Here is a 72089-nt window from a genome sequence, read left to right as displayed (position 1 = left end):
AAATTGGAATACTTGGAAGAAATGGATAAATTTATGGACATGTACAACCAACCAAGGGCTGAACCAAGGAAAAACAGAAAATCTGAACAGATCAATAATGAGCTACAACATTGAGTCAGCAAGCTCCCAACAAAGAAAAGCCCAGGACTGAATGGATTCACTGCTGAATTCTACCAAACCTTTAAATAATAATTAATGCCAATCCTTTTCAAACTATTCCAAAAATTGAAACAGAGGTCATTCTTCCAAATTCATTCTATGAGGCCAACATCACTCTGATATCAAAACCAGAAAAAGGTATAACAAAAAAATAAAACAACAGGCAAATATCCGTGATGAACATAGAAGCAAAAATACACAACAAATTATTAGCAAACAGAATACAGCAGCACATCATGATGAAGTGGGATTCATCGCAGGCATGCAAGAATGGTTTAACATATGCAAATCAATAAATGTAATACAGCACATTAACAAAATCAAGATCAAAAACAATATGATTATCTCTATAAAAGCAGAAAAAGCATTTGACAAAATTTAACACCACTTCATGATAGACTGTCAGCAAATTAAGTGCAGAAGGAAAGTATCTCAGCACAATAAAAGCCATATATAACAAACCTTCCATCAATATCATTCTGAATGGGGAAAAGCTAAACATTTTTCCTTTAAGAATAGGAGTAGGACGGGGATGCCCACTCTCACCACTCCTGGAAACACCAGCCAGAGCAACCAGACAAGAGAAAGAAAGAAAGGGCATCCAAGTTGGAAAAGAAGTCAAACTGTCCATGTTTGCAGATGACATGATCCTATGCATAGAAAAGCCTAAAGACCCTACCAAAAAACTCCTAGAGCTAATAAACAAATTCAGTAAATGTGCAGGATACAAAATCAACATACCAAAATCAGTTGTGTTTTTATACTCCAAAAACAAACAAGCAGAAAAAGAAATCAAGAAAGCAAGTCTATTTACAATAGCTACCAAAAGAATAAAACAATTATGAAAAAATTTAACTGAGGAGGTAAAAGATCTCTACAATGGAACTACAAATCACTACTGAAGGAAATTAAAGAGGATATAAAAATGGACAGACACCCCATGTTCACTGATTGGAAGAATTAATAATGTGAAAATATCCGTATTACTCAAAGTGATCTACAGATTCAATGCAATCTCCATCAAAATACCAATGACATTATTCAAAGAAATAGAAAAAGCAATCTTAACATTTATATGGAACAAAAAAGACCCTGAATAGACAAAGCAATCCTGAGCAAAAACAATAAAGCTGGAGGCATTACACTACCTGACCTGAAATTATACTACAAAGCTATAGTAAACAACACAGCATAGTCCTGGCATAAAAATAGACATGTGGACCAATGGAACAGAATAGAGAACCTAGAAATCAATCCACATACTTCAGCCAACTGATCTTTAACAAAGACCCCCAGAATTTGCATTAAGGAAAGGTGATCTTTTCAATAAATGGTGCTGGGAAACAACATCCATGTGTAGAAGAATAATACACCTTTACCTCTCTCCATATGACAAAATAAACTCAAAATGGATTAAAGACTTAAATAAAAGACCTGAAACTATAAAACTTTTAGAGGAAAATACAGAGGAAACACTTCACAATGTAGGACTGGGAAAAGACTTTATTAATAAGACCCCAAAAGCACAGGCAATAAAAGAAAAAAACAAATGGGATTATATCAAACTAAAAGGCAAAGGAAACAATCAACAGACTGCAAAGATAACCTACTGAGTGAGAGGAAATATTTGAAAACTATGCATACAACAAGGGATTAATATCTAGAATATTCAAAGAACTCAAACAACTTAACAGTAAAATCGTCATCATCAGCAGCAGCATCAAATTAAAAAATGGCCAAAGAAACTGAATAGATATTTCTTAAAAGAAGATATGCAGATGGCCAACAGGTACATGAAGAAATGCTCAACATCACTAATCATCAGAGAAATGTAAATTAAAAGTATATTGAGATATCATCTCACCTCAGTTAGACTGGCTATTATCAAAAAGATAGAAAATAACAAATTCTGTCTAGGATGTGGAGAAAGGGGAACACTTATGCACCATCATTGGGATTGTAAATTAGTGCAACCATTATGGAAAATAGTATGGAGTTTTCTCATACAACTACTGATAGAACTACCATAAAATCCAGCAATCCCACTCCTGGATATATGTACAGAAAGGACAGAAATGATCAGGTTGAAGGAATACCTGTATTTCCTCATTTATCACAACTCTATTCACAATGGCCAAGATTTAAAACCAACCTAAATGTCCATCGATGGACAATTGGATAAAGAAAATGTGGTATATATAGACAATGGAATACTAGTCAGACATAAAAAAAAAAATGAAATTCTGCCTTTCTTAGCAACATAGTTGAGTTTGTAGAAAATTATGTTAAATGAAATAAGCCAGGCATAGAAAGAGAAATACCATGTGTTCTCACTGATAAGTGGGAGCCAAAAGAAAGAAAGAAAGAGCTGGGAGTGGGGGACAGAGAGAGAGAGAAGAAAGAAACAAAGAAACAAGGAATAGTAAATTGAACTTTCGTAAAGAGAGAGCAGAGCTATGGTTGCTAGAAGCAGGAAATGGGGAAGGGGAAGGGAGATAGCGAGAGGTTGGTTAATGGCCACGTAACAGTCAGGTAGAAGAAATAAGTTCTATGAGTGTACAGTTAAGTTAGTCATCTGCAATTAACCATAATTTACTTCATGTTATCACATGGTTAGAAGATACGAGATCAAATGTCCTCATCACAAAGAACTGATTAACTTTCGTAATGATGAGTATGTTAATTACCCTGATTTGATCATCACACATTGTATACACGTATTGATATTCAACTCTGTACCCCACAAACATGTATAATCAATGCATTTCTATTTTAAAAAAAACAAAACAAAAAAGAAAAACAAAGAAGCAAAAATAAAATAAGATACAGATGATTTCTATTTAAAGATACACACACACACACACACACACACTGCTGGATCCTGGCTTATCCAGCGGGCCTTATATAATCACAAAGGTCCTTTCAATGTAAAAGAGGAAGGTAGAAGAATTAGTGATATATTGTGAGAAACACAATACTGGCCACTGTGGATTTTAAGACAGAAGGGGTCATGAACCAAAGAATATGGGCAGTCTCTAGAAGCTGAAAAAGGCAAGGAAATGGATTCTCTCTTAGAGTCTCCAGAAAGAATACATCTGCCAACACCATGATTTTTAATCCTGTGTGATCCATTTTGGCCTTCCGACTTCCAGAACTGTAAGATAAAAAATCTGTATTATATTAAGTATTAATTGTGTGGTAATTTGTTGCAGCCATGATAAGAAACTAATATGTATGCTCATTCATTATTTTCTTCATATTGAGAACCATTTAAGGTCATCAATTTGCTAAGTTAGCTGTTTAAGAAATAGAAGACATGGTAAATCTTCTCCTGGCCCATGGGCATTTCAAATCTACTTTGGAGAGATAATAAGAACTAATATTTATTGAGTACTTGTCTAGCATACATATGCTATCTATTGAATGATTATGTTCCTTCGAAATTTATATGTTGAAATCCTAACCCCTAATGTGATGGTATTAGGAAGTGGGGCATTTGATAGGAGATTATGTAATAAGTGCAAACCTTTACACATAGGACGAGCACCCTTATAAAAAAGACCCTAGAGAGCTCCCTTCTCCCTCCCCTCACATGAGGTTATAGCAAATAGATGGCCATCCATGAGCCAAGAAGCGGGCCCTCAGCAGACATGTAATCTGCTGGTAGGTTGATCTTGAACTTCTGAGCCTCCAGAACTGTGAGAAATGAATTGCTGTTGTTTCTAAGCCACAGTTTACGGTATTTTGTTATAGCAGTCCAAGCTAAGACAATAGAGCTTTAACATTGTATATATATTACCTCACTCAATCCTCCCACAACACTGCAAGGTGGGCTTAACAAGGTTAATAAATTGAATAAGATAATATGATGGAGAAATCGGTATTGGAAATTTAATCCAAATGATTTCTTCTAAATTCATTTTGCTTCCCCTCCCTTTTTTGTAATAAAATAAGACATCATTGTCTTGGCATTTCAGAGGGAGGAGATATTGTTTGAAATGGAAGTATTTATAATAGCTTCTGGAAGTAGGAAGGTTTTAAACTGGGTCTAGGCTTAGAAGGAATATTATATTATTAATCGTAATACACACAGCAAGGTGACTCTTCAGTGTTTCTTTTATCATATTTTCAGAATTTAATTCTCTTTAGTTGTGTGACTAAGGCTCCTATTTTCTTGCTAGTTGTCTCAGGGGACTGCTCTGAGGTCCCTGCCAGTAGCTCCCTCTTCACGCTAAGGGTAGTTTTCTCTTCCTTAAAGCAAGCAGGAGACTTTCTCTCTGAGGCTTGCTTTCAAAGAACTCACTGATTAGGTCAGGCCCACCCAGAATCATACCCCTTTTGATGAACTCAAAGCCCACTAATTAGTAACCAAATCATGAGAGCGATGACCTCTCCTATTTACCACTCATGCCTCCACTCATGGGGAGAGAATTATACAAGACATGTACACCACGGGGTGAGAATGTTCAGGGTCATCTTAGAATTTTTCCTTCCACGTGTTTATTTGGAAATATGAAAAAGCAGCAATAAAGTTAAAATTTAGTTAAGTAGCTCCCACGTTTAACATGAAGCCTTGGTTACAAACTTGATACTTTTTCATTTAAATCTGAACTTTGCCTTTTGGCTTATTTTTCTTCTGATTTTTCAAAACATATTAATTATACATATGTGTGGGGTACAGAGTTGAATGTCAATACCTGTGTATATGTGATGATCAAGTCAGGATAATTAGTATATTCATCATTACAAAACATTCTTTGTGACCCTTAACCAATTTCTCTGGGTGCTCCAATGTTGGGTGGGTATATGTTAACAGTTTTTACATCTTCTTGCTGGATAGATCCCTTTATCATCACACGATGAGCTTCTTTGTCACTTTTTATAGTTTTTAGTTTAAAGGCTACTTTATCCCATTTAAGAATAGCTACTCCTGCTCATTTTTGGTTTTGACTTGCATGCTATGTCTTTTTCCATCCCTTCACTATTAGTCTGTGTGAGTCTTTACAGGTGAGGTGAGTTTCTTGTAGGCAGCATATACCTGGTCTAGTTTTTTAAACCATTAAGCCAGTCTGTGTCTTTTGTGTGAGGAATTCAATCCATTTACATTTACATTTTACATTGTTATTATACCTGGCATTTTATTGATATTTGTATGGTTGTTTTAAATTTTTTTTTCTTTCCCTTTTATTGTTTGTCTTAGGTGTGCTTTTTTTTTTTTTTTTTTGATGTGGTAAGATATAGTTACTTTCTCTTTTTCATTTGCATATCTGCTCTGCTTGTGGGTTTTGTTCTTTTTCATGTGTTACAGTGGTGATTATTGCTTTTTGGATTCCAGATGTAGGAATCCCTTGAGTATCTGTTGTTGGGCTGGTCATGAGGTTGTAAACTCCTGCAGGTTTTGTTTGTCTGGCAAATACACTTTCTCCTTCATATCTGTAGGATAGCCTTGCTGGCTATGGTACTCTTAGATGGCAAGTTTTGGGTTTTGGGGGGTTTTTTTGTTTGTTTTTTTCTTTTAGTACTTTGAATGTATCATCCCATTCTCTTCTGGCCTGTATGGTTTCTGCTGAGAAATCTGCTATTAGTCTGATGGGGATTCCCTTATACCTTTTCTCTTTCTGTTTTTAGGATTCTCTCTTTGTCTTTGATTTTTGACAGTTTGACTACAGTGTGTCTCAGAGAGGCCTTTTTTGGATTGAATCTGTTTGGGGATCTTTGAGCCTCTTGGATCTGGAAGACCATCTCTCTCTCTCTTGATACCTGAGAAGCTTTCCTTTATTATTTTATTGAATAGATTTTCAATGCCATTTCTTTTCTCCTCCCAGACCATTCATGTTTCAAATGCTTGAGCACTTAAGGTTGTTTGATAGCTCTTGTAGATTTTGTTCATTTTTTAAAATCTTTTATATTTTTATTTTTTGTCTACCTGGATTGTTTTGAAAAGGCTATCATTGAGATCAGAATTTGTTTCTTCGGCTTGCCTAGCCTGCTGCTTAAGCTCTCCGTTGCGTGTCTTTTTGTTTGTTTTGTTTTGTTGTTCTTGAATGAATCCTTCAGTTCCACGAGTTTGGCTACATTCTTTTGAAAGGTGTCTGTCTCTATAAATTTCCTTCTTCATATCTTGGATAGTTTTTCTCATTTCATTGTGCTGTGTTTCTGAGTCTTCTTGTATCTCATCGAGCATCCTTAGGATTGTTGCTCTGAAGTCCTTTCCAATCATTTCAAGGATTTCTTGCTTTTGGGGGTCCGGTACTTGAGAACTATTGTATTCCTTTGGTGGTGTCACGTTTTCTTGTTTTGTTTTTGTTTGTTTGTTTGGTTGGTTTTTGTTTTCATATTCCTAGTATCTCTACATTGATGTCTGGTCATCTAGTACAACAATCGCTTCTTCTATTACTCTAGAGCGTTTTCGAGATGTGTTTCATATTGACAGTTGGGCGGGATGTTTTGGTTTGGGTTCCAGGTAGATGCAGTAGAGTAGACACTTTGTATTCAGCATTGGAGTTGTGTGTGAGTGCCTCCATGGCCTGGGCACTGGGGCACTCATGGTTCCTTGATGAAGTGACACTCTGTTGGTCATCAAGGATCTGGGCACAATCTTGAGTTCTTGGGAGAAACACCTGAGTGCTCTGTTACTCCTTGGCTGAGGTGGGTCACCCTGGGTGGACTTGCTGGCAGCACAGCTAGTGTCCTGTGACCTTATAGGTCCACTGGGGTGTAATGAAGCTCCACAGCTTGAATGGGTGACCCTGGGTGGGGTTTCTCTTTCCTTTTTCCTGCAGGTGGAGGTTCCTCTTGGGTCTTTGCTTCTCCCAGTTGGGGGATGGGGTAGTGATGTCTAGGTATTTTCTTTCATACTCTATTTGGTTATCCTGAGTTTCTGCACTTACCAGAAGTTCCTAGCATGTCCCTCCCTGGGTCAATGCAGTGGTGTAGTTCCCACAAATGACTATGCACTCACAGGGGCAGTGTAATTTCTCCTGTGGGTTGGGCTGATGGGTCAAGGGGTTGTACTTGCTCACCTCTTTCCAGCATCTCCATGTGTGTTTCTCCCCAGGTCAGTGCACTTGCATGTTCTGTGTGAGTAGTCCCCACCACCCAGTACATGGGCCTGCATTCACTCACCTCTTCTTTTTCCTCCTGTCTGGTAAAGTACAGGAATACCTTGATCTGCACAAGTGGAGCTGGAGGCACTGGGCTAGGCATCAGTGGGAGCAGGATGGACTGCTGTGCAAGGAGACAGGCAGTGGCTCTGGGGCTGGATGACGGTGGAGGCTGATGATGGTGGTGAAGTGAGAGGAGGATTACTGCTAGGCCATTCTCATAGCTGAGCATATTCTTTTGGCCACAAGGGAAAATTCATCCTGTGCTGATCCTGTTGTCAGAGACATGGCAGCTGAAGCTGTGTGCCTTTTTCTCCTCTCTATGCCCCCCTCCTGGGTTATCATGCTCCACAGGGACCTCACCAGATTCTTGCTGCCCTCCTATGCTCTCCCACTGATGCTCTTTTTACCTCTCTGTTCCTTGTTCTGGTCTTTTTCTGTGGAAGGAATGTGCCTGGGGCACCTCTAGCCTTCCATTTTGCCTTCTTTCTCCTATTATAGCATTATACAAAATAGTTTTACTGCTCTAAAAAAAAAAAATCCCATGTTTCACCTATTCAATGCCTCCCCCATGCCCCTAGCTATTTGCCATCTCTATAGTTTTGCTTTATCCCGGATGTCATATAAACTGAATTGTACAGAATACAGTCTTTCCAGACTGGCTTCTTTCATTTAGCAATGTGCATTTAGAATTTATTAATGTTTCTCTGTGTCTTTGTAACTCATTCTTATATCAATGAATAATATTATGTTGTAAGGATATGATGACATAGTCTGTTTATTCATTCATGTATTGAAGGACATCTTGGTTGTTGCCAGTTTTTACGGATTCAGAAAAAGCTGTTATAAACATTTCCATGGAGATTTTTTGTAAGTTTCAGTTTTCAAATGAGTTGGGTAAATGCATAGAAGCATGATGTTGGATCATATTGCAAGACTATGCCTAGCTTTGTAAAAGATTGGCAGAAGATCTTCCAAAGAGGCTATACCATTTTTACATTCTCACTAGCAATAAATGAAAGTCGCCGTTGATCCACATTCTTGCCCAAAATTGGTATTGTCATTTTGGGGATTTTACCCATTTTAATAGGTGTGGACTAGTCATCTTTATTTTCAAAAGATATATTTTCAAAGTACAGAATTCTAAGTTCTTTTTTTTTTTTTTCTTGTAGCACTTTAAAGAGGATGCTTCATGGTCTTTTTCTTTGCAATTTTTTTCTGACGGGCAATCTGCAGTAATCTTTATATCTGTTCCTGTGTATATCAGATGTCTTTTTTCTCTGGCTGATTTTAAAATTTTCTCTTTATCAGTGGGTTTGAGCACCTTGATTATAATATTCCTGCATATGATTTAGTTCAAATTTCTTGTGCTTAGGGTTTTCTGATCTTCCTGAATCTGTGGTTGTAATGTTTTTCATCAAATTTTTAACATTCAAGTTTAAAAATTTTAAAAATGAAGTTCTTGGACTTGGTATCATTTTAATACAGAATACATTGGATTTACCCCAAATTAAAAAGCTTTATAAATCATTTATCACTCTTACTTGGTCTATCATGACAGAAACATTGGTGGTCTCAACCAAAGAGCAATGGAGGATTATCAGGGTATATAGTAGGGTGAGAAGTAGCAAATATTCCTCCAAACTATGAGGAAACTTGGCTTCCTAACTTTGAGAAGATTCCTGATGAAAAGTTACAGAGTATTTGCCCCCTATGCTTAATAGCTACTAGGATATCCCTGCCTGTATCATGATGTGTCACTTCAGACATTCTGCTTACACTCTCAGGTCTGCACATTATTGCACAACACAAGGGGACATCACTCATACTGCAGAATATTAGGAAATGGCTGCTCTTGTTATTACGTGCTTTCGGAGACAAAATTTTTAAAGATTTTAGTGTGAGTAGTTAGAGGGTTTAGTATGAAGGTATTAAGTGAGAAGTTTATAACCTAAAAAATAATATAACAAATAAAATCAATTTTATGAACATCTTCAATTTTAGTTGGGATCCAGAATGAGATAAAGGAACCATGATATAGGATGAGATAAGCAATCAGGACAAACTTGATTACATTTAACATTTTGTGAAGATTGCAGGTAGAATGTGGTGTTAGATGGTTCTTGATTGGTATTTGGCCTCCATCATTTACTGGCTATATTAGAGCTAAGGAACTTCAGTAAAATAATAGTACCTTGCTAATGGAGCTAGCAATGTTTATTTGCTATTGTAATGCCTGAATGGAATGGTGTAGGTTTAAACGCTTTCAGCAAACTGCCTGATATACACAGTTCCCTCAATAAATGGGAATTATTATACATTAGACAATGAGGTAGAAGCTCTAATCAAAGGGACAGAATTTAAAAAATGGTGCTAATAGATTCCATGATTCCAATGAGGAAAGGATCATTTTTCTATCTAAGACTGTATGGGATTCAGAAATCAGAAGGAAGAATGCAGTCAATACCTTAAAAAAATCCAATAGCTAAGAAGCAAAGGAAATCTGTGGATTTTAACCAACCCAAATGAATGGAGTAAAGGTACTAGACTGGAATACGGAGTAAGGGGTCTGGAAACCCTGAAGGTGAACAGTGGTGAACGGTACTGAACAGGAAGGGAGGGATGGAGAGAGGTCTTGGGAAATTGTCAGGCATTTGTGATCATGGGAAAGGTTCCTCATCCATAAATTTGTAAATTTGATTTATTGTACACTACTTATGGGAATGATTATAAGAATAAATACAATAACCCTCCACATGAGCATTTGCTGCGATGGCAGACAGAGAGTGGACATCAGCTGTTACGATGATGATGGTGTTGGGCAGGTCACGAATGCTTTCTGTACAGTTCACACTCAACCTTACCTGATACGGACCTTAACACAACAGAAATTCCAAAGGAGTGAATGTGGAGCTCAAGACACAAAAAGAAGCACTGGAATGAAAAAGTAGAACAGAGAGAAGAGGAACGTAATGCATACACATTATGTGAATGCTTGTGTGTTGCTAAAAGAAGTTGATTCTGTCTAAACCTTTTGGAAATGAGCGTTTATTTTAAGACTCCTTCATTTTCTGGTTTGGAGTTTGTGTTCATTCTTTGGTCTCAGGAGAGACTTCAGCAACTACAAAAATTCTGGAAGGCAAATTGAGCACTTACAATTTCTACTCCAACTTTATAAATGGAGGGAGAGGTTGAGAGATATCTAGAGATAAGCTCATAGGCCCCAGCTCATGAGTGATTGACTGAGGTTTGTACCCAGCCACTTTCTCTAAGATGTTCTTTCGTTCCATTCTACCATTTGCTATATAAGAAGCTTGCTAGATATTTAAACATGAAGGTTGTAACCCCCATAAAACTACACAGCAGGGCAGATGTTGTTTGCTGAAGGCTGAGCCAGATCTGTCTGCAGGTGCCAAATTGCTGTCTCAGCCTTGTTGCTGATGCAAGGTCCTCTCACCTGCCCCAGACATGAGGAGCGACAGAGAGGACCTTCCATATGGCACAAAGGTCCCCAAAGCCCTAGGAGGCACAGTCATGTGACTCCACTGAACTTGCTTTCATACCTAAGCCAGGTGCAGCTGGGACAAGGGTGAAGCTTTGGTCAGGATGAGCTCAAGTGCTGCCCACAGAGTCTACCTGATGTCCAGGTCCAAGCAATGCCTCCAAGGCAAACACATTCTTCAGTTAACTGAGCCGAGTAATCATTTAAATTACAGTTTTGATATTTTATTAATGAATAAGATTGTGTGAGGTATTGAAGACTATCCATGAGCATATCCATATTTATGTTATGAAAGCATTTTTGGTTTACCTGCATTTCAGTACTTCAGGGGCACAGTTGGTATCTGGCAGCTTAAAACAAGCAAAATGAAATCCTTTCCTTTTACAATTTATATAAAGCTAAGTCACGAATCAGGACGGTATCTTATAAATCATCTCATCTACTAATTTTATAAATGAGAGGACTGATGTTTCAGGGGCACCAATGGGACTTGGATGTAGTCATAGAGCTAACGAGTAGAGGAGCCTAGATCTGCACCGTGGACTTGGGCTTCCCCACTCTTTTGGGACTGGGGAGTCTCACACATATAAAGTCCAAGGTCTTTCTCTCAGTTTTCTCTTTTGCGTTTGCTTTTGTTCAAACAACTCTTTCATTATTTTATTATCCTCTTCAATTCACTAATAATTTTCTCATTCTTTGTCTATTTTATGAATCTTGTTTCTTTTCTCTCCTTTCAGAAAGGGTAATAATATTCTTCACACAGTGTGTTCAGTATGAAAGAGGTTTGCTGTGATTTTTTTTTTTTTTTCTGTTTCCAACTGTTGTGTAATGGAATCTTAGAGAAGGCAAGTGTCTTGTCCAAGTTTACGCAGTTAACCAGGAACACTGAGACTCAAACTGAGCTTCCTTCGCTGTCTCCATACATACACACATACATACATATTTGTGTATATATGTAACCATACCACCTTTTCATCCTTAACATTAGACATTAGCGGGCCATGACCGCCATTATATTATTGGTAGCATGACAGCAATTTTGTTTCTTCAGTACCTATATAAACTCATAACACGTTTTATTTCTTGCTTCTCTGAATTTCCAAAATTTTAAAAGAAGGACTCATGCATATTCCACCCGTGGGACCTTATGGCAACTAGATTCAGGATTTATAAGGCAGAGATTTTGTTGTGGTGTCTCATAAAAGACATACTATCTTAACTGGAAAAGCATAAAAGTATATTTTCAACAACTGTTTTACACATGAATGAACAAATATCACGTTATTAGCACATTCCTTTCAATCTACACGATCTTTAAACATTTCATTTACTCTGTTTTTCATGTCTTTATTTCAAGGATTACCAATCACTATCTTGATTAGACTAGATTATCCCAAATTGCTTTAAAAAAATGGATGGGAATTTTTCTGATGTAATGGGTCAGGTAATCCAATTCAGTCCTACTGGGTTTATTTAAGCTAGACTTTCGTGGCCTCAGCCCCTTCACCATTATCCCCTTGAGACCCAGGATATGCCTAGGCAGACTGGCAATGTAGGTTAACAGATTTTCTATTTGCTTAGGGGTGTAACAGATCTCATGGATACTTAAAGACTGGATGAGTCTAGGCCAATGGCTGACCATGTCGTACTAGACTATGATATTTATGCTACTTCCCTCCCCAAACCCCCTTTCAAGGAAACCTGCATGTCTTTCAACCATTAGATGGCTTTTCTTTCTATTATATGACTCCTGTACTCTGCTCTTTACAGCTATTTGAGTCAAAAATAAGCACTTCATACAAGGGCAATAAAATAAAGCTGCGCACGATCCATAACTTGACATGAAGAAGTGAATGTGATCAATTAGTTTTCTTCCAGGAATTTTGAAGTAAGAAATTCTGAAAGAATTAGTTCACAGGGAGATCTGTAACAAAAAGATGAAAACACAAGAGTGACACATTTCCTTTCTTCCCTATTAATAAGTAAATGTATTGCTTAGTGTAATCATAAAAAGAAAACCCTCCACATTTAGAGATAAACCTCAAAATACGAGAACACCCTATCTATTACTATTTTCCCAAATAAGTACTGTTGTGAGCCCCTTTCATGTATATTTCTGATTCCCTAGTGAAAATAACTTTATCTCAGACTTTTGCAATACACATATCTGCAGACATGTAATAACTTGTAGATATAGTAGTTACAAGAAGCAACTTCTGTTTTTCTACCAATGACCAGGTTATTTATAACTTTTGTTTGTTCTAGAATCATACCATACTTTTTATTTTGAGAGCCCAGTTCTTCTAAAGGCTGGACGTTATAGTAAACATAAATATACTTTTCAAAAATTTTCATGCTCAACAATTTCTTTGAGTTTCTATGTTTTAAGTGTAAAGTGTCTGCAGATATTTGCAAATGGAGAGGATGGGTTTGGGAGCTGGAATTCCAGTGATTTTGATGACAGGGTAGTTAGGATAGTTATCAAAAAATGCTGTCTATTACCATCACAGAAGCCTTATTCCTGGAGGGTATCTCCTGATTGTGAAGCCCAGGGAAGGTTTTATATATATATGCCAAAAGTAGTTAGAAACTAGATTCAAAGTAAATAAGATACATGGAAATCTTTTGAATATTCCTTCTATTTTGTACCTTTGTATGCTTTGACTTTTCCGCCTATACCTGTGTTTCTTAATCCTGGTTGCATATTAGAAACACCTGAAAAATTTAAATAACTTCCCAAAGAGCACTGTGGAGAATTTTGAGGACCTGAGCTTATTCACTGTGTGCCCTTGTGTAAGCCGCTTCGTTCCAGTTCCTCAATACAAAATGAAGTCATTAGCATAAATGATATCAAAGCTTCCTTCTAGTTCAGGTATTCTGTGGTTCTTCCTCTTGCACACATCCATATTTTTCCCAAAAATGGAATGCCATATCTTTACCAAGTTTTAAAATGTTTCCATTCACTTAAATTTTGTATGAAATAATAAGACTGAACCCAAGTACCAGATATTTGTCTTAAAAAAGAAGATGGTAGCGAATAAATGTACCTCATTTCTTTCTTTGTTTGGGAGGCATGGCCCTAGCTCACTGAAGGGCAGAGAAGTCCCTGAGGTGACATACCCAAAGAACTTAGTGAAATTCCAGAACTTGCCAGAAATCTGTTCACAGGGTGTTATGAGAGGCACTCTGCTACAAAACCACTTGAGGGGGTTGTTGGAGGAAGCTGCTGGCCACCAGGCATTGTCGACTACTGTGCACTCAGGGCCCACATGCAGGAGAAACAGTAGGCACTGCTGGGCAAGTCCTGTGTGCTGAAGGAGCTGGACGTGGAAGAGCCACATACACTGTAGGAGTCTGCCCAGGGAACGTGCTGGGGTCAGGAAGCAAAACTCTTATTTTTCCTCTGGAATGTCTCAAGCACCTTCTATCAACATTTTTCATTGTGCTTGTTAGCAAAGGAAAAATATTAAAGATCCCAGATCCATTTTCACAGAGCAAGCCGAAAGGACGAATTAGAAGCTGAGAGTCCATAAATCGGTGACTGGCACAAGCTCCTTGAGGGAGGTGACGATTCATGTTATTCTGTGCCAAGGCCAAAGGGATTGCAGAGCATTATTGGAAGCTGCCATTGCTGCGCACTCCGGTTATTCTCTGTGTCACGCCCCCCAAAGTCTCCACTGTGCAAGACCAGCCCATCTGGGTTTTGCTCTGATTCCTAATCTGTACTCTATCTTCCCTGAGTATTCCTCTCTTACCCTGGGACTGGAATCCAGCTGTGGGTCTGAACCCTGAATAGTTTCCTCCAGACTCTTTCTTAAGATTCTTTGATATAACAGACTCTAAAGTGGGGAGAAATTCTCTAAAGGGTATTTACTTCAGGTAAAAGCTGGTGTTCATCTTCATATACAGAATGGGGATGCATTGGTAGAAGACATGGACCGGCACAGAGGAGGTAGTGACTTGTGAATGGTGAGCACAACATGATAGTCTCCGGGCTACAGTTCCACCAGGCCAATGCTATTTGCGAACATTTTGGGGCTCTGCTGGTTTAGGGAAGAATTAGGGCTCTAGAAATCGGAAAAACAGTGGAAGGTCCCACAGATCCAATGAAAGCAAACATGTCAAGGGTTTAGACATTTTCTCTTTAAATCAGTGTTTACAACGATAATTTTTAAATAAAGTCATTCCCAATGTAAGTAGGAAGGATAAAAATAACAAGGACTAACACAAAGAGTGGAAGTAGGAAGGGTGAAACACTGAGACATTCAAAGTTTCCAAGTTAGAAACAATTCCTGATAGTAAGGAGAACTGTGAATACTAAAAACTGAGCAAATACCAAGCAGAACTGAGAACAGCTGACCTTGTTTCCTCTCTGTTTCTCATGAAACATGGTCGGTTTTCCTTGTTTGTTGTTTGGTAGCATTCCTGTAAACAGAGAAGCTGGACAAAGTGTCACTGGTGCTGCATTCTTTGTTTCATGCTGATGTGCTCAGCAATTTGACATTTTGACTTTAGAGCATAGAGCAGCACAGCCGTGGTAAATGGAGGCAGTGTATGTTGAGTGTATTTTTTCTTCCTCTACTAGAGCTAATATTGTCACCTACACCTTGAAAGTGACATTACATTTGGAACTCCTAATGGCCCTAGAAGCAGGCAGTACCATCAGTCCTGAGCTTTGATCTGCACAGGAACAGGCATTATAAAGAGATGAACAGAGAAATCTCAGCTGCTCCCTCCGGGTCCCACAGGTGAAGAAAATTTCAAATGTGACACGTTCCAGTCAGTCTTCATCTCTACATGTCCTGAAACTAAATCATACTGAAATCACATCAGTGTGACCAATGGTAGGGATCTCAGGAATGACTAATTAAAAATACCAGTCAAGCCCTTCCTTTTGACTATTTAAACTGAAACCAATCAAGAGGCTGTTTTGCTGAGCATTTGCGTGTGTGTGTGTGTGTGTGTGTGTGTGTGTGTGTGTGTGTGTGCTTGTGCACGTGTGTGTGTGTGCTATATTTTAGTAGGAACTCAACATTGCATTTTGTTGAAATATAACTTTTCTCTACAATTACAAAAGTAGTGTATAATGATTATAAACACTTAAGGAAATGTAGAATAACAGAAAGAGGAAGATAAAAATCCCCTATGGTCTCAGCTCATAAAATAGAGTTTCATTCTAGAGGTCTCCAGACACTAAAATCCACTGTTTTGATTTTTAAAAAAGAGAGAGAGATAGACAGTAGAGACAGAGAGGTCACTGCACTCCCTTATTTTTTTGTTGTTGTTCTTTTTGTAGTGCAATTGAATCTTACCAAGTTTAAGCCAGGAATTGATACTCAATAATTCTAACTCTGGCATCTTGGCTTTTGACATGTGCCTTTACCCCTGAGTCCCTATTTTTCCCCTCAGATATAAAGGTTGAATTTCTTTTAATGTGTTTGTTGGATGAAGATGTCTTTAGGTATTCATTGTAGGACAAAGTAAGGGCCTTGGATTCCCTCTGGGGCATTGGGCCAGAATGGCCATAACTTCAGTTTTTGAAAGTTCCTGAGAGAGGCACAGGCAGGGATGAAGAAATCACTGAAGGGAACTTCCACTGCTGAGTGGGGGAGTGGCAGTTACTAAATAAAATAAAATGTCATAGAGAAAATGTTCATGACCTGAAGACCAAACTTTTAAGGTACAGACAGAATATGACTGAGCTGGTACAAATCCAAACTTAACACTTACAAGACTTGTATACTTGGGCAAGTTACCTAACAACTCGTTATCTACATTTGTGCATGAGTAATAAAGGTAAATAAATTTTGTTTGTTGGGTTATTTTTTAAACTACATTAAAATCTAGGCAAGCCCCTAGCTTGAGATGTTTAAAGCATAGTTTTTCCCTCTTTCTCCCTTGTTGCTGATTTATAATCGATTAGGGTCTGGAGTTGAAGAGGGGTTACTTTTGCTTTGTTTGGTCTTTTAAAAATTTCATTTATTTATTTTTCAGTGTAATTAGTATGTTCAACATTACACAATGTAATCATTTTTTGTGTCCATTTACCAATTTATCAATAACTCCTCTTTCCCCTTTCCCACCTCTAGTATTCTCAGTTCTGTTCTCTCCTTTTGAAAGTTTGACAAATTATTATGATTGTTGAATCTTTTGTTCTTTGTTTATTTTTTAGCTCTCACTTAGGAGTGAGGGCATGCAGCACTTCTATTTCTGTACCTGGCTTACTTAACTTAATGTAATTTTTTCTAAATTCATCCATGTTGCTGAGAATGGCAGAATTTCATTCTTTTTTATGGCAGAGTAGTATTCCATCATGGATAGACACCACATTTTCCTTATCCAGCTGTCCATCAATGGACATTTAGGTTGGTTGCACCTCTCGGCTATTGTAAGTAGAGTTGTGGTAAGAATGGGAGTTCAGGTATCCCTTTGACATGATGATTTCCATTCCTTTGGGTATATACCCATCAGTGGATTGACGGATCACATGGCAGTTCTAAGTGTAGGAAACTCCGCACTGTTTTCCATAATGGCTGCAGTAATTTACAGCCCCACCAACAGTGTAGAAGGCTTCCCCTTTCTCTGCAGTATAGAATTAACATTGTGGAAAGGTCCACACTACCCAAAGTGATCCAGAGGTTTAATGCAATCTCCACCAAAATTCCAATGACAGTCTTCACAGAAATAGAAAAAACAATCCTACCACTTATATGGAAAAATAAAAGGCCTCAAATAGCCAAAGCAATCCTGAGCCAAAAAAAAAAAAAAATTAAAAGGCGTTATAATAACTGACTTCAAATTATACTATAAAGCTATAGTAACCAAAACAGCATGGTACTGGCATAAAAACAGAGACTTAGACCAATGGAACAGAATAGAGAACCCAAAAATCAACTCACATACTTACAGCTAGCTGATCTTTGACAAAGGCACCAAGAACATACATTAAGGAAAAGACTGCCTCTTCAATAAATGGTGCTGCGAAAACTGGGCATCCACATGTAGATGAACGAAACTAGAAGCATACCTCTTGCCATATACCAAAATCAACTCAAAATGGATTAAAGACTTAAATATAAGACCTGAAAATATAAAACTCCTAAAAGAAATCATAGGGGAAACAGTTCAGGAAATAGGACTGGCCAAAGACTTTATGAATAAGATCCCAAAAGCATAGGCAACAATGAAAAAATAAACAAATGAAATCAAACGAAAAGCTCTGCCCAGCCAAGGGAAAAAATAACAGAGCAAGGAGAGGTTATTTTTGAAGTCAGTTTTCCTTTAGATTTCTTTTACTTCAATGTGTGTCTGTCTCTTCTTTCTTACCTGAGAGTTTGGAACCCCAAGCTAGCAATACTAAAGGTGTTCTTATGGCTCCAGTGATCCTGTGACTTCAGGCGGTGATGAAGCAGCAGGGGACAGAGTCTGTGTTTCCATGCAGATGTCTTCAAACTGCAGAAAAGGAAGGCGCAGCCTCAGAGGACACTTGCATGGGAAACACTTTGTCTTCAGCAGGCAAGGGTTGAAGTCACACCTATGATATGAAGGCTGAGTGTGTCAGATGCCCCTCCAGCACATTCTGACATCAGGTCCTTCCCAATGAGCAACTGCCACATTCTGCAGACTCAAACACAAATTCATTTTTCCCTGTAGTTTTGTCTCTTTTTTCTATCCTTTCTCTATTTCCAACTAAATCTCCTTTCCTTCCTTCCCTGAAAATAGATTCTCCCTGATTTTTACTCTGTGCAAAAAAAGAAAGAAAAAGAGAAAAACCCTTTGCCCTTTAATTAAAGTTGTTTGTTGTATCAATTTCATTTATAGACAGCAGCAATATCCAAGCACATTACCTTTCTCCCAGCCTGTCATTTTTGTCCAGATATCTTTGGCATGCTTTCTTCTTTTAGCTTTACTGAGGTATAATTGACAAATAAAATTGAACATATTCAAGATATACAATGTGATGTTTTGATATATGTATACATCATGAAATGATTTCCACAATCAAGCTAATTAACATGGCCAAAATAAGTAAGAGTGGTGAGAGTACTTAAGATCTGCTCTCTTAGCACATTTAAAGTACACAATAATTATTGTTAACTACACTCACCATGATGCACAGTGGGTCTGCAGAACTTATTTATCTTATAACTGAAAGTTTGTACTCTTTGACCGACCTCACCCCACTGACCCCTGATAACCACCTTTCTACTCTGTTTCATTTAACACATGCTCTCTCTTTTCATATTCCTAGTGTTTCTACAGAGTAGCTGACATTTCCTCATTTTACAGAGGAAGGTACTTTGCCTGAAGTCATGGAGTTAGTAAGTGTCTGAGCCCTTCTGAGTCTGGTACTACCTAATTGCAAAGCCAGCCCTCTTTCTTTCTGTTTAGCTGCCATATAACAACGTGGACATAGTATGCTCTGTACAGAGCATTACAGTTGTATAAAACTGTACACAGCATTAAAAGCTGCCTGCTATAACTGGCCAATATTATGTCCCAGTTTTTTTCTAAGTCAGTATAGTATTCATCAGTCTCACCTATTTTCAGGGTTGCTGGCCTTTGAAAATATGTATCTAGGGAAGCAAAGGAAAAAATTGATATTGCCTGTGGCATTTTATGTCTAATGCATGGTACTGTATCCTTCAGCTCCAGGAAAATAATTTTTTTTTTTATTTTTCTCACTTCTTAGGTTTGGTCACTATTCACACATCAGAGAAGATGTATATGTTATCCTTTCCCAATCTGATCCTTGCCTTCTCCATTAGATTGTAAAGATGCAGGGGGCCTGATGAAAAGAAAATGGCCTTTAGACCATGTATAATCAGAGTATTAATCCCAGACACCATCAGTAAACTCATTTAATTTTTCATCTCTAGAAGAGGTGGCCACGACTGTCTTCTGGCAAGGCTGGAAGTCAGGCTTGTGATGTGAGGCCAGTGCATGTCAGGCCCACCTTATGTGAGATGTGCAGTCTGTAATATCAGGCCCATCTAAATAGACACTATCACATTCTGGAAATTCAAGCACAAATTCATTTTTCCCTGCATTTTTGTCTTCATATTCAGTCTAATCTCTCTTTCCAACCATACATCCCTATACTATTGTGAGAATTTAGTAAACATACTTACATGAAGTTTCTGGAAGACCAGCTCTTACCCAACAAAATGGCACTGTAATATAATTTCATTTAGGGAGGTTAATTATTTGATAAACTTACAAACACCCACCCTATATGGAAGGGAACAAATACAGAGAAGACAAATCAGGGACTTGGCCCTCAAAAAGCTCACAACATGCTTGGCGAGACAGTGAAGCAAGAGAGGTATAAGTGTGGCTAAGGAGTACTGTCCCTGAGTGGGGAACTCCAGGTTATAACCCTGGAGTCCTATGAATGTGGGAAGTCTCTCTAAGCTCAGGCCAAATGAAGAGGTGATGATGGAAAGGAACTCTCCACAAGAATCAAAGATCTGCAATTCTTCCAGGCTTCAAGATGAAATAGAGCTCCACTCCTGAAGACAGGACTGAATCCACCACAGAGTAACCTAATAGCAATGTCTGTAGTTTGCAATCAAACAGAACCAGTTCAGGAATCAGATGATGAAAAATATTAGTTCCTAGTGAACTGTATCTCAATACTGAATGTGAGCCTTAGGATCTCTGTGTTCCACATGGGAGCAGAAAATCTTTGTCTACACTCCTAAGCTGCATTGACATGGTCCAGTGTAACACAGAAATTAGGAAAATCCCTGAGCTGTTTGAGAAACCAAGCCAATCTAATCGAATGGGTCAAACATTGGACTGGGCCAACTGTCCTGACAATCTACACTAGTCATCAGACAAAAGGATAATCCACCTTCCCTTCCAGAGATTTCCTCAGAGTACTGTCAGAAGGAGGACTATCTGTAGGGGAGACTCTGCACCACCACAGAGATGCGGACAATGTCCTCACTTAAGAGTCTCTGCTGAAAACACTAGGTATCTTGGATGGTTCGTCTTTTTCCTCTACTATCAGAAGTTTAGCAAAAACAAACATCCGGACACAGAAGAAGGCAGCCAGCATTTACTCGGCCACATTTGCAGTCAGGCACTGCCCTGCATGCCCTGCATGCTCACATCAACCTGCTAGATGCCATTAACTCCACTCAGCAGGTGCAGGGACGAACATCATCAAGGGGAAGTGACTTTCCCAGTGCCAACGGGTGGAGAGCAGATTCCAACCCATGACCCCCTAAATGAAAAAGTCTCTCGCCGTTTTCCATTCTGGGTCTGGCAGTTCTTCTCTCGCTCGTTTTTCACTTTCTCTCCCACACTTGGCTATATTTGGGTGGCATAGAAGTCACGCCGTGGACACTGGCTCATGCTTCTCACTGCACATCATTTTCTAATATAGCCACATTTCTATTTGAGGGAAAATGCTTTCAATAGAACCCAACATTGTGTGTGCCTAGCCGTCAAACTACAAGGATCATTAACTTTCTTTTATTCTTCTTTCTTTATCTCTTTCACACGTTTCTGGATTATTTATTGCTTAAGACATCAGTTTGTTGAATGACATTTCCAGTCATTGCTTTCAAAATATATAGGATAGTTAAGGGACCATACTCTTGCAGGCAGTATAAAATTGACAAAGAAAGATTAACTTTTTTTTTTTTTTTTTTACAATTTAATTCTATGGAAAATTTCCATTATACTCACACTTGTTGCTTTTACTCATGGTTCATAAGTGGTGGCTGATAAACATTGTGGCTGCCTTTCATTTGCCAACAGTATTCAGGAAAGTATTTTATTGTGATGCCATGAAATGCAAGGTTAATAGTAGTCAACAGGACACGTGTGCAATTTGCTCTCCACCATGAAGAAATATGATTAAGATTTTAAGCAAATAGGCTGTCAGAAAGGAATGTATATTGCTTTTAAAGGCACAACTTCAGTTTCATTGAACAGTCTGAATGGCTGCAATCCCCATTAACAACACCGTTTATTTCAGAGACTGGCAGCTTTTTAAACAGCTGTTGGAGCACAGATGTAGGTCAACATTGGGAAATTACACTGAAGAATGTGCCGTGCTTCAGAACTGGGTCACATCTTGAGGTCAGCACTGACATGACAATGCCACAATCTTACTCTTCATACATGGCTCTTGGCAAGCCCTGCCCAACTTCTTTAAGTAGCCACATCTAATTTTGTACATGCAATAAATACATACAAAAGGAAACACTAAAATCATCCTAGCTCTGAATTGCTCACCTGGTCCTGTCCCTCAAACTCGTATCTACTTGATCCTTACTCTTCTGACCAACATCTCCTTTTCTTTGTGCCTTGGGTTAACAGAGGAGGATGCAGGAAGTCACAGTGTAAGTTAGAGTAGGAGCCAAAAGGAAAGTAATCCACCTGCCTGGTAGGGAGTAACAAGCCACCCCAAAACTTAGTGGCTAAAAATAACTACCACATTTATTTTGTTCAATAATCTGCAGTTAGGAAGAGGGGGAAAGAAAGTTCATGTCTCCGTTTTACTTGGCATTAGCTCAACCACTTAAAGCTGTTGGTATTGTCTACACAGGTCAGCATCTGACCTCAGAGAGGGGTAAAGATGAGTAGATGGAACTAGAGAGGGAAAGGTACATATTCCTTCAAGTCATCAATATAGAATGCAAATGAGAAAGTAGATATATGGGCTGAATAAGGTGAGAAGATATGGGGACATCTTATGAAAAGTATCTAGCAATGCTTATGATGGCGAATGAGTTCGTAAAGGCTCTTTGGACAACCAGCAATACAAATGCCTCTGGAGTCTGTCCAGAGACAGGATGTTTCTATAACCTAAGTTAGAGAGAGCCTACAGTTAGTCCTTGGCTGGTGGTGGGTGGGGGATAGCGTGATTCTTACTGTTATTTAAGAGAACAGAAGATCTAAAAAACATACAAACTATGAAGAACTATGCAATCATTTGATTTTGTGTTTAAAACACCTTTTTATCTTAAAAAATGGCCATAGTTTAGAATTGCCTAGCTATAATCAATTTTGTTGACAGAAACTTCACACAATAAGACAAATAACTTTTGGGAAAATAGTACACACACATTTAAATATTTACATATATACACATTTAAATGGAAAAAATACTTTTTCAGAAAAGTACCATTTTAAAAAATACTAGAAAGAGTAATGAAGAGACAAGAAAAATAATCCCAGAAGAGTGTACAGAAATACAGAAAGAAATAAAAAATAATTGAATGGTTTTGCATATTATTAACTCTCAACAAATACTAATACTATAAAACTATAATAATAATATTTTTAAAGTTTTAAAAGATATGTAGAACTTAAATATATAACAAAATAACATAATATATGGGGATCTATAAACAAATACAATTTTCTATTGTCTGGGAAGTGGTAATCATTTTAATTACTCTCAAGTAAATAAAAAAAAAAAAAAAAAAAAAAGCAGTATGCCCTCTAAGCTAATCACTAGCTAGATAGTAAAAGCATATTTAACAAAATAATATTTAAAGGAAGAGAACATGTAATAAAAAAATACTTTATTGCTAAAAATATACTGGAAATGAGTGCTAAAAAAAAACAAGCCAGGTTGTGACAAACTGAAAGAACATACTCAGATGATATATTTTAAACCTAATATATCTTGAATTAATTTAAATGTAAGTGGACTAAGCATTTTCATTTTAAAAATCACAGACAAAAACTATATCTTTTGTTTGTTTGTTTTTTGGTTTGTTTAAAGTTCATTGATTAATATTCTTTTACATTCTATGATGTTATTGTGGAGCAGTTGGGGGAAGGGTGAGAGAGGAAGGTGGAAGAAAATAGTGTGTGAGAATGAGGAATGAGGCGGGACAGGGTTGAGGCCTATGGCACCCCCCCCCCCTCATTCCTGCAGGGAAGACCATGGGCTTCCAGTGGTGTCTTGGTCATTGCTGGGCTGGGTGCAGATGTCAGGGGAGTGCGGCTGAAGCCCTCGCAACCCCACTGGCCCAGCTCAGGAGTCTGGGGTGCTGGCTGGGGCAGCTCAGTGGTCATCACTGGCCTGGTTGCAGGTGTCAGGGAAGCATGGCTGAGGCTCTTAGCCCCCCACACCCCAGCTCGGGAGAGCCTGGGGCACTTCCTGCAGCAGTCTGGTAGTCTTCATTGGGCTGGTTGCAGGTGTCAGGGGGCACAGCTGAGGCCGCCAGCCCTCCCTCCTCCCTGGCTTCATAGCACAGGGGAATTCTGGTCCTTCTAGGTTTTATAGGTATTCTTTGGTGATGTGAGACCTTTAGTAGTTAATATCAAACTTTGTCTTTTGTCTGTGGATATTTTGTTCTTTTCTTCCAGTTCTGTGTTGGATTATTTGCTATTCCTACCACTTAAGCTCTGCACTGGAACTAATTTGTTGTCCTTTGCTTACTTCTTAAAATAGGGAAGCTTCCTGTGGGGACCAGCACTTGAGCTCTGTGGTTGAGCTAAATTGTTCGTTTGCTGCCGATTCCCTGGGAAGGCTTTTTGTGCAGCTCAGGTTTTAATGGTTGACTTTATAGGTAATTCTAGCTCTCATGAGGTCTGGTACACTTGTGTTGTATAGAAACTCTGGTCTGGGCCTGGGTCTTTTCAGCAAACTATACCCCCTACAGTTCTATATTCCTGACCAGTCTCCACTCAGTGGTCCTGTACTGATTGGGGGACAGATCAGCTGTCCATGCTGTGCCCCAGTGTTCCCCCAGTGAGCCTGTCTCCCCCACCATCTGTACTCCAAACACTTCCAACGGGACAGGCTGTGTATCAGTCCCTTGGGATGACTCACTGGCCTCTGACTGGCTCTTTTTTTTTCAGTTGTTCTGGTTCCTCAATCCTATGTGGGTCCACAGGAACCGTATTAGTAGTCTGACTGGCCTGGGGGCCACCAAGGCCCTCTTCTCCCCTACAGCCTCCAAGCAATTTCATATGAAGGGCACAGCTGCGGCTTTTGCCAGCTCCTGCTCCATGTGCTCACCAGGGCCAGCATTGAAGCAGCTGGGGCTAGAAACAGTCAGAGTGGTTCTTTCTTTCTCTCATCATGGCTTCTCCTGCCTTCATGCATTCTGTAGGTCTCTCCTCCTTTCCCCCTGACCACTAGCAGCTCTATCTTGGCTGTTCTTGCTTTTTAATGGTTGTAAATTGGTTGATTTGTGGGAGACAGTGTCACTGGTGACCGTCTATTCCACCATCTTGACTAGAAGCCCCAAAACTATATCTTAAAAGAGATAAATCTTAAATGTTGGATCAAAGATTATTGAAAGTGATTGGGTAGAAAATGTACATAATGGAAAACCTAAAATATATTAGATATGACTATACAAATATTATAGAAAGTAAATATTAAAATGAAAAGTGTTACTAGAGTCAAAGAGAAATGTTTCATAGTGATAAAAGGGTAAAATCTACCAAGACAGTTTTACAATGTTATATCTGTGTGTGCCTAATGATATATCCTCAAATTACATCAAAAAGTCATTTACGACAAACCAGTCACCAATATAATCCTGAATGGGGAAAAGTTGTAAGCTTTTCCCTTAAGAACAGGAACAAGATAGGATGACTGCTCCTATTTAACACAGTATTGGAACTAGCCAGAGTAATCAGGCTAGAGAAAGAAATAAATGGCATCCATATTGGAAAGGATGAAGTCAAACTCTCTGTTTGCAGATGACATGATCTGATATATAGAAAAACCTATAGACTCTGCTAAAAAACTCTTAGAGCTGATTAACAATTTCAGTAATGTTGCTAGAAACAAAATTAATACCCCCAAATCATTAGCATTTTCATATTCCAGTAATGAACTAGCAAAAAAAGGAATCAAGAAAGCAAGCCCATTTACAGTAGTCATGAAAAAAAATAAAATACCTGAGAATAAATTCAACCAAGGAGGTGAAAGATCTCTACAATGAGAACTACAAAACGTTACTGAAAGAAATTAAAGAGGGCATAAAATGATGAAAAGACATACCATGCTCTTGGATGGGAAGAATTAACATTGTGAAAATGTAATCTACAAATTCTGTCAATTCCCATCAAAATACCAATGATATTCTTCACAGAAATAGAAAAACATTCATATGGAACTACAGCACTCCTGAATAGCCAAAAGCACTCCTGAGCAAAAAAAATAATAAAGCCAGAGGCATAATACTACCTGACTTCAAATTATATTGCAAAGTTATTGTAACCAAAACAGCATGGTACTGGCATAAAAACAGACAATCAGATCAATGGAACAGAATAGAAAACCCAGGAATCAAACCACATACTTACAGCTAACTGATCTTTGACAAAGGCAACAAGAACATACATTGGAGAAAAGACATCCTCTTCAATACATAGTGCTGGGAAAATGGGACTACTATATGTAGAAGAATGAAACTGGACCTGTAATTTTCACCATATACCAAAATCAACTCAAAATGGATTTTTAAATGGTCTTAAAAATAAGACTCCAAACCATAAAATTACTAAAGGAAAACTAGGGACACAGTCCAGGAAGTAGGACTGGGTAAAGACTTTATGAATAAGACTCCAAAAGCACAAGCAACAACAGAAAAATAAACAAATGTAATTATATCAAACTAGAAAACTTCTTCACAGCAAAGGAAACAATCAACAGAGCAGAAAGACAGCCTACAGAATTTGAGAAAATATTTACAAATTATGCATTTGACAAGGGATTAGTATCCATACATAAAGAACTCAAACAACTATACAGTAAAACAACAACAAAAACAAATAGCCCAATTAAAAAATGGGCAAAGGAGATGAATAGAAATTTTTCAAAGGAAGACATACAAATGGCCTACTGGTACATGAAAAAATGCTCAACATCACTAGTCATCAGAGAAACACAAATCAAAACCTCATTGAGATATCATCATCTCACCCCAGTTTGACTGGCCATTATTAAAAAGACTAAGAACAACAAATGCTGGCAAGTTTGCGGGGAAAGGGAAACTCTTCTACACTGTTTTTGGGACTGTAAATTAGCACAGCCATTATGGAAGACATTGTGGAGTTCCACAATCAACTACAGCTACCATATGATCCAGCAATTCCACTACTGGGCATAGATCCAAAGGAATGGAGATCATCATGTTGAAGGGATATCTGCATTCCCATGTTCACTGCAGCTCTATTTACAACAGCCAAAATATGGAACCAACCTAAGTGTCCATCAACAGATGACTGAATAAGAAAAATGTGATTATTTATACATACACACACACACACACACTCACACACACACACACACACACACACACACACAATGGAAAACTACTCAGCCATGAAAAAGAATGAAATTCTGCCATTTGCAGCAACATGGCTAAGGCTGGAGAAAATTATGTTAAGTGAAATAAGCCAGACAAGGAAAAAGAAATTCTGCATGTTCTCACTCATAACTGGGTAATAAGAAGGAAGGAAGGAAAGAAAAAAAGAAAGAAAGAAAGAGAAAGAAAAGACTAAAAAAATTCTTTGAACTTTCAGAAGGAGAGAACAAACCTAAAGATACTAGAGGTAGGGGGAAGGCAGGGTGGGGGTTTGGAGAGGGATAGGTTGGGTAAAGGACATAAAGAAAAATCATGATTTGTAATAATGAATATGCTTATAATAAATAATATTTTTTAAATTGACTATAATAAAAAGAGCAATAAACAAATATCCAATAATTGTGAAAACATTAACACATCTCCCACTGAATCTGATATAGGAATAATTTAAAATATCAAAAACATGTACAAAAACATATAGAAAACACTTTTAATCTTGACCTAATTGACATGTATGCAATATTATGAAAAATAGTACCAGAGTAAAAATTATTTTCAATTATGAATATTTACCAATATTTACTAATGGGGAATCATGAAGAAATTCAGAAGGATTAAAATCATACATATGTTCTCCAAGCACAGCGGATTTCTGCTAGACATTAATTACAAAAGGACAACTAAAGTCTCCATACATCTGGAAATCAAGCATGAAGGAGTAAATGTACTACTTGATATCAAAATTCTTATAAAGCTATAAAGCTTAATATAGTGTGGTATTGGCACCAAGAATAAAAAATTAAAACAGAATGGAAAGCTCTGAAATAGATCCATGTATAAACGATCACTTGATTTATGACAAAAGAGATTTTAGAGTAATGAAGAAATGATTTTTTCTATCTCTAAGAGTCAGTAGGATAACCTCATAAAATTAATCTTTATCCCTAATTTAAATCACATACAGAAATTAAGTATGGGTAGATTGTAGGTATAAATGTGAAAGGAAAGACAGTAAAGGTTTCACATAATAACATTTTAAAAATCTTCATAGCATTGGGATAGGAAAGATTTCTTTTAAAGGACACAAAATATCAATAAATATAAATATTTATAAATTGGACTATATTAAAATTAAGCACTTATATTCATCAAAAGACACCATTAAGGCAAGTCACAATATGGCAGATATTTGTAGTGTATGTAGCTGACACCGTATTTTATGTACAGAGAGCTCCCCCAAACAATAAGAACCAAATAAAATGAAAAAATGTATGAACTGGCATATCACAATTAAGATACTCAAAAGTCCAATAAGTATTTGAAAATGTGCTCATCTCATCAGTCATCAAACATGCAAGTAAAAACCAATATAAAATATTGGAATCGCCAGATTTTAAAAAACTAACAATAACATCTGTCAGGGAGGTGAGGAACAATGGAAACTTCTACAGTTTTCTGTTGGTAGTGTTTGTTGGAACAACCACTTATGTATACCAGCCGTATCTATTAAACCTCATTTTACATATATGCTCGGACACAGCAATTCCACTCCTTAGTATAGTCCCAACATAAATGTATGTATAACATTTCTAGCAGCACTATTTGTAACAATCTTACAATGGCAACAACATAAACGTTTGTCAACGTTCAAATGCAAAAGTATATTTTGTCATGTTTACACTATGCAATGCTAGACAGAATTGAAAATTAATAAACTTCACACAAAAAACATACAGACAAGGTGAACAAGCCCTGGATAACTTTGAGCAAAAGAAACCAGACCTGCAAGAGTACATACCGTGTAGATTTCAGTAACAGTCAAAACTACCTAATGATGTCGGGATAGCAATTACCTTTGGAGGGGAAGTGACTGCGAGAAGCACAGATGCTTTTATTTATGAAAGTCAATCTAGTTGTACACTCATGCTTTCTTCATTTTCTGTACGTATATTTCAGAAGTTTCTTTATAGGAAAAAAATTTAGGCCAAAATTTAAGTGGTCTGATAAAATTTTTTCAGTAACCTTCATGTATTTCTAAATGATTTGTTCAAGTTATATTCCAATAAAATGCAGGAGATTTGAGGATTTGGGGGCCACCTTAAACCTACCCTTCTCCCCACTGCTTTTTCCTCTTGCTTCCTGCCCTGTTGAATGTCAAGCTCTACATGCAAAACTATAATGTCCTACTTTCAGTGAAAGCTGGTTAGCTCTTACCCTTTTCCCCCAGGGAAACCTCTCCTAAGACTACAGACTGGATCTATTATGTGAGGGATTGAAGGAAGCCTTGAATTATCCTCTTTCTTCTGCAATGACAGCTGGGGCAGCCAGGCTTCACAAGGATGCCTTATGCTTGGGAGGTATCTTTGCCCTTTGATAATTGAGGAAGCTGTTTAGTGACTCTGTCTCTGGAATTTATGAGGAAGCACTTGGATAATGTGATTGCTTGTTCTGTTGTCTATCTCAGCTTCCAGGGCAGGAAAGCAGAAAGTTGGAGCATCCATGACTTATAGTTCTTGATACCTAAAATGTTAAGTGTGATCATTTGGAAAGCTGCAAATTGAGGTGAGGAAAAGAGATCCAGATCCCCACCAGAAGACTCCAAGAACTATAGGAAGATTAGCTATAGTGAGTTTGACCTGACCATACTGTCCTTTCCTGTGTAGAGGCCTTCAGACATCTGAGTCACTTGTTCAGGTGGCTTAGAGACCTAGACTTCAAGAACTGAAATGTCTGCCTGAGGCTCATTTTCCTCATACTAGATTAAAAAGAACCAAAATTCAACCTAAAGTGCTGCAAATACTAATAAATGTTTTTCTTGACCTCATCAATCTTGATCTCATAAATTGCTTGATTTAACCAAAAAAAAAAAAAAAAATTAGATGAACAATGCCCCTGCTTGAATGTCTTGGCTCTCTAGTGGGGTTATAGTGGAGAGCTGTCAGAGCAGCTTCCCAGTGCAGAGAAATACCACTTTAACTGTATCCTCCATCCCTCTCTAGTTCACAATAATGAATTCCTGGCAGGCATTTTGTGCGATGTGACCATCCCCCAATTCTGCCCCTGTCTGTCATCGATTGGGCCTCATAAACAAGCTGGGCCAATCAAAAGCTTATCTCTACAAATTAAAATTTGGGGTTGAGTGAGATGTCATGTCTCTATGTTTGAGTAATACTAATATTTAAAATTCAGGAAGTGTTCGCCACTTTTTTTTTTTTCCAATTAAATGGTGTTGGAAGTAGAGAAATGTGGTCTGAAGAAAAGAGAAATAAGAAAGATACATACAGAGGAACTGTTGGTCTCACTTCCAGAACTGCATTCCTGCCCTTGGGTTCCAAGAGACGCCCCCCACCCCCCCTTCCAAGAAATGTCCACAGAAATGCTGATTGAAATAGTGTGAGATCTTTGAATTTGCTGTAAAAGAATCCTAATAAATAGGGCATTACCACACTGAAAAGCAAATGGGTAGGTATTTCACCCTAACAGGAGTGTTGCTTCTGCTGACTCAAAATATTTTCCCCTTTAAATCTATAGATTAGATTAAAGTCGATTTCCTTTTCTTGCCTCTCTCAAAGGCCTCTTCTATCTTGCATGAAAAAGTTTAGACTGGCGTGTCCTATTTGTTTTGCAGTTTCCCTCTGGGACCAAAGGAGACAAAGGCAGTTTTTTAGTTTTGTTTTATAATTGCCCTTCAAGATGTTAAAAATTGTAATTTTTTGTTTATTGACTTTTATCTTCTTGCAATTTGTTAATGTTTTCACTTGACAGTATCTTATGCTACAGATGGGGAGAAAAGGCAGGAGGACCAAGTTATTTTCTAGTATTATGTGTGAAGATCTTCTCATAATTTTTATTCCCAAAAGAGCATGCATGCTGGGCTACCTTCTCCTGGCAGAAGGAAGAAGACATTTTTGTGGGCATTCCAGACAGTAACAGAGGAAGTGTACACATTAGGTGCAAACTTGCTTTCCAAAACCATGCTTATGTGATGGAGATCGATCTTGTAGGCAGCAATTAATTATAGATTCACTTGGGAATCAATGCAGGTAAATTTACACTGACCTCAGCACAACAGTTTGTAGTGTAGTGAGGTTTCAGGTTCTTGTCCAGGGAAAGTCAAATAGATACAGACACATGCTCCTCAGAGAATCGTTTTCTGGGAACACATGGATGGTAAGACAGATGTAGATGGATCCAGGGCACATGGGAAGTACGAGGGTTTTAAGACCTTAATTATTGTGGCTTAGTTTAAGCAGGAAAAGAGGTGGAGCACGACATGAATAATAATAACCTTAATAAATATAAGTGAGCATCTACTAGCCACTTAAACGTATCAAGCATAGTGCTGATTACATATATTGCAATATGAGGAAAGGCATTATTATTGTCTCCGTGTTATTGAGGAGCAAACTGCAGCTCAGGGAAGTTCAGTTGGATAATCCCACATGTCAGAACTAGGACTTAACACAGGCAGTCTGATTCTGGTGCACAGATTTTGAGAGCACACTTACTCATTCCCTTGTTCATCCTTTAGACTAAGGGGCACCTGCCATGTGTTCACTCTCAAGGTTCAGACAAGGGCTATCAGAGAATCCCAGGACTGACTGTGATCTAAGGAGCAGAGAGACGACCCAACATAAAGTAACAGCAAGTGGACAAACACGGTCAGCAGCCACGAGGAGCAAGCAGAGCCATTCGGCTTATGGTCAGTTAAGAGCATGGACAGCCAGTGTGTCCAAGCCCCCACAGTGAGTTCAGGGGCCAGGTGTGGGTGCTTAAGACAGTCCGCAGTGCTGGCTCTATGTGCAGGGAAGGTGCTCAGGCCCTGGGGCTCTACCAGACCTCGACAGAAGGAACAGAGCGTCCACACATAACTGTAGGTCATCTACCGACGAGTGAGCACTTGCATCAGAGTCAGAGCCCGTGGAGCAGTTCTGGCTGTAACTGTGTGTCCTCGTCCAGGTCACCCAACTTCCTGAGCCTCTTTGCTGCGGGGCAGTGGGATCTTTATTGCAACTGCATTCAAGTTACACAGAAGAGGAATGACTGAACTGTCAATGGAACCGAATGTTAGCTCAGACTCCAAATCTCAGAATCCTTCGACCCAGCATCACTCCATCACAGATGATTGAGCATCTGCCAAAAGCTCTGTAACTATAAAATGCTATACCTATATATGTGTAGGTCTTGGAGGAAATTTTGGACAGTGGAGAGTGACCCCTTCATAGGCCTCTTCTATGTTCTCACCACGCCAAAGGCTTCCTCCTCCCAGAGCAGAATGGTCCGTGGCTTGTTCTCAATTTCTTCTCTGCTTCCTCACTTCAGCCTCCCTCCCACCCCTCAGCAGCCAGTCTGTCTCAGCCCAGGCCCTGATGAAATTTCTGAAAATGTTTGGGGGCTTAAATTCATGCCTTTTACAACTCACTTTGATCTTTGGACATTTCTGTTAGTTTCGGGTTCTTCCCAGTACTTTTCCATGACTTTATTTTATTTTATTTTGTCAGTATACAATGTGGCTGATTATTAAGGCCCATTACCAAAACCTCCCTCTCCCCTCCTTCTCTCCCCTCCCTCCCAACAATGTCCTTTCCATTTGCTTATCCGATCAACTGCAAGGAATTGTAATTGCTCTGTCTTCTTCCCCCCCACCCCACCCCCCAGATTGTTTGTGTATTTATTTATTTACTTTTAGCTCCCACAAGTAAGTAAGAACACATGATATTTCTCTTTCTGTGCCTGACTCATTTCACTTAATATAATTCTCTATAGGTCCATCCATGTTGCTGCCAATGGCAATATTTCATTCTTTTTTTATAGCAGCATAGTATTCCATTGTGTAGATATATCACATTTTCCGTATCCACTCATCTGATGATGGACATTTGGGCTGGTTTCAACACTTAGCTATTGTAAAGAGTGCTGCAATGAACATTGGAGAGCAGGTATACCTTCATTGATGATTTCCATTCCTCTGGGCATATTCCCAGCAGTGGGATAGCTGCGTCATATGGTAGATCTATCTACAATTGCTTGAGGAACCTCCATACCATTTTCCATAGAGGCTGCACCATTTTGTAGTCCCACAAACAATGTATGAGAGTTCCTTTTTCTCTGCAACCTTGCCAGCATTTATCATTCACAGTCTGGGATATTAGCCATCCTAACTGGGGTGAGATGGTATCTCAGTGTGGTTTTGACTTGCATTTCCAGAATGCTGAGCGATGTTCAGCATTTTTTCATGTGTCTGTTGGCCATTCATATATCTTCCTTTGAGAAATGCTTAGTTAGCTCTTTTGCCCATTTTTTAATTGGGTTGCTTGTTTTTTTTCTTGTAAGGTTGTTTGAGTTCCTTATATATTCTGGATATTAATCCTTTGTCAGATGTATATTTTGCAAATATTTTCTAGCACTCTGTTGGTTGACTTTTCACTTTATTGATTGTTTCTTTTGCTGTGCAGAAGCTTTTTAGTTTCATATAATCCCATTTGTTTATTTTTCCTTACGTTGCCCATGCCTTTGGGGTCATATTCATGAAGTCTGTGTCCAGTCCTACTTCCTGAAGTGTTTCTCCTGTGTTTTCTTTAAGAAGTTTTATTGTTCCAGGGTGTATATTTAATTCTTTAATCCATTTTGAGTTGATTTTAGGATATGGTGAGAGGTGTGGGTCTAGTTTCATTCTCCTGCATATTGATATCCAGTTACCCCAGCATCATTTGCTGAAGACGCAGTCTCTTCCCCAGTGTATAGGCTTGGTGGCTTTGTCAAAGATCAGATGGCTGTAGGTGTATGGGTTGATTTCTGGATTCTCTATTCTATTCCATTGATCAGTGTGTCTGTTTTAATGCCAGTATCATGCTGTTTTGGTTATTATAGCTTTGTAGTATAGTTTAAAGTCAGGTAATATTATGCCTCCAGCTTTACTATTATTATTATTATTATTATTTTATTTTATTTTATTTTTTTGCTCAGAATTGCTTTGGCCATGCATGGTCTTTTGTTATTCCATATAAATGTCTGGATAGTTTTTTCCATTTCTGAGAAAAATGTCATTGGAATTTTGATGGGGATTGCATTGAATTTGTATATCACTTTGGATAATATGGACATTTTCACAATGTTGATTCTTTCAATCCAAGAGCATGGGATATCTTTCCATCTTCTTGTATCTTCTCTAATTTCTCTCAGCAGTGGTTTGTAGTTCTCATTATAAAGATTTTTCACATCCTTGGTTAACTCAATTCCTAAGTATTTTATTTTTTTGGTGGCTATTGTAAATGGGCAGGCTTTCTTGATTTCTCTTTCCGCATGTTCATTATTGGAGAATAGAAATGCTACTGATTTTTGTGTGTTCATTTTGTATCCTGCTACTTTGCTGAAATCATTGATCAACTCCAAGAGTTTTTTTGTAGAGGCTTTAGGCTGTTCGATATATAGGATCATGTCATCTGCAAACAGGGACAATTTGACTTCATCTTTTCCAATCTGGATGCCCTTTATTTCCTTCTCTTCTCTGATTGCTCTGGCTAGTACTTCCAACACTGTGTTGAATAGGCTTGTTGAGAGTGGGCATCCTTGTCTAGTTCCTGTTCTTAAAGGAAAAGCTTTCAGCTTTTCCCCATTCAGGATGATATTGGCAGTGGGTTTGTCATATATGGCTTTAATTATGTTGAGATACTTTCCCTCTATACCTAACTTATAGAGGGTCTTTGTCATGAATGAGTGCTGCATTTTATCAAATGCTTTTTCAGCATCTATAGAGATGATCATATGGTCCTTATGTTTGATTTTATTGATATGGTGTATCACATTTATTGATTTGTGTATGTTGAACCAACTTTGCACCCCTGGGATGAATCTCACTTGATTGTGCTGTATAATTTTGCATATGTGTTGCTGTATTCTGTTAGCTAGTATTTTATTGAGGATTTTTGCATCTATATTCATCAAGGATATTAGCCTGTAGTTTTCTTTTTTAGTTGTATCTTTACCTGATTTTGGTATCAGGGTGATATTTGCTTTATAAAATGAGTGTGGAAGAATCGCCTCTGTTTCAATCTTTTGGAATACTTTGTAGAGAATTGGTGTCAATTTCTCTTTGAATGTTTGGTAAAATTCTGCTGTGAATCCATCTGGTCCTGGGATTTTCTTTGTTGGGATACTTCTGATAACAGCTTCAATCTCCTTTATTGTTATTGGTCTGTTCAGACTTTCTACATCTTCTTGGCTCAGTTTTGGGAGCTTGGGTGTGTCCAGAAATTTATCCATTTCCTCCACATTTTCAAATTTGTTGGCATATAGTTGTTTGCAGTAGTCTCGAATGATTCCTTGTATTTCAGATGTATCAGTTGTAATATCACCTTTTTCATTTCTAATTTTTGTTATTTGGATCTTCTCTCTTCTTTTTTTAGTTAGCTGTGCTAATGGTTTGTAAATTTTATTTATCTTTTTAAAAAAACAACTTTTTGATTCATTGATCTTTTGTATTGTTTTTTGGGTTTCAATTTCATTAAGTTCTGCTCTGATCTTAATGTTTTTTTTTCCATCTGCTAACTTTACGTTTGGATTGTTCTTATTTTTCTAGGTCTTTAAGGCTAAGTGTTAGGTTGTCCACTTGCCATCTTTCCATTCTTTTGCAGTAAGCCTTTAATGTGATAAATTTCCCCCTTCGTACTGCTTTTGCAGTACCCCACAGGTTTTGGTATGATGAATCATTATTTTCATTACTTTCAATAAATTTTTTGATTTCCTGTTTGATTTCTTCTTGGACCCATATGTCATTAAGTAGAATACTGTTTAATTTCCATGTGTTTCTATAGTTTCCAGAATTTTGTTTGTTATTGATTTCTAATTTTAATCCACTGTGGTCTGAAAAAATACATGGGATAATTCCTATTATTTTGAATTTGTTGAGACTTGATTTGTAACCTAATATGTGATCTATCCTGGAAAATGATCCATGTGCTGATGAGAAGAATGAATATTCTGAGCTTGTTGGATGGAATGTTCTGTCAGATATCTGCCAAGTCCAATTGGTCTAGAGTGTTGTTTAGATCTTGTGTTTCTCTGCTGAATCTTTGCCTAGATGATCTGTCCAATATTGACAGTGGGGTGTTCAGGTCCCCTGCTATTATGGTATTAGTGTCTATTTCCTTCTTTAGGCCTAATAGAGTTTGCTTTATAAATCTGGCTGCTCCAACATTGGGTGCGCATATATTTATGATTGTTACATCTTCTTGATGGATGAATCCTTTTATTATTATATAGTGTCCCTCATTATCTTTTTCAATGGTTTTTAGTTTAAAGTCTATTTTATCATATATAAGAATAGCTACTCCAGCTTGTTTTTCCTTTATGTTTGCATGGTAAATCTTTTTCCATCCTTTCACTCTTAGTCTATGTGAGTCTTTATAGATGAGGTGGGTCTCTTGAAGGCAGCATATAGTTGGGTCCTCCTTTTTAATCCAGCCAGCCAGTCTGTGTCTTTTGATTAGGGAATTTAAACCATTTACATTAAGAGTTGTTATTTAAAAGTGTTGATTTAATCCTAGCATTGATTTTTTGTTTGGATATCTTCAGTGTCTTTTGTTCCTTTCTTTCTGATTTACTGTTTGTTTTCTGTATTTGTTGGTTCCTTGGGCTGTAGATAGCCTCTTTTTGTTTGTTTTCTCTTCATTGCTACCATTTTTATTATACTAGTACATTTTGATTTTTCTTGGGTTTTTATGGCAGTAGTAGTTGTTTTTCAGGTACCAAACCCAGTACTCCCTTGAGAATTTCTTATAAGGGTGGTTGTGCAGTAGTGAACTCCCACAGTTGTTGTTTGTATGAAAAATATACTATTTGCTCTTCATGTTGGAAGGATAGCCTTGCAGGGTATAGTATTCTTGGCTGGAAGTCTCTGTCTTTTAGTATTTTGAATATGTCATCCCATTCCTTTCTGGCTTTTAGGGTTTGTGATGAAAAGTCTGATGTTAGTCTGATTGGGGCTCCCTTATGGGTGATTTGATGCTTCTCTCTTGCAGCTTTTAAGATTCTCTCTTTGTCTTTGAGCTTTGCCAATTTGACTATAACATGTCTTGAAGAAGACCTTTTAGGGTTGATTATATTTGGGGATCTTTGAGCTTCCTGAATCAGAAGATCTATGTCTTTTCCTATACCTTGGAAGTTTTCTGCCACTATTTTGTTGAATATATTTTCAATGCAATTTCCTTTTTCCTCCCCTTCTGGAATACTCATGACTTGGATATTTGAGCACTTAAGGTTGTCTGATATCTCTCTTAGATTTCCTTCAATGTTTTTAATTCTTTTTTTTCTTTTTTTGTGTATGCCTATGTTATTTCAAACAGCCTATCTTCAAGGTCAGAAGTTCTCTCTTCTGCTTCTGCAAGCCTGCTGCTTAAACTCTCTGTTGTGTTTTTTATTTCATTGAATGAATTCTTCAGCTCTGCAAGCTCTGCTACATTCTTTTTCAGGGCATTGATATCCTTGTACATTTCTTCTTTCAGGTCCTGTATACTTTTCCTCATTTTATCATGTTGTCCAGCTGAGTTTTCTTGCATCTTATTTAGTTTCCTTAGACTTATCACTCAAAATTCCTTGTCAGATATTTCAAGGGCTTCTTGTTCTATAGGATCTAGAGCTTGAGAGTTATTACCCTTTGGTGGTATACTTTCTTGATTTTTCATATTTCTGGTATCTTTCCTTTGGTGTTTAGCCATTGTGGCAGGAGATTTCACAGTACACTGGTTTGACACTATTGTCTGGCTAGGATGCTGCTAGGGCTGCCAATTTGGTAAGGCTGCCTCCCTGTCTGCTCCATTGCCCACTAGTGTCTCAGGTGCGTGGTCGCCTCAGGTCTTGGGCCTCTCCAGGAAGGCACCTCTCTGGTCAGCACATACTCGGCTGGGCTGGAGATAGAGTCAGGTGGTAGTGGCGAGGCCTACCTGCTGGGATGCACACTGGCACCGCAGGGTGCGTGGTCTCCATGGATCTTCGGCTTCTCCAGCTGGGCACTTCTCTGATCCGTGCTCACTCAGCTGGGCCAGGGATGGAGTTGGGCAGTGGTGGCAAAGCCTACCTGCTGGGTCGCACGCTGGCCCCGCAGGGCACATGGTCTCTGCAGATCTTTGGCTCCTCTGGCTGGGTGCCTCTCTGACTGGTGTGCACTCCTTCCATGACTTTTTAATTCCCTAATGAAACAGCTAGGCCATCCCAGGTTTTACTTTCTGTGGGCAGAGGGTTTGGAGAGACTTGGAGTTCCCTGAAGTTAGGACTCCCCCAAATCAACAAACAATAATCCCAGAACCAGGAGAGCAGAATGTGGGCAGAAAACAAGGAAAATGAAACAGTTTGACATTTCTCAGGAATAGACTGTAGGTCATATATCTTACATTTGGAGCTGAAAATCATTATTTGTTTGCCTGGCGAATTCAGTAACACAGAATTCTCAAGTGTTGAAAGCTGGTAAAGCAGGCTTTTTTGCTTGGCCTAGCTAATTATGAAGAAAGTCAGTTTGGTACCAAAGTTATCTAATTCAATTTTTAAAATCACCCTTGTCAAAACAGTTGTTTACGGTCTGCCTAAACAGTCTATCACTAGCAGTATTTGCAGAGACCTAGAATATTAGAAAAGAGGCCAGCACATCTTCTATTTTGGAAGAAAGTCTTCATTGTGGGTAGAAGGTTGGGTTTTTTTGACATTTTGTTTTGTATTTCTGAAGAGCATCCTAGAGTTGATGGACAACAACAGAGTGGATTCAAGGGGGTCATGCATCATGATTTGCAGATGGAGGACCTCATTAGAAACATCTTCTTCTCCTGTTCTGTATAAGTGGTTTCCAGTGAATAAAATCTAGAACTTCCACATTTGAGCCCTGGAAAGAGAATCTCTAAGAAGAAGGAGTGAGGGATGATCTCTGTCTGTCCTTATGGTCCTTTACCTTCCACTTGTGGGGAGGGGTCTTCTTGATGGCTGTTCCCCACCACCTCTGCATCCTGAATATACTGCACATCCAGAGCTCTGACTCAACAGACTGGGGAACTCCTTGGCATAAGTGAGATGGCCTAATGTTTTCACAAGACTCTCTTAAATTCTGAAGGTGATAAAAAAAATGGAGAATAAACAAACTGTTCCAGCCATCAGGCTCATCATACAATGCTCCTTTGACCCTATCTCAGCTTGCTCCTTCCCCAGGCTTATGGGCCGTGGATGATCTCATGCTGTCTCCTGAGATGTCAACCTTGACTCCCCCGGAATCACCCACACTTCCTATGTTGCTTCCTTCCAGGTTCTAGCCTCACTTGAGGGGCCCCGTGGGATTTTTTTTCCTTGCACTCTGACTTCCCTCATGGCCTAGAGAACATCCCAAATGTCGACTGCACGCTTAGCACCCACCTGGTTGTAAAAACTTGCCTTTTCACCAGTACCCAGATTCTCTGCATGAGCTCTCTCTACAGGTGTGACTTGTCCATTCCCGGGGCATGGCTTCCCCTGCAAAGCCACTCTGAGATATAAGCTCACTTTACTGATCAATACACTGGGGAACAAATAGATTAAATGATTTTCCTAAAGTCACACAGCTCACAAAGGATAGGGTTGGGATTTGAATCCAGATAAATGTGAGCACTAAGCCACAGTTATTCTCTGCTGACTTCAACAGTCTCTGATTTCTAATGCACAACTTATATTTCAGGAAAACAAACAATCTGTCATAACTAGCTTTAAACCTGCCCCAATATGTTTTGAACCAGCCAACTTTTATTTATTAAGATCTCTGGGTAAACCCGTTTAGGTCCACTATTTATTACTGTTCTCGCTCTGAAGTAAGAGTGGCTGGTGACTTGAAAAATGCATGGAGAATTGTATTGTTGTGCTCTGACTGGTTAAAATCCCTCCTTCCTGGCAGAAATGCTACTGTGCGCTATTAGTTCTCACAGGCATCCGTCCTGGAATTATAGTGCAGACCATTAAGCTTGGGGGTATTCTCAATTTGTTGCAACTTCATGAGTGTGGAGGCACCACCGAGCACAGAAGGCTGAGCAGTGAGTGGATATGTACTGTGAATGGAATGCTTTCTGCTTACAGATTCCTTATAGAGAAAAGCAAAAGGGGAGAATGTTAAACCTGATTCAGACCAACCAGAATATAGTGACCTTTCCTGTTTGACTTTGCAATATCTGGGAATGCCCTATCCTTTCTAGAGTAGCTGTCAGCTATGCCCTAAGACCTCCCTGGGGAATGCCTGGTTCTCCTAGGACCCACCTAGGTAGTGCCTGGGTCCTTTACATCTGCCTAGGTCCTTCCCAAGACCTCAGCCTAGCTGTTTCCCCAGGTCCACTCAGCTGCCTATCTCATGCTGACTCTGTGCTCCCGTGTTCCTCTGCAGTACCTCCAGACTTCCCCGGTAATTTACCTTTTCTTTCTCCCTGTGGCTTGATTTTGTAGCATCAATTTGTGACAAGCTCATCACAGGCAGGAGTCTGGCCTTTTGCTTCCCATCCTTCAACTCCCTGTTCTCTCCGCTGGTCTCCCTGAATTGCTCTCCCTGTATTTGGTGTTTGGGGACAATCAATTACCAACCTTGGTAAGAAGCACAGACTGCCCTGAAGCAACCTGACTAACAAGACCACTACGGTGTGGCCAGTTTAAAGGTTCTTAACCTTTACAGCTTTCTTCAAGCCAGTCACTCTAACAGTGCATTTATGTATGCATGTGTATGTGCATGTGTGCATTTGCATGAGTGTGTGCATGTGTGTATATGCATGTATGTGTGTGCATGTATGTATGTGTGTATGCATGTGTGCATGAATATGTATATTCATGTGTGTATATGTGTGTGCATGTGTGATGGAGTTTGGATGTGTCGTCCCTTCCAAAACTCATGTGGAAATTTGATCTCCAATGTGGCAGTGTTGGAAACTGATTTAGTCATGGGGGTGGATACCTGATGAATGGATTAATGCTCTCCCTGGGGGAGGGGTGATTAATGAGTGAGTTCTCGCTCTATTAGTTCCCGCGAGAGCTCCTTGCTTAAAAAGACCCTGGCACCTTCTCTCTTTCTCTTGCTTCCTCTCTCTTGCCATGTGATCTGCTTGTACTTGCCACTGCCTGCCACTTTTCTGCCATGAGTAGAAACAGCCCGAGGCCCATAACAGATGCAGCTGTCCCAGAATCGTAAGCCAAATAAGCCTCTTTTCCTTATAAATTACCCAGTCTCAGGTAATTCTGTTATAGCAACACAAAATGGACTAAAACAATGTGTATTTGTGTGTGTGTGCATATGCGTGTCTGTGCATGTGTGTATGCATGCATGTTTGCACGACTGTGTGCATGTATGTATGAAGGCATGTATTCATGTTTGTGTGTGTGCATGTGTATTTGTATGTATGCATGCATGAGTGTGTGTGCACGTGTGTGTGTGTGTGTGTGTGTGTGTGTGTGTGTGTGTGTAGAGGTGAGAAAGGTAGAGAAAATGGATCCTCAACCAGCTTTTTATCTTCATTACTTGATACAACAAGAAATTCCAGGTAGGGGAGCCAACATCCCCGTGTGAGGACATGGATCCTGCCATGGTGTGGTACCACAGATCAGTTTTCACCCCTCCATCATCCTCAGAGTTCTTTGAGAAGCTTTGTCATACCAACACCCTGAAATCCACCAAAAGCTGGTGAAGGGCTGAAGAAGAAAGGTCAGGGCTGAAGGCCTAGCTGAGAGTCATGGATGGTCCTGACCAGGAAGTACTTGTGAGACAGAAAGAAGTGCATCAGAAGCAATGGCTGGTGAAAAAGAGGCGGTGGGAGATTAGGAAATCACCAGTGTCCTGGTATTTGCAAGTGTTGCCATGAGACAGTGGGTGAAAATCTTTTTGAGTTGTTTGGCAGCACTTTATCCCACTTGCTCATGGATGTGGAGAGAGAAAGCAACCTCTTAGACAACCTTCTGCCTGCTCTGCACCCCAGCAAGACTCATTCAGTCCTCCCGGGGCAAGTGTTTGGGGCCACTTCAGGGGCACTGGATGCAGCAACTGTGGTTCATTTCCCTGGCTCTTAACTTTAGAGAGACCCTTGGGATACACCCCAATTTCCTTCAACTCGGCAGGGATGTAAAAATTAAGAAGCTACAGACATTTCCAGGAAAAACCAAATGAACTATCAAATCAGCTGCCAATGTACATATCTGGAAAACTAGAAGTTGTCTCTAGAAGTATAAATATATTTTTGGTTCTCTTTTTCATAAAATTCGAAGTGAAAACATTAAATGGCTGGTTTTGGACAATTATAAGCGTAAGCTCATTCACCACTGCTTTCTGGGATGCGCTCCTGCGTCTCCCGCCCTTCTGCTCCGCCCTGTCTCTGTCCACACACTCACAGGCACACACAGCAGTGCCTCTCCCACCACTGGGCCACTCTGGTCTCCTTTCCACTTCCTATGTGTGTCTCACGCTCTCCTTCCTAGGAAGTCTTGTGCTCAACTTCCATCTGCCTGGAATGATCTTCCCGCTCTCTTTAGGTTAACCGATCTGTTGACCTTGGCTCATTTCTTCCGTACGTACTCCCCTACTCATTGCTTGCTCGTTTCTGGCACTAACCAAACTTATAGTCATGGTGATATCAGAATTTCTGGACTGATACTCAGATGTGTATGCTGTGAGCTTCTTTATTTTCTTGTGAAGTCTTCACTCCAGCTGACTGAAAGTGGAATCTAAAATGTGACTGACATTGTCTTGGTCCCTTTAAGTCCAGAACATTCTCTTTTTAATAAACTAGCAACGTTAAAATTCTCTATTTCCCTACTGGGTCTTTTTCTCCTCTCTTAATTGTATCCCTCCTCCCCCAAGGTCCTCACTGGCCTCTTGTCTTGCCTGGTGACTGGGCCTCCTGTGCAGGTGTATACTCTGGTACATCTGGGCCTTTCCCAGTTGTTGAACACCATGCTCTTCCCATTACTAGTGACCTCGGATCTTGCCGCTGTCTTCAGCTATGATGGCCCTCACTCTCTATAGCCTCCTGGCTCATCCCTAAGCCTCTCTGATCCACTGGCCAGTGTCCCTAAAGTAATATAGCATTGGGCATTAGAGCCAGCTTGGGATGGAACAGTCAGTTGAAGAGTTCTCCTGCTAGAGGTAGGCAGAAGGATCTGCATTTTGATTATAAGAAGAAACACCAAACCTGATTCTTTGAGCATGGCATGTGGTAAGAGCAAGTCCTAACTTTAGTAGTAGGTTCAGGACCACACGCATCTCTGTAGATTGTCCAGATTCCTAGTGCAGCAGTGACAATGGCCTCTTGGACATGTTGGCAGCAACAGCAACATGTTGTCATATTTATGGGCCCCCCTTTGTCCAGTAGCTGAGGCCAGATTCATTGGCATCCAGAGGGCATTTCTGAGTGCTGGCACTGTGAGAACAATGAAGACTGATCACCTGAGGTCTGGAGTTTATTGTATGAATAAGAATCTGAGGATCAAAGAAAGACATTCTCAGCATAATGTAGGAAATTAAAATGTCCCATTCTGGCATAAGGGTTAATTTGAGCTGAAGGGATTTCAGATTTAACAGATGTAGAAGAAAACCTTCCCAGAGCTTCTCTTATCTGACTAAAAGCAGAAACTTCTGAGAAATGAGGACCACAAACCCCCTCTCCCAGGGAAGTCTCATGGCCATGAAGAAGATGGAATGTTGACACTGAGATGTACCCGTGCAAGCAAGTCTTAGTCCATTTGTTTCCTCCGTATGTTTACTTTCCCACAGTTTGCCACCCTTGCAATCCTAAAACCTTTTCCTTTGCTTTATCACTGCTCTATGATATGTCATTCTTTGTTATTATGATACACAAGCCCAAGTTCTAACCACTCCACTAAGTTTCTCCTGTGTGTGTATGCTGTTGCACTTGTTAATAAACTCTGTTTTTCTTTTGTTAATCTGTCTTTTGACAGTCTAATTGGCAGAGCTCCAGCTGGAGAAACTAGGAAACTACAATAGTAGCCATTTAAATCTAAATAGTATTTACTACCCATTTTTTTCAAAAAACACTTATTTTAGCAGATTCTCTCCTCTTGCTATAGATTCAGATCAAGGCCCTGCAATTAAGGAGCTCACAGGACAGAGGAAGCAACTAAGATATGATATATGTATTCAGAGAGTGTTGTGGAAGAACTGGATTTGGGGGATGAGACATGTCTGAATAGGCTTTCCAGAGTTTTAACTCCTATGCAATGCTATGTATGATATCTTCAGACAAACTTCTGGTTTAATTATAGTTATATTACTCACATGAAATAAAACAAATCTGGATGTAAATAAGGAGAGACTTTATTCCAAAGGATTATTGCAATAAGTGTAGGGGGACTAGTGCAATAGGGAGACGACTCTCACCATTGAGATCTGCAAGTGTCTCAAAGGTTAGGCAGATGGCAAGGTCTGACAGGTGATCAGAGCATTTTACCTTGAGGCCAGCCTATGCTCTGGAGGGGTCAGAAGGAGGGGCTGTATGCTGCCTCCGGCTGAGGGTTGGTCAAAGATTGTTCAAGTCATGGTAACGGGTATTTTGTCTAACTTGCCAGTGACTACAAAAAGTTCAGCTGGTCAGCTGTGAGGCAAAGAATGAGAATTTGGAGACTGTGCCTGGCCTTGACATTGGTAAAAATGGCTGAGCATTTGAGAGTCTTCTCTAACTCCTAAGGGGAAGGATGGCGCTTCACAGTAAGTCACTTCCTGAAACACAGAAGAATGGAGAGATTTCTTAATTTTTGCTATTTTACAAGAGCACAGGCTCAGATACAATTTAATATGGTCACTTAGTTTCTGTGTGAGTTTGAGCCTCAGTTTCCTCACAGGAAAATTTGGATGAAAACGATTCCAGTGTCAAGATGGTTGTGAGGGTCGCAAATGAACTTGTGTAAAAGAAGTTAGTATGGTACCAGGCACATTTTAAGATCCCAGTAATAGTAGTCATCGTTATTAATATGATTGATTTTGTTGTTGTTATTACTGCATCCTGAGCTTTGCTCTTATTAAAGCAATTCTCATTATCTATGTTTAAATTAAATGCAAGTAACTGGAGTGTATAGCAAAGCATTTTTAGCAAAAACTGAGTGTGTGATTAATCTTAATGTGACTTCATTACCATCCTGGAGAAAGCCAAAGGAATTGGAAGCATTTGATCACATAAAGGACGTACCATTCATACCTTGTTAAACTCATTTTCAAACATGATCTTATTCAGTGCATTTCCTGAATTGTTTGCAAAGTGCAGTCTGCAATCTATATGAGCACAGGTTTCTGTGGTGCAGAGGCTGGAGGGTTCTTTGGGGGCCTAACGGGAGGCCAACTCTCTGAGGGTTATGCCTCTGGATCTCAATGTGTACACGGACTCTGCTGATATGACCACAGTGGCTCCTTCTATGAGCATTCAAACTATTCTAGACCTTTTTCTCTCATGCTGTGGATGGAGTTTCTCTTAACCTCTTCCTATTGGTTTGAAAAGAATTCCTTTGAGACTTTATAAAGGAACCTTAAATATTTCATGGTCTCATCTGCCTGTTTAATTATGTCTACATGCAAAAAAGTCTTCCTGGCTGGGCATACATTTTGCAATACTGTTATATAAATATTTAAACAGCTGGGTTTCTCTGTATCTCCAAGAAAAGTACCAGTCTTTGTTTGGGAAGAAAAGCCCAAAGTGAAGAGGCTGCGGAGAAGTATGCATATTATAAGTAGACCTCCACATATAAATAGGGCCATTAATTTTTATTTTTAAAGCTAATTGAACCAAAAAAGAAAAGTTTGCCCTTTGCCTAGACTGTTTGCCAGGACAGCTAATAATATGCTATCGTAGGGCTTTGGAGTAAAAGAGGCTCAAATGAGAGTCCTGATTTTACCATTTACCAACTGGACAAAACTATGCAAGTCATTTAACCTCACTGAGCCTTATTTTCCTCAGTTTAAAAAATGCAAATAATTATGATGCAATGCCGGCTTCTGACAATCTTTCATCTATTCTTCATTTCTATAATTTTGTCATTTCAATAATTTTATATAAATGGAATCATACTGCTATGGGTTGAATATTTCCCCCAGAAGTTCATGTGTTAGAAAATTGATCCCCATTGTGACAGTGTTAAGAGGGTTGGAAATCTGATTACAGTATTTGAAAGCAGGGGCTTAAAGGGGTGATTGGATCATAAAGACTATGCCCTTGTGAATGGATTAATCCATTCATGGAGTAATGAGTTAATGGTTCAATGGGTAATTATGGGTGTAGACTGGTCACTTTACAAGGAAAGCACATAAAATTGCTCTTGCCACTCTCGCCACATGATTGGCTGGTAGCCACAGGACTCTGTAGAGTTCCCACCAAGAACACTCTCACCAGATGTGTTCCCTGGACCTTGGACTTTACAGCCTCCAAAACTGTAAGAAATAAATTTCATTTCTTTATAAACTGCCCAGCTTCAGGTATTCTGTTATAAGCAACAGAAAATGGACTAATACACATATAGTATGTAACCTTAGGGTATTGGCTTTATTTATTTATTTTTTTACCACTTTGTTGAAGTATAATTTAATGTACAAAAAGCTGAACATATTTAATGTATACAACTTAATGAGTTTGGAGATAAGTGTACAACCATGAAACCATCACCACAATCTATGTCGTAAACATATCCATTACTTCCAAAAGTTTCCTCCCACCCTCTTTATTTATTATCACTTTTTGAAATTTTTGTTTGTGTAATAAGGAAACTTAACATAAGATCTATCCTGTTAGAAATTTTTTATGCATTATTGTTAACTATAGGGACTTTGCTGTACAGTAGATCTTTAGAACTTCTATAACTGAAAGTTTATACTCTTTAATTAATACCTCCTCAGTTTCCCCTCCCCTTACCCCCTGGAAACCACCATTCTACTGTCTGCTTCTATGAGTTTGTCTATTTTAGATATTCTTCATGTAGGTAAGATCCTGTAGTATTTGTTCTTCTGTGTCTGTCTTATTTCATCAAGCACAATGTCTACCAGGTTCAAACATGTTGTCACAAATAGAATTTTCCTCTTTTTTAAAGCCATATAATATTCTATTATGTGCATATACCACATTTTCTTTATTCATTCATCTGTTGATGGATGTCAAGGTTGCTTCTGCATCTCGGCTACTGTAAATAGTGCTGCAATGATCGTGCAGTGCAGATATTCCTTTGGATATATACCCAGAGATCGCTGATAATACAGCAGTTCTATTTTAAATTTTTACTCAGCATAATTACTTCAGAATTTATCTGGGTTGGCAATTATATACTTAAAATAAAAGTATAGCTGATTATTAAAGCAACTTACTCCATTTAAGTCTTGATAGAAACTTAATTCTCTCCAGATGGCTCATACAAAGGGACTTTAATGAGAGACTAGTGCTAAAGGTGTGAGCAAAAGTAGAGGAGCCAACAGAAAATGTTGGTTCACCTGGGGACAAGTGACAGGGGAGCCACGGCCATCCCTAAGGCTGGAGCAGAGAGGAAGAAAATGACCTTAGTAGAGCCCAGTGAAAGAGGCAGCTGTGGGGGGAAGGAAAGCCTGGTAGGAGCCAGGATCAGGGAAAGATAAGGCTATGGGAAGACATGTCCTGACCTGTCCTTCTGCCCCCAGGTTTCCTGCCTTACTTTGGCTGTCCTTCTGCCCCCAGGTTTCCTGCCTTCCTGCCTGGCTTCTAAAAACTGTTTTATGTGGATTTTCTGGTCCACTGTGGACCAGGAAATCCACATAAAACAGTTTTTAGAAGCCAGGCGCCTTGGGCACAGAGTAAGGCAAAGAAGACTGAAGATAGATTTAGGGCCAAACAGAAAATAAGCAGCACAAGTAACAGTGATTCAAATTTGTTCATTCAACAATTATTTCTTGAATGTCAACCCTTTACAAGGCTGTGTTCTACACGTTGGAGAAGTGTGGTAAACAAGGACAATGGCACGTCTGTCCTTAACTTCTAGTAGGGGAAGACGACTAATAGATATGTTTAAGGGTAGACATTATGACATATGTGTTGATGGAAATGACATAAGAAAAGGAGAGAGATGATTTTGGAAAGGGTAGGCATGCTGCTGAAGTGATGCCCTTGAGTAGGGAAGAGTTGATAGGATTCTGTGCACGACAGAAATGTTGGTCTTAGATAGGGGTGTGGGCAGTGCAACCATAATACCATCCGGGAGGCAAAATACAGAGCTAGAGATAAGTGCAGGTTTGTAGATGCAGTGGTGGAGTACAGAGTTCTCTTCTGTTGGTTTCTATCTTCTCAGGGGAAAACGAAGCAAGCAAACAGAGACAATAATTAAGGAGGAATCAGATGCTTGAGGAAAGAGAAAATGTGGAAAGTCACTTAGGAGAGTTGAAGTGCAATTGTACTAGGTCATAGTCATCTTAAAAATTCTTTCCCAGGCTGTATATCAGACCAATTGAATCACATCAGTAGTGGGACACAGGAGTGAACATTTTTTGAAGAGCTGCAGTTGACATCGATGTGCAGACAAGTTTGATGAATACTGGACTAGAGAATGAAGCGTGGTTCTCAGGCAGCTCTGAGGCTGAAGATCATGATTGTAACGTGAGACCCTCAGCAGTGTGATTTTCTCTCACCAGCTTCAGCAGCATGTTTGTAGGTATAGAGTGGGATGTGGGTATATTTAACCACAGTTAGACTTTATCCGATAAATATAGTACAGAAAGACAAGGGAGCTGAGGTTTATGGGAAAAGCTGATTAATATCATGGAAACTGGGCTTTCAATTGGGTAAGAAAGGACCTGGGTGTAACCATGAAATGTTAATGGGATGATAAAACTGTACGGTCCTATGGGGTCTAATTTTTGGAGCTGGAGTACTAGAAGGAGTGAGCAGGAAAAGTAGATGCTGGTGATCAGATTACAGTATACTTGGAACTGAGATTGTGGAGAGGATGCAATTCCTAATAATGCTAAATTTTAGAGAGTAAAGAGGTAAGTAGGTGACTGATAGAGGCTGGAAGACAGAATATTAAGGAGAGCAGGTTAAAGAACTAAAAGTCAAATACATTATGGAAGTCCTATGTGTGGGTGCTGAAATCCTCAAGAAATATGTCACGAATAGTCTGAGAGAGACATTAAGCCAGATACAAAAATTGTAAAATAATTGTCATATTTAAACGTATTGTGTGTTGGAGAAAATCTGAAAAAGAAAAAAAAAAAAAAAAGCTTGCATTGTCAACACAAAAAATGAGGAAGAGTAGAGCCATGATTAGAAATAGATTTGGGGTTCAATGGGATACTGGCTCCACCACTTCTCTGTACTTTTCTGCTGATGATGTAATCTCTCTACAACCTACTTTATTCATCTATTAATGTAGGTGATGACAGTATCTTCCTAATAGTTTTGTTATGAGAAGTTAACTGCTGGGAAACCTGTAAAGTGCTTAGAACACTGCCTGGCATTGCACGTGCGAGTTTTTATCAAAACTTAACAAACGTGCCTGATTGTTCTCAGTGTGAAGTGACTTCTGGCTTACTCCAAGGGATGAGTTCTCAAACTTGAATAAGCATCAGCATCATCTTGAGGGCTTATAAAACACACTGGCCAGCCCCAGCCCCAAAGTATAGGGTAGGGCCTGAGAATTTGTATTTCTAAAATGTTGCCAGGGGAGGCTGATTCTGCTGGTGTGGGGGGACTATGCTTTGGGAACAACTGGTGGAGGGTGGGGTGGGCAGGGCAGAAACTGTGCTTCAACAGTCCTCCTCCCCCAGATGATTCTTATCACAGGCTAAAGTTTGAGGCCCCAAGGATTAATAAGACTAGCAAGCTTAATCCTTCTTGCCTGGTTCATCTCAGCGTGTATCTAAGCCTTCGGGCCATGTTGACTTAAACTCTCTTTTTTTTTTTCCCTCAAGTAAAAATTGCTTTATCTATTTCTGCTCTGGCTCTTCCCTGATTAGTTGCCTAACTAATTTTCCACATGGCTTGGTAAAAATTGGAAAAGAATGTTTCTTACCAAATAGGTTGAAGTGATTTTTCAGACTTTCAAAAAAAAAAAAAGCTCTTAACTTCCGTCAGTTTCTAATGCTAGAAATGGTAAGATTTAATCATCAGTCTTTACCATCAGCATTCTCAATGACTGTTTTAGGAAGCTGTTTATTACTAGAAAGAAAAATCTGAAACTTGAAAATAAAACTGTGGGTGTCCTACCCTTTCAATATCATCTAGGGGCAAAGATCACTCAAGGCTTTAGAAGAGTATACTTAGTTCATCTGATTGTTTAATACTAATTAAACATTACAGACATGAAGTTACTTGTTAACATACATATTTTTGTTCATTAGGGATGCAAATAATTTCTGTCTAATGGAGATTACCCCAAAGATTTATGTTCTATGGACATTAAACAGTTTATATAAAACTCAGCCATGGTCTCTTAACTCTTCTTAGTTAAATTGCCTATGAACACTCTAGCTTCTTAAATGCAACCTCTTACTGGTTCCCTCGTTAATCAATGAGTTAAAATCTTTGACATGTACTCATTTTATATTTGCCTAAAAGTCATGATTTTGCATATCTGAAAATTATACTTTTACACCATTTACTGAAGAACCCATTTGAAGTAGTCTTGCTGAGGACTAGGCTTGAAGCTTGGTGAACATGACCACATGGTGGCATAAATGTACCGCTGGTAATTAAATTTTACTGTAATCAGCTCAAAGATTCACTGTAACAAAGGATATCACAAAATGCATTAGGATGGGAGAGCTAAAGAACCATGGTTTCTCAGTCCATCCCAGTTTCCTCATAGAAGGGGTACCCAGGTGGTGGCTACTCAGGTATTCCAAGGCTGAAGTCCTGCCAGAAAGCAGGAACCCAAGGATGATCATGTTACCTGCAACTCTTTTGTTAAGCTGTCTACCTGAACTAGTATCAAGTTCTGGTACAGTTTATAACCGTGTTACTTCTGGTACCATCTTCCTGTATTGCCTCTAGGTTCTATTTAATAACTGTGCATCACACATACACGGTCACATTAACCATGTAATGTCAGACCAGAATCTCCTCCTTTACAAGGCAGGGAGAGACTGAGTGTGGCAGGTCCAGACACACTGTTTCTACTCACTCTTCTTTTAATTAAATCCAGATTTCCCAGAAGGATTGAACAATTTTTAAGCAAACATATAAAATTACTTTTCCACAGTGGAGAATGTTCACTAAAACCTTATTTTCTAAAAAGCAAATTAGCTAAGATTTCAGAAAATGAGGACATCAACCCAAGGAAAATTTGAAAGAAGGAAGTTATACATAGAAATGCAGGAGGAAAAAAGAATAAAACTAAAAGTTAGTTAAATTGATGAATAATTAAAAATATGTTTGCTTAAAAAAGTCTAATAAAATAGGAAAAATATTAAGTTTAATCAAAATAAGATAAGAAATCAAAATTAGAAAGGGTTATCATAATAAACAAGATGATTAAAGTATAATGGCTTGCTGTCACAATTTTGTGATAAAATTAGAAACATTGATGAAAGGGATTGTGTTCTATAAAGCAGATCAACAAATGCTACAATTACAGCAAAACTAACACCAAAATCAATACAGTACGAAGTAAAAAGCCTGAAAAGCATAATTGAGAAAATAAAGACTGTTAAAGATTATCCACAGCAATGATGGCCGGCAGTGGGCGAGGCATTTTCCATGTTATTCGTGGAAGATTTCAGTGTCCCACCTACCCATCTATTCCAAGGCATGGAGCAAAAGGGACATTACCCAAGGTAACTACAAGGCAGTCACCACCTCGATCCCTAAAGCTGATAAAGTTTTTACAAAACCTGAAGTAAATACATCATAGTTAGCTATAGATATGAAAATCTAAATAAACTACTGTGAATTAAGTGATATAATAGTTAAGTAATAAATCACCTTGGGAATTCAAACCTAATGCAATATGAAAAAAAATTCACAAATATCACACGATACATCAGTAATTTGAAGCAAACAAATCACATCATTTTTACAGCTACGTAAAAGAAATTTGGTTAATTCCTAACTCATACCAATTAATAAGTATTTATTTTAAAAAATAAGATTATTCTTCAAGTTGTTTTGTTTTATCAAAATGGAAATGTCTTTATTTTCTGAATAAAAACATATAAACGTTGTTTATAGAACATCACTGTCACAGATACACAGGTGGAGTTGACCCACAGCCTATGGGTCTTTCAACTGGTCCCTGAGCTTCTACAAGTGGGGATACCTATTCATAGTGTTGAAGAGGGTGCTATGGCAGCATTCTCTAGTCTGTCAGCATCTTCTCAAGCTCACAACAATGAATAACCAATTTAGACTCTAGGAAATATTGCACGTAATGGCTAAGATTCTGACTTGGTTATCAAGTATGTGTCAATGAATACCTTCTCACCTCTACTTCTGCTTTTTATACATTATCTTGAGAATGTGACTATAACCTTACCTGGGCATTTTTAAATGTTTCCTGTCACAAGATAACTGATCCCTATTACAAGTGGTTAAGCAAGTCCTCTTCTTTTTAATTTTTCTGTATGTAATAACCAATTTACATCTTCCTCTTTTTCTTTATATTTACAAGTATGAATATATACCTGGTAATTTCCACAGTACTGATGTTCTAAACAAACAAATTGAAATAGATCAAAAATAAAAGTTCTTTCAAAGTTAGTGAGCTCCTGGGGTGTATGGAACGTCTAGACTTACAGGAAGTGTCACTGAGAGCAATGAACAAATTCAGATTGTATTAGAAGCAAGAGAACCTATAGTTCTTCCCAGCCAATTAAAAGAGCTGATACACGGAAGGAAGCCATGTGGATGTCTAACATCACAGCTGGCTGTCAAGATCAGATCTAGTCAGTTATCAATCGTGGCTCCATTCCCCAATAATGTTTGAAAAGAATTGTAAGAATGACATTAATTTCCAAGTTGAAAGAACATTTGAATAGACTCATATTATGTCCACAGAGGCACAATTATATGCTATTGATAAACCTTATGTCTGAATAAGATATCAAAATTGCTCTGATTGTTGGAACACCATTTGAAAAATCTTTCAGGTTGCTGAGAAAATAGTTGAAACTGAGAAACTGGGTGCTGTGATTGAAGAGCATGAAAGATTTAGACAAAACTGAAGCTCTTCAATCCATGAGGACAAGTCTGTAGAGAGGACTGTAGAAGGCTGTTTGAAAGGTGTGTTTCTGCAGAGGAAGAAGACAGTCAGAATGACGTATCTATAAATGTTAACTTTTAGTTTTTTGTAGACAAGGCATTAAGTTTCATTTGGTATAAAATGGTCCAACTAACATTTAATCAATTTGGGAAAAAAAGAACAGAAGGAAAGAAAGGGAGCTTGTAGGAAAAATATCAATAATACAGAAGTAGCAAAGTAAAAAATAAAACTATGCCACAACTTTACCTCTTCTCTACCTCAAGAGAGCAAATACATAATAATCAGATATTTATATGTTTAACTAATACAGTATATACTTACATATTTATACAATGTGTCTAAAATATACCCCATATATATATGGTATGTATTTTCTTGTCTACACAAAATAGCCTCACGACATATGAGGGTGTTTCAATAACTTCATTGAAAAATATAATTAAAAGATAATATGAATATTTCCATGAACTTTCTGAAGTACCCTCATAGATGTTGTTTTTTAATATTATTTTTTATTTGAAAATATATCATGGACTTCTGCTGGTGGGAAAATGAAGTAGATATGCTTGTCCTTATTTTCTCACTGAACACAACTAATCCTGAACATTATATGTAAAACAACCCAAGAAAATTTTGAATGGTGGAAGAATGCAGACGGGTTAGTGACCTCAGGACCTGAAGACTAACGTGGTGCTTTTCTCTGGTTCGTTTTGCTTTGTTTTACTTCACATAGCCTACAGTTGCAGGTGAAGAGGCCAGGCAACCCAGAAATCCCAAAAAGCACAGACCCCTGCTCCAAAAAATGCCCCAATGAAAGCCAACTCTCTCTGGATAAAGAAAAAGGAAAGGTACAAGACAGCAAGACCCCAACCTTTTCAACAACAACGGCTCTACTTCGGTAAGACACTATAGGAGAATCTGTGGCTCCACCCTTATCCTTGCCAGCAAAGGCTGAGGGGGAGCCTGGACTTTCCCCCTTGCAGGGCTACAATGAAGCGCCCCAACACCACCTCTGTGCATGTTAGTTTGACAACTTAAAAAATGGACCAATTCCTTCAAAAAGGTAAGCTACTGCAACTCACCCAATATGAAATAGTTAATTTAATAGCTATAACAATTAAGAAAATTGAATTTGTAACTAAATATCCCCCTCAAATCTCTATGAGCAGATGGTTTTATTGGCTAATTCAACCAAATGTTTGAAAAAGAATTAACACTAAATCTACACAACCTTTTCTAGAAAACAGATGAGGATACTTCCCAAATTATTTTATGAAGCTAATATTACTCCGATGTGACAAGCAGACAGGACAGTACCATAAATACATACATACATACATACATACATACAAAACTAAAAACAAATAACCTTTATTAATGTAGATGCAAAAATTCTTAATGAAATATTAGCAAATACTTGTAGAATTCAGCAATACATATAAAGACCAATGGAGGTTTATTCCAAGCATGCAAAGATGGTTCAGTGTTCAAAAATCAATTAACTTAATTCACCATATTATCAGGCTAATGAGAATATATGATGACATCAATCAATGCAGAAAAAGCATTGACAAAATTCAGCACCCATTCATGATAAAATCTCTCAAAAGATGGGATTACAACATAACTTCCTCAACTTCATAAACAGAATACACAAAAAGGCTGCAGCTATCATTATATTTAATAGTAAGAGACTGAATTCTTCCTTCCTAAGATGGGGAAAAAAGTCAACAATACCTGCTCTCACCTCTCCTATTCAACTTCATGCTTGAATTTCCAGTGAGTGAAATGCAGGGGGAAATAAAAGAAAGTGAAAGAGATAGTTTGGAAAGGAAGAAATAAAGCTATTTCTGTTAGCAGAGGACATGGTTTTCTACATTAAATCCTAAGGAATCTCCAAAAAGAAAAGAAAGAAGAAGAAGTAATAAATGAGTTCACTAAGGTCACAGGATACAAAACAAGAATTAAAAAATCAATTGTATTTCTACATATGATCAAGACATATTAATACTGAAATTAAAAATATAATACCATTTACAATCAATTTTTCTGATAAACTAGCTAATGGTTTGTCTATTTTGTTTATCTTCTCAAAAAAACAACTATTTGTTTCATTGATCTTTTTTTATTGTTTTGGGGTATCTATATTATTTAGTTCTGCTCCAATCTTAATTATTTGTTTCTGTCTACTAACTTTGTAGTTGTTCTGGTTTTTCTAGTGCCTTTAGGAGTAGAGTTAGATCGTTTACTTGAAATCTTTAGTTTTTCTGATGTAAGCATTTATTGCTATAAACTTTCCTCAGTACTGCTTTTGCTGTATGCCACAGGTTTTTGGTATAATGTGTCTTTATTTTCATTAGTTTCAAGAATTTTTTTGATTTCCTGATTAATTTCTTATTGGACCAATAGCATGTTCGGGAGCATGTTGTTTAATTTCCGTGTATTTGTGTAGTTTCCAGAGTTTTGCTTGTCATTGATTTCTATTTTTAATCCATTCTGGTCTGAAAAGATACTTGAAATGATTTCAATATTTTTAAATTTGTTGTGATTTGATTTGTGACCTATCATGTGGTCTATCCTGGAGAATGTTCCATGTGCTGATGAGAGGAATGTATATTATCTAGTTATTGGATGAAATGTTCTGTAGATGTCTTCCAAGTCCAATTTGTCTAAGGTGTAGTTTAAATTCTGTGTTTCTTTGTTGATTTGTTGCATGGAAGATCTGTCCAATGCTGTGAGAGGGGTGTCCAAGTCCCATACTATAATCATATTGGGGTCTATCTCTTTCTTTTGGTCTAATAGTGTTTGCTTTTTATATCTGGGTGCTCTGGTATTGGATGCATATATATTTATGATTGACAAGTCTTCTTGCTGAATCAATCCCTTATCATTATATAGTGGCCTTCTTTGTCTCTTTTTATAGTTTTTGGTTTAAAGTCTATGGCATCCAATATAGTAATAGCTACTCCTGCTCATTTTTGGTTTCCATTTGCAATGAAGAGAGAAGACCGAAGTAACAGAAATCAGAAGTGAAAAAGGAGACATTACAACTAATTCCACAGAAATACAAAAAAAAATCATTAGAGACTATTACAAACAACTATACACCAACAAATTTGAAAACCTGGAAGAAATGGATAAATTTCTGGACACACACAAACTACCAAGACTGAACCATGAAGAAATAGAAAACCTTAATAGACCAATAACAGGCAAGAAGATTGAAGCAAGAATCAGCAACCTCTGGGTTTACTGCTGAATACTACAAATCTTTAAAGAGGAATAAGTAGCAATTCTCCTCAAACTATCCCAAAAAATTGAAACATAGGGCACTCTCCCAAACTCATTCTAAGAGGCCAGCATCACCTTGATACCAAAACCAAAGATATGACAAAAAAGAAAACTATAGACCAATATCTCTGATGAACACAGATGAAAAAATCTTCAATAAAATATTAGCAATCAGAGTGCAGCAACACAAGAAAGAGTTTATACACCATGATAAGTGGGATTCATCTGAGATGCAAGGATCATTCAACATTCACAAGTCAATTAAAGTAATACAGCACACAAACAAAATCAAGGACAAAAACCATATGATCCTCTTAATAGATGCAGAAAAAGCATTTGAGAAAATTTAACATCCCTTCATGATAAAGACTCTCAACAAATTAGGTATAGAAGGAAAGTATATCAACACAATAAAAGCCATCTATGACAAGCCCACTGCCAGTATTATCCTAAATGGAGAAAAACTGAAGGCTTTTCCTGAAGAAGAGGACCAAGACAAAGATATTCACATTCACCAATCCTATTTAAAACAGTACTGGAGTTACTAACCAGAGCAATCAGGCAAGAGAAAGAAATAAAGGGCATCCAGATTGGAAAAGACAAAGTCAAACTGTCCATATCTGCAGATGACATGATCCTACATATAGAAAAGGCTAAAGACTCTATCCAAAAGCTCTTAGAGCTGGTTAATAATTTCAGTAATGTTGCAGGATACAAAATAAACACCCCAAAATCAGTTGTGTTTATATTCTCCAGTAATGAACTAACAGAAAGAGAAACCAAGAAAGTAAGCCAATTTACAATTGTCACCAAAAAAATAAAATACCTAGGTATCAATTTAACTAAGGTGTTGAAATATCTCTACAATGAGAAATACAGAACACTACTGAAAGAAATTAAAGACTCAGAAAGATGGAAAGATATTCCATGCTCTTGGATAAGAATAAATAGCATTGTGAAAATATTCAGACTACCCAAAGCAATCTACAGATTCAGTGCAATCCCCATTAAAATACCAATGACAATCTTCATAGAAACAGAAAAAACAGTCCTAACATTCATAGGGAACAACAAAAGAACCTGATTAGCCAAAGCAATCCTGAGCCAAAAACATAAAGCTGGAAGCATAACACTACCTGACTTAAAATTATACTACAAAGCTATAGTAACTAAAACAGTAGGGTACTGGCATAAAAATAGATACTCAAACCAGAGAACCCAGAAATTAACACACACCCAATTGATATTTGATGAAGGCAATAAAAACATACATTGGGGTAAAGGCTGTCTCTTCAATAAGTGATGCTAGGAAAATTGAGTATCCATATGAAGAAAAATGAAACTAGACCTGCCCCTCTCACCATATACCAAAATCAACTCAAAATGGATTAAAGCCTTAAGTATAAGACCTGAAATGTAAAACTACTTAGGAAAAATATAGGGAAAACACTTCAGGAACTAGGACTGGACACAGACTTTATGAGCAAGAGGCCAAAAGCACTAGCAACAAAGGGAGAAATAAACAAATGGGACTGCATCAAACTAAAAAACTTCGGCACAGCAAAGGAAACAATTGATGGAGTGAAACAACAACCTACAGAATGGGAGAAAATATTTGCAAACTATACATCCAACAAGGGATCAGTATCCAGAGTATATAGGGAATTCAAGCAATGATACAGGAAAAATACAAATAATCCAATTAAGAAATGGACAAAGGAGCTGAATAGACATTTTTCTAAGGAAGACACACAAATGGCCAAAAGTCACATAAAAAAATACTCAACATCACTAATCATCAGGTAAATGCAAATTAAAGCCACACTGAGATTTCACCTCACCCCAGTTAGACTGGCTATAATAAAAAAGATAGTGAATAACAAATGCTGGCGAGGATATGGAGAGAAGGAAACACTCCTACACTGTTTGTGGGACTGAAAATTTGTACAACCACTATAGAAAACAGCATGGAGTTTTCTCAAACAACTACAGATAGATCTACCATATGATCTAGCAACCCCACCTCTGGGTATATACCAAAGAAATGGAAATCATCATTTCAAAGGGATACCTGCACTCCCATGTTCATTGCAGCTCTATTTACAATAGCCAGGATATGGAAACAACCTAAATGTCCATCGATGAATGATGAGGTGGAAATAAGGAAAATGTTTTATATATACACCATGGAATACTACTCTGCCATAAAAAAGAATGAAATTCTGCCATTCACAGCAACATGAATGAACTTGGAGAAAATCATGTTGAGTGAAATAAGCCAGGCACAGAGGGAAAAATACTGCATGTCCTCACTCATAAGCAGGAGCTAAGACACAAAGAAGAAAGGAAAGAAAGACCACAGTGGTGTGTTGGACTTGCAGAGGGAGAGAGCTCACCTAGGGTTGCATAGTGAGATGGGGTAAGGGGGAGGGGAAGAGGGTAGAGGATTAATTGTGTGGGAGACATGGTAATGGGCATGCTGATAGCATTGATCTGGCCATCACATCTTGGGCACTAGTAGTGACGGGTTAGCTTTACACCCCATGAATATGCATAACCAATAAAATTAAAAAATTATTACAAATAAATAAAAATAAATAAATAATAAAAGTGAATTAAAGATAAAATAAATCTCTTAAAAATATAAAACACTAGAAGTAAATTTAACAAGACAGATTTAGAACTGCCATGCTGAAAACTACAAAACACTGATAGAAAAAAAACATTACCAAGCATCTAAATAAATGAAAAGGAATACTATGTTCATGGATTGGAAGACTCCACACAGATATCAGTTCTCTCTCAACCTGATGTATAGATTTGATGCAATCCCTATCAAGTTTTCAGCAGGATTTTCCTAGATACAAATTATTCTAAAATTTATATAGAAAGGTTCAGAGACTAGAATAGCTAAAACAATTTTGAAAAGAGTACTATAATGAAGGGAATCATCTACCCAATTTCAAGGCTTATTATATGCTATAGTAGTCAAGACTGTATGGTATTGGCAGTAGCAGATACACAGATCAGCAGAAAGGAGTAGAGAACCCAGAAACATACTCACACAAATATACATACCTGTTTTTGAGGAAAGTACAAAAGCAACTTAATGGAAGAATGATAGGCTTTTCAACAAATGGTGCTGACCAAATGGACAAGCATGCAAAACATAAATGTCAACTTAAATCACACATCCTATAAAACGGATCATGGATTTAAATTTAAAATCTAAAATTATAAAACTTTTAGAAAAAAATGAAAATTTTTTCACATAGTTTTTCAACTTGAAATCAAAAATATAATCCAAAAAAGTAAAAATTGATGAATTGCACTTCATTAAATTTAAAAACTTTCTTTCTATAAAATACTCTATCAAGATGATAAAAAGATATGCTACAGAGTGAGGGAAAATATTTGTAAGTCATAGAATGAATAAAAGGACTTACATCTGGAGTACATGAAGAACTTTCAAAACTCAACAGTAAAAAATACAGTGAAATTAGAACATGAGCAAAAGACAGTGAGGCATTTCACTGAAAAAGATATACAGATAGCAAATAAGCCCATGAAAAAATGTTCATCATCATCAACCATTACGAAAATAAAAATGAAAACCAAACAGAGATAACGCTACACACCTATCAGAATGACTAAAATAAAAAATAGTGACAACACTAAATGCTGGCAAGGATGTGGAGAAAATGAGTCATTCATACCTTTCTGATAGGAATAGAAAGTGGTACAGACACTTGGAGAAAAAAAAGTTTTGCAGTTTCTTCTAAAACTAAACATATACCTACCATGCAACCCAACAAATGCACTCTTAAGCATTTATTGTACAAAGAATGAAAACTTATATTCACACAAAAGCCTGTATATGACTGTTTATAGCAGTTTTATTTGTAATAGCTCAAAACTAGAAACACCACCCTAGATGTCTTTCAGCAGGTGAATAGCTAAAAAAACTGTGGTACATCCATATCATGAAATGCTATTCAACAATAAAAAAGAGCAAACTATCAAAGCATGCATCAACCTGGCCAGATAGCCAGAGAATTATACTGAGTGGAAAAAAGCCTATTCTAAGAGTTTTCATATTATATCATTATTGCGAGAGTCCTTCAAAAAGTTTGTGGAAAAATAAAATTAAAAAATAATATGAATCTTTCCATGGATTTTTTGAAGTGTATATACATATAAGTATATATATGTGGATATATGTGTCTGTGTGTGCATATATATATATGGATATGTAATACAAAATTATAAAAATGGAGAACAGTTTAGTGGTTGCCATGGGTTAAGGAGGGGGTGGGTGTGAGAGGGAAGTGGGCGTGGACATAAAAGTTCAACATTAGGGATCCTTGTGATGATGGACTGCTCTGAATTTGACTGTATCAATGTCTATATCCTGATTGTGATATTGGACTATAGTTCTGCAAGATATTACCACTGGGGAAAACTGGTTAAACAGTACAATGGATTCTCTGTATTATTTTTCATAATTATGTGAATCTAAAATTATCTCAAAATAAAATGTTTAGTTAAAAAAAAAATCAGTTGACAGAAAGTCATAATCAAAAGTTGTATTGTAATACGAGGTTGTCCATCCATACCTTGTGGGATGGGACCCAGGGATGAGAATTGAGCGTGGAACTGTTTCTCATGCACACTTCCTATTCTCTTGCAGAGAGACATCCATAATTGGATCAAATAAGAATTGCAATAATATGGTGTGTCCCAGGTTTTTCTAATGTCTGGGTTTTTTTCCTATTGTGCTCATCACATGCATATACAATATTCATTTTTTTTCTTTCCATTTCCCCTGGTAATCTGGTGCTTACTGAAGGAATATGAGCTCTCTCTCAGTTCACAGACTCCAGTATTTTCTATCATCTGGCTCCACAAATCCTTATACCTCTCTTTTCTATGCATTTTTTTTTTTTTACCTCTAGTGACCCCAAGCCCTCAGAGACCCAAAAAGAAGCATTATCATCCTTTCCAAGTACTTTTCCCCAAGCTCTAAATTCCTACGTTTTTTAATTCCCTGGGTCTTTATTAACATTTACGACCTTAATGGGAGTACCAAAAAAAAAAAAAAAAAAAATCCTTTCCTATGTTTTTTTATTTTCCTTGATGTGGGTACGGCTTAACTGGTAAGGATTTGGAACAAGCCATATCTTCCACTCTTCACAAGTCTTGGGAAGCTGCCCACAAACAGTAATAGCCAGTGAGAAACAAAGTACCACTTTACTCAACATTGAAAAAACACTTCACACCATAATGCAGTGCTCTGCTATAAAAGCTATTGGTGAAATACGGTAGAGGCCAAAAGGCCTGTCATGCTTCTTGCTTCTTCCCACTGAGGCCTTCAGGATGTGACCTTACAGATACGTCTACCAGAATGTACACGTCATAACCAAGAAGCTAGAATGGGCGTGCAATGGAACCGGTTTGATATAAAAACTTACAAAAATTTAAGCTTAATAAATCATTGACTTGTTCTCTTAGCTGCTAGTTTTTTTTTTTTTTCAGTGCTAGATAATCTTTTCTTCTCATTATCTAAAAATAATGGAACAAACAAATCAGAAGTAGTTAATGTAACTTTCCCCAAGAAGGTTGTTAGAGGAAACGACATTTAGCACTTCACCTGGTTTATCATTCAGTTTACTTCGGGAAATAATGAAACATTTTGGAAATTTTCAAATAGAAACTACTACAAGCAATAGAGAACTTTTCAAATTATAATCCTATGTAAAAAGTATTATATAGAATATTTAAGTAACATTTTCAACATCATGCAAGCTAAAGATGTCTACTTGAACCACTATCCTTCAACATTATATGGGACATCCTAGCCAACGTATTAAGTCAAATGAAAGAAATAAGATGTATCAGCATGAGAGGGGAATATTTTTCAATACTTTTACATTTTGTGCTATCTAATTCTGAACAACTAAAAGCAAGCACCATGATCCAAAACTCAGGTACAATACAGTATAAAGTAAAACACCTTTCTCCTTTCTCTATCTCAGCTCTCGATTTCCTTCCCTGGAAAAGCTATATTACTAGATCCATTTGTATCTTTTCAGGTATATTTTAAATACACATATTCAAGAAATAATTTTTTAATGACACACTTGATATTTGAGCAGCAATAAGTTTTTTCTCTGTGACTGATTCCATTTTAGATGGTGGCTGGGTGTTTAGAGTTGCTCTATGGTGGATTAGATATTCCAAATAATGCCAAGTCTCAGCTGAGACAAACAATTTTCCTGATTAGCAATGTCTTCTACAGGCAAGATAGCTAATGTGTGGCAACCTGCAGCAGGTTTTGTATTCCTGAATTGTCATTCCTTAGTTATCAGGGGCAACTAAGCAAAAAAGAACATCTTCAAGAAATAAACCCACGTCATAAAATAGTTAAGACCAACTAAAAAGCCTAATATAAAGAAAACTATGATAAAGCCAGATAAACCTTCATACTTGGACTTGTCGACTGAATGACTTCAATTCCTCCTTCCATGACAGAGCCAGGCAAGGGATGGAAAAGGGAAATAATTACAGGGTGGGAGTTGTCTCATGTCTGTGGAAAGAGACATAGGAGTGATGAGTGTAAGAAGTATTCCCCTGCCTTGGATACCCCAGCATTTATAAGTAATAATAGCAATGGCAGTACTCTTTCCAGTTCTCGGGGCTTATATCTTTTTGTGGCTGCTCCCCCACTAACTATCAGGACTCTTTGTATCTTCCTGGGCCAGGGAGACGGGCAGTTTATCTGTTGTTTACAAAAGTCTCTGAAATAAATTTAGAACCAAAAATTAAGTAAATTTACTCCAAGGCCTCATGTGCCACAGAATAAAAATTCATCTCTTTTTCTATTTCCAATAAAAATTATGCCTAGATGTATTGTCCAAACTAGTTTACCAACAGGCTTCACAGTGGGTACCTCATGTGAGCATGGGCCAAATTCAAAAGAAGCCATGTAAATTAGTCCAAAAAGTAGGCAATATTAAATAATCTAATTATCAAATTTCCACTGTAATGAAAGCCTCAAATTAAACATATTTTTTCATAAATTGGGCAATGGCCTCTCAGAATTTGCTAGAGTGGTTTAGATCCTTAAAGAACTCTAAAAATGAGGGGGGAAAAGCAATTCTAAATTGTTCCAATCTCACATCTCTTGTGAGTCTCGCTTTTTTAACACAGAAACAAAACACATAAGATTACCCCATAATTACCTGAGATTCACAAAATTGTGGACCTAGAACTAATGCATCTATTACAGTGCCAGATTTTTCCAAGCCAAAGGATATTTCCAGTTATATCCAGTCACATATCGCAGCACTTTGTAATGGTGGGGAAGAGAAACAAAGAGAACAAAAGAAATGCCTCCTTTTGCCAAACTTCTATTCAACATGATATTGAAAATTCTAGCCAGAGTAACTAGGCAAGGAAAAGAAATCAGAGGCAACCAAATTGAAAAGGAAGTTCTAAAAATCTCTGTTTACAGGCATGATCTTATATGCAGAATCTTTAAATGTAAAGATTTCACACAACATACACACACACTCACACACACACACACAAACTCTTAGAACTAAACAAAAACATACTGCAAATTTGCAGGATACAAAAGTATTACACAGAAACAATTTGTTTGTATACACTAACAATGAAAAATCCAAAATGGAAATTACGAAAGCAATTACATTTACAATATAATAAAAAAGAATAAAATACTTAAGAGTAAATGATAAACGTTCTCATTAAAGTTGCAGGATATGAAATCAACACACATAAATCAATAGCATTTTTATATTACAACAACGAACTAGCAGGGAAAAAAATCAAGAAAGCAAACCCACTTATAATAGTGACTAAAAAATAAAAATAAAAAATAAATACCTCAGAATACATTTAACCAAGGAGGTTAAAGATCTCTACAACAAGAACTACAAATCACTGTTGAAAGAAATTAAAGAGGACACAAAAAGAAGGAAAGAGATTCCATGCTCTTGGATTGGAAGAATTACCATTGGGAAATGTCCATACCACCCAATGCTACCTACAGATTCAACGCAATATCCATCAAAATACCAATGAAGTTCTTCACAGAAATAGGAAAAAAAAATCCTAACATTCATATGGAGCAACAAAAAATCCCAAGTAGCCAAAGCAATCCTGAGCAAAAAGAAAATGAGGTAAAACTGGAGGCATTACTTCAAACTATAGTACAAAGCTATAGTAGCCAAAACAGCATGGTACTGGCATAAAAGACACACAGACAAACAGAACAGAATAGAGAACCCAGAAATCAACCCCCGTACTTAAAGCCAACTGACCTTTAACAAAGACACCAAGCATGTACATTAAGGAAAAAACTGCCTCTTCAATAAATGGTGCTGGGAAAACTGGATATCCATATGTAGAAGAATGAAACTGGACCCATACCTCTCACCTATACCAAAATCAACTCAAAATGGACTAAATCCCTAAATATAAGACCTGAGACTATAAAACTCCTAAAAGAAAACATAAGGGAAACATTTCAAAAAGTAGGACTGGGCAAAGACTTTATGACTATGACCCCCAAAACACAGGCAACAAAAGAAAAAATAAACAAATGGATTTATAGCAAACTAAAAAGCTTTTGCACAGCAAAGTAAACAATCAACAGAGCAAAAAGACAACTTACAGAATGGCAGAAAAATATTTGCAAACTATGCATCAATAAAAGGAATAATATCCAGAATATGCAAAGAACTCAAACAACTTAACAGTAAGAAAACAAGTAACCCGATTTAAAAATGTACAAAGGAGCTAATATGCATTTCTCAAAGGAAGATATACAAATGGCCACATAAAAAATGCTCAACATCACTCGGCATCAGGGCAACATATATCAAAAACACATTGAGATATCATCTCATACCAGTTAGACTGGCTATTATCAAAATGACAGAGAAAAATAAGTGCTGACGGGCCCAGCCCGTGGCGCACTCGGGAGAGGGCGGCGCTGGGCGCGCGGCGACGCTCCCGCCGTGGGTTCGGATCCTATATAGGAATGGCCGGTGCACTCACTGGCTGAGTGCCGGTCACGAAAAAGACAAAAAAAATAAATAAATAAATAAATAAGTGCTGACAAGGATATGGAGAAAGGAACCCTCCTACACTGTTGGTGGGACTGTAAATGGGTACAGCCATTATGGAAAACAGTAGTGAGGTTCCTCAAACAACTACAGATAGGACTACCATGCAATCCAGCAACTGCACTACTGGGTATATACCCAAAGGAATGGAAATCATGTCAGAGGCATACCTGAACCCCCATATTTATCACAGCTCTATTTACAATAGCCAAGAGTTGGAACCAACCTAAATGTGCAGCGGTTGGCAATTGGATAAGGAAAATGCAGTGTATATACACAGTGGAATACTAATTTGCCATCAAAAAGAATGAAATACTAACATTCACAGCAACATAGATTAACTTAGAGAAAATTATGTTAAGTACATAAGCCAGGCACAGAAAGAAAAATACCACATGTCCTCACTCATACATGGGAGCTAAAAAATAAACAAATAGTTTTTTTTTTTTTTAAAAAAAAAGAGAGAAAAGAAAGAAAGATACAACAATCACAATAATATGATAAACTTTCAAAAGGAAAGAACAGAATTGAGGTTACCAGAGGTGGGAAAGGGGGTGGGGTAATGATGTAATAGATAAGGGCCATGAAAAATGATTACATTGTATACTGTTGAATATACTAATTATTCTGTTTTAAGGCTTGCATATTGCACACAGGTAGTGATATTCAACTCTGTACCCCACAGATATGTACAATCAACTATGTTACAATAAAAAAATTATAATAAATTTTGAAAAATATACAAACAAACAAATAGCTCAGAGGCATCTTTACCTGCAAACTTCCATTGCCTTTCTGCAAAGTATGGCAACTTGCAACTGAAAAACCGCTATGAGATGCAACATATGGACCTAGCAATTTTATTTTGTTCCAGGCAGAAGAAAAAAAGAAATGGTTTGGGGAGATCTACTGAAATTCTTTAAGTACTTGACTATAAATTGTCAAATCTGATGTGTTCTGGAATCAGCAGTCCTAGGGGAGCCCTGGCTCCATTTCCACCACTGGTGAGAGCAGAACAAGACATTTGACCTTGAACCTTGATTTTTCTTTCTAACACCACCTACTTCATGTAATTAATGGATCATCCAATAAAATGATACATGTGAAACTATGTTATAAACTAGATGGCATTAGCATGGTTTATCGTTGTTATACTTCTGAATTAATTAACTTTAAAATGCTATGGAGAAATAGAATATATTTGTACTATATCAAAGTCGTAAGATTATAGATGTTTTTTAAATCTATGTACCCCGATTTTCATAGTTACTTTATAAAAAAAATTATGTCCTTAAACAAAACAAAAAATGAATAAACTTGACCAAGGAGTTGAGTAAAAACTTTAAAAACCTGACCTCTGAAAACCACAAAACATTGTTGAAAAGAATTAATGGACTGACATCCCTTGTTCAAGGATTGGAAAACGTAATATCGTTAACATGTCATTACCACCCAAAGTGATACACAGATTCAGTGCAACTTCTATCAAAACCCCATTTATGATTTTTGTAAAAATAGAAAACTCCATCCTAAAATTCTTATGGAAGATCAAAGGATCCAAACAGCCAAACCAGTCTTGAAAAAGAACAAAGCTGGAGGTCTCACACTTTCTGATGTGAGATTTGTAAATTTGAAATTTACTACAAATCTACAGTAATCAAAACAGTATGACATTGGCACAAAGACATAAAAATAAACCAAATAGAAAGCCAAAAATAAACCAGTGCATGTATGCTCAAATTACTTTCAAAAAGGTTCAAACACCATTCAATAAGAAAAGGACAGTCTTTTCAACATGTGGTGATGGGAAAATTGGATAGCCACATGCAGAAGAATAAAGATGAACTCAGAGGTTGTACCATATAAAAATTTAATTCAAAGTAGATTAAAGACCTAGAGGTAAGAGCCAAAACTATAAAACTCTTAGAAGAAAACATAGAGGGAAATTTTCATGACATTAAATATGACAATGATTTCTTGAATATGATACCAAAAACACAAACAACAAGAGAAAAAATACATAAGGTGGACTACACGAAAATTAAAAATTTTTGTGCAACAAAGGACATCATCAACGTAATGAAAAGGCAACCCACAGAATGGGGGAAAATATTTATAAATCAGATGTCTGACAAGAGATTAATATCCAAAATATATTTTCTAAAAACTCTTACAACTCAACAACAACAACAACAAAAACAACCCAATGGTTACTGTAGCTTATAGTGAGTTTTGAAATCAGGAAGTGTGAGACTTCCAACTTTAGACAAAGTGTGACAAATGTCTACATTTTTCAACAGAAGATGTACAAATGGCTGATAAGAACATAAAAAGATGCAAACATCACTAACAATTAGAGAAATGCAAATCAAAACAACTGTTAAATGGCTATTAGAAACAAAACAAAGTAAGTGTTGGCAAGGACGTGGAGAAACTGGAATCCTGTGTACTATTGGCGGGAATGCAAAATGGTTCAGCTGCTAAAGAGGAGAGGATGGCAATTCTTCACAGAATTAAACGTAAAATTACCATACGATCTGGCAAATTTTAATTCTGGGTGTAAAACCCAAAAAATTATAATCATGGTCTGAAATAGATAGGTATCTGCCCATATTCATAGCAGCATTGTTGAGAATAGCCAAAAGGTGAAATTAACCTCAATGCCCATCAATAAATGAACTGATAAAAAAATGTGGTATATTCATACAGTGGAATATTATTCAGCCTTAAAAAGGAAAAAAATTCTGACAAATTCTACAACATGGATGGGCCTTGAAGACATTATGCTAAGTGAAATAAGCCAGTTACAAAAAGAGAAAAACTGCATGATTCCAATTATTAAGCTGTCTAGAGTAGCCTAACTCACAGAAACAAAAAAATAGAACGGTGGTTGCCAAGGGCTGGGGTAAGGCAGTGTAAATCCCCCTTCCATCCCATAGTTTTATGCCCTGTGGGGGTAAAAAAGCAAGTGAGAAATCCACTTACTTTACATCTATTATACCCATTGCTCCATTCTTTAGTTTATTGATTATACTAATAGTTTTCAAGATGTGGAACATGTTCAAAAAAGAAAACTGGAGTCCGCAGGTAGCTTATATTTTAGAAAAGAGACAGGCAATATTAAAAATAAGTAAACTCAGGACTGGCTACACAATCTGAAGGGCCCAGTGCCAAGAGAAAATATAGGGCCCCTTGTTTAAATTTATTAAGAGTTTCAAGTTGGTAATAGCAGAGCGTAAAACCAAGTGTGGGACCGTGAAGCTGGCCTTGAGCAAAATGATATGGAATGCTAGAGTATGTATATTAAGTATTAAAGAGAGAGAGAGAGAGAGAGAGAGAGAGAGAGAGAGAGAAAGCACAGAGGTGATATAAAGAAGGGGTTTGCAATGTCCAAAAAGGGTGAAGAGGGGCAGTCTCTGAAAATACGACTACTAATGAGTAACCTAAAGAAGAGAAAGGGAGCCATGGAGCCATCTGGAGAAAAGCATTCTTGGCAAAGGGCACAAAAACCCAAACTGAAAGCACGTCAATACCCAGCCTACTGAAGAAACAGTGGCTGGAGCAGAGAAAGACAGTAGAAAAATATGAGGCCAGAGACTTGAAGGGGTGGGGAAGAAGGAGGTATGGCAAATATTGTATAAGATGTCTTGGGTTATATTAAGGACTTTGGCTTTTATTATAAGCAAGATCACACAGAGTCCCATACACCTAGGTTAGGTTTACACCTTTGTAAGCTTAAAAACTTACCATCAGGGCCTACTAATTTATCCTCTCCTTTGATCTTAAAAGAAGAGGAGGTGAAGAAGAAATATTTACTGAAGCCTGAAATTAAACAATAAAGTGGATTCATCAAGGCCTCTCAGATAATTTGGACTATACTACATCTACCCTATGGTGTGTCTCAGAGCCCAAACAATTTTCCTTGTTCCAGGACCATGGTCTGACTCACTCCCTTCTCCCTTCTCCCTTTCCCAATCCCCAGTGCATTCATTTAGGCCCCAGTATGCTTAAAGACAAATGCAGTGGTTACTCTGCTTCTAAACCTGTAATATTGATGTCAAAGGAGAGGGTCTGGGGGGCCTGATAGCTGGCCTCAACCCACCCTATCCTCTTCCCGGGTTCTTGACTCCACCACAGGAAAGAATTCAAGAGCAGAGTCACAGTAGAAAGTGAGGACAAGCTTAATATAACAAACAAGAGATACAGATTTCACAGAGAGAGTGGGGCATAGCTCCAGAGACTGAGCAGGGCCCACACCAAATTTAACATAAAGGTAAGAAATACACACAAGTTTAGAACAGAGTGCAGGCTGGCTCAAGAGAGTGAGCAGCCACCTGCTAAAAGCAAGCTTAACACAAAACTAAAGCATACACACCTCAGCTGGTGAAGTGCAGGTTGGCCCCAGGAAAGTGAGCAACTCTGCCTTCTGCTGGGATTCAGCTTTTATAGTTTCACTATCTAATACATATTCATGCTGTCTAATGAATACTCAACTATTATGTATAGTCCCTGTTATGTAACATAGTCTTGCACATGCTCAGTTGGTCTCTTTTTGGAGCATGTTCACTGGCCAAATCCTATCACATGCACTGAACGTACTGAAGAATATCCTGTGCTCTTTAACACCCGTAGTGGAAGGGTATACAAATGATAAGTTCCCTTCCACTGAGCATGTTTGGTCACTGGGGTCATACAAGCCGGTATGAATTCTTTTTACTGAGCACCCTCAGCTATTAGATTTGCATAAGTTCACTCCTTGTGGTCTCAGCCTCCCTGTGTTGGTGTCTAAAATAGGTCCAACAAGCAACAGTAACTCTCCTCCAGGGGAGGGCTTCAGAGAAGGGTCCTAGACCTTGGGGAGTGGCTTGAAACCTGAACCCATGGAAACTGAGCACCTCCCACCTCAATATCTAACTAATAAGTATTTTCTAAAACAACATTCCCTTGGAAATTGATCCTTAAAATAAATCTCCTTTTAGCAGAATATAAAGAGCTGTTTGTAGAATTTTCTCAGCAGATAAAATCCAGCAACCTCTGATAGCATGTTAAATTGTCGTACTGACCATTCTATAAGTATATTCAGAAATATTTACTGAGTAAGTGTTTCTACCAATTGCAAACCATTACGCTAAGTATGACGGAGAAGGCTGATGGAAAAGACGCTATGCTTATGTGCAAGGAGCTCCCATTGTGATACAGAGAGTGGAAAAGTGCTCAGATTGCTGGAAGGACGGAGGCAAGGACAAATTAGAGAAAAATCCAGGGAAGCAGGAGAGCACTCCGGACTGCAGAGTCAGGTGAGGCTTTGTGAAGAAGCAAAAGTGTTTGGACAATCATGGAAGGTCTATTTCTACCTTTCGTTCAACTGGTGACAACAAGAGAAAATAAGAAATAAGAGAAATAGGTACAGGAAAAAGGTCATGAGAGGACAGAAAAAAATAGAGGGAATGATTGAGAAAGAGAAGAAAAGAAGGTTGCAGAAAACATGGAGAAAAATAGTAGTTGCTAGGACATAAGGAGGGAAAATAAAAAAGCAAAGATAGAGGAGGAAATAGTAAATGGAAGATGAAAGAATTTTTAAAAGCTGAGGGAAGCAGAGTTGGAGAATGAAGTAGGAAGATGTAAAGGGAGAAACCTCAAAGTGAAGAGAGGCCTGGCAGGATGACCACACTATCCATAGTGCACCAACAAGCACTAGACCTGGGTCTCTATCCAGGAGACCCCTGAATACATAGCCTCGGGTTTGATGTCATAATCTCCACTTAGTCTAGATATGTGCAGGTTAATTCTAGATGTCAACTTTTCAGATGAAGGAATGCTGGGAAACCTGGTAAAGCAATCTTTTCAGGTGTGTCCATGAGGGTGTTTCCAGCAGAGATTAGCATGAGAGTCTGAGTGGCCTGGGTGGGAAAGACCTGCCCTCAGTGTGGGTGGGAACCATCAAATCCACTGAGGGTCTGGAGAGAACATAACACAGAGGAAAGAGGTGAAGCTCTCTCTCGAGCTGGAGCTGGGACACACTCTTCTCCCCTGTCTGTGGACATCAGAGCTTGAGAGTCTTCAGCTTTTGGGTTCCAGAACTTACACCAAGGACACCATCAGCTTCCCTGGTTCTGAGGCCTTTGGACTTAGACTGAGCCACTCTACCAGCATCCACTTTATAGACAGCCTATCATGGGACTTTTCTTCATAGCCACGTGAGCTAATTCCACTAATAAATCCCTCTCATATAATTATAACATATCCTATTGATTCTGTCTCTCTGGAGAACCCTGACTAATACAAGATATACTCAGAAAAGCATTCCTTTGTATTTTGTTTTTGTCTAACATAGCAGCAACAGTCTCACTTATTTCACTTAGAAAAGTTCTAGGGTCAAATCTCAAAATCCCAAATCAAG

Source organism: Cynocephalus volans, chromosome 2 (genome assembly GCF_027409185.1).
Source record: "Cynocephalus volans isolate mCynVol1 chromosome 2, mCynVol1.pri, whole genome shotgun sequence".
Taxonomy (NCBI): domain Eukaryota; kingdom Metazoa; phylum Chordata; class Mammalia; order Dermoptera; family Cynocephalidae; genus Cynocephalus; species Cynocephalus volans.
Note: the sequence above shows the minus strand (reverse complement) of the source record.